The sequence below is a fragment of the Hypomesus nipponensis genome, chromosome 18, assembly GCF_054491055.1.
Source record: "Hypomesus nipponensis isolate SF chromosome 18, ASM5449105v1, whole genome shotgun sequence".
Classification (NCBI taxonomy): Eukaryota; Metazoa; Chordata; class Actinopteri; order Osmeriformes; family Osmeridae; genus Hypomesus; species Hypomesus nipponensis.
Genome location: NC_140378.1, coordinates 19,217,876 through 19,282,500, shown reverse-complemented (window position 1 = coordinate 19,282,500; position 64,625 = coordinate 19,217,876). Strand labels below are relative to the sequence as shown.

The 64,625-nt window shown below is 44.6% G+C and overlaps 2 protein-coding genes across 5 annotated transcripts in view; one reads left to right on the top strand and one right to left on the bottom strand.

The window, feature by feature from the left end:
* cntn3a.2 (contactin 3a, tandem duplicate 2) overlaps positions 1–16,625 on the bottom strand; it is a 28,802-nt gene extending 12,177 nt beyond the window's left edge. Inside the window, exons 1-12 of the mRNA XM_084680638.1 lie at positions 16,549–16,625; positions 15,962–16,097; positions 12,188–12,363; positions 11,334–11,429; positions 10,933–11,136; positions 10,185–10,287; positions 9,613–9,797; positions 8,425–8,561; positions 7,073–7,202; positions 5,835–5,985; positions 5,356–5,483; positions 1,372–1,541 (exon numbers count right to left, since the gene is read on the bottom strand). Of these exons, the coding sequence (XP_084536764.1) occupies positions 1,372–1,541; positions 5,356–5,483; positions 5,835–5,985; positions 7,073–7,202; positions 8,425–8,561; positions 9,613–9,797; positions 10,185–10,287; positions 10,933–11,136; positions 11,334–11,429; positions 12,188–12,363; positions 15,962–16,097; positions 16,549–16,603 (1,671 nt within the window). The 5' untranslated portion in view covers positions 16,604–16,625. The remainder of the gene's footprint in view (positions 1–1,371; positions 1,542–5,355; positions 5,484–5,834; positions 5,986–7,072; positions 7,203–8,424; positions 8,562–9,612; positions 9,798–10,184; positions 10,288–10,932; positions 11,137–11,333; positions 11,430–12,187; positions 12,364–15,961; positions 16,098–16,548) is intronic.
* A 7,611-nt stretch (positions 16,626–24,236) lies between these two features.
* Positions 24,237–64,228, top strand: chl1a (cell adhesion molecule L1-like a). Of its 4 annotated transcripts, XM_084680937.1 has the most exons (29): positions 24,237–24,365; positions 39,835–40,026; positions 41,703–41,811; positions 42,556–42,743; positions 42,887–43,009; positions 43,716–43,886; positions 44,289–44,327; positions 44,535–44,646; positions 44,759–44,940; positions 45,373–45,507; positions 45,637–45,777; positions 46,317–46,428; positions 46,791–46,960; positions 47,366–47,531; positions 48,059–48,183; positions 48,501–48,602; positions 48,706–48,903; positions 49,198–49,268; positions 49,844–50,066; positions 50,891–51,006; positions 51,671–51,875; positions 52,569–52,691; positions 54,396–54,575; positions 56,232–56,270; positions 57,677–57,790; positions 58,126–58,287; positions 58,771–58,947; positions 60,850–60,919; positions 63,415–64,228. In XM_084680937.1, exons 2-29 carry the CDS (start codon positions 39,945–39,947, stop codon positions 63,602–63,604), a joined length of 3,825 nt encoding a protein of 1,274 aa, XP_084537063.1. In that variant the 5' UTR covers positions 24,237–24,365; positions 39,835–39,944; the 3' UTR covers positions 63,605–64,228. The 4 variants fall into 4 exon arrangements, with proteins under 4 accessions (XP_084537063.1, XP_084537061.1, XP_084537062.1 ...); XM_084680935.1 differs by lacking the exons at positions 56,232–56,270; positions 57,677–57,790; positions 58,126–58,287 and having other exon boundaries at positions 44,550–44,646; XM_084680936.1 differs by lacking the exons at positions 56,232–56,270; positions 57,677–57,790; positions 58,126–58,287 and having other exon boundaries at positions 58,771–58,902.
* The last annotated feature ends 397 nt before the right edge of the window (positions 64,229–64,625 follow it).

Below are 64,625 nucleotides of genomic sequence, written 5' to 3'. Positions count from 1 at the left end.
CATTCACTTCATAAGTCTCTGTAGCCGCTTTTCTCCATGTTGAGAAGGAGAAAGTGAAAATGGGCCCAGTAGATTTTCATCTCTGAAGACGACTGCTTGCAGCAAATGGTAAATTAGTGGTGAAATCTCTCTGTTGGCAATTGGCAAGGGAAAGCAGTCAGGCCGATTTGGTTTAATTATGGAAATTAATTCCTTGAAGCTGTGAAGTTAAGTTGATAATCTCTTTGGACTGGGGACATTACAGCATTTGTGAGGAGGGAATCTCATTTCAGATAAGGAAATCGTCAGTCGCACAAACACAAGCAGAATGTCTAATCTTGGAGAGGGACAGGGTTTGTGGGTGTTCTCAATCAAGTCTCAAATTCTTTTTGGAGGGGGGGTGGTCATTTTGTTGAAGACATGATATTTTTTCCCTCTAAAACGTGAATCCCCTGTTCAAGGACGATGGACAGTAATGATTACAGAAGCTATACAAATGGCAGTTTGAGATGCAGCGTCTGAAAGGAGCACTAATGGATTCACTATGGAGGAAACATACACAAGGTGGAGACTACCTGACTGATTGAGTGATTTGGCCTTTATTGAAACATCTGTTCACTTTCCCTTGAAACGAAATGATGTGGATTGAACGTGTTTCATCCATCTAACCTATTACTGAACATCCAGTTAAACCATCATTTGAAAAGACTGCACAAGCAAGCGGAGAGCAGGAAACAAGACTTATCGATGAAAAACCAACACCTGCCAGCCTCACCTCATGAAATGAATGAGTGACACTGGTCATGTCTGATTTTACAAGGATTACTCAAAGGGTTGGGAACAGACTAACTTAGCAGGCTTCCAGCTCGTCTAGTAATGAACATGAGCAAATATCTTTTCCAGTCAAAGAGGAAGAGAGACGCTCAGGGTGAGAGTAGGATGGAGACACACGGCAGCTGTTCCTCCCCACGGGGGGGGAGGTGTCTGCTCCCAGACAGACCGAGAGTCACTAACCCCATCCTGCTCCTCCCCCCAGACAGACCGAGAGTCACTAACCCCATCCTGCTCCTCCTCCCAGACAGACCGAGAGTCACTAACCCCATCCTGCTCCTCCTCCCAGACAGACCGAGAGTCACTAACCCCATCCTGCTCCTCCTCCCAGACAGACCGAGAGTCACTAACCCCATCCTGCTCCTCCTCCCAGACAGACCGAGAGTCACTAACCCCATCCTGCTCCTCCTCCCAGACAGACCGAGAGTCACTCACCCCATCCTGCTCCTTCTCCCAGACAGACCGAGAGTCACTAACCCCATCCTGCTCCTCCTCCCAGACAGACCGAGAGTCACTAACCCCATCCTGCTCCTCCTCCCAGACAGACCAAGAGTCACTCACCCCTCCCACCAGCTCAAAGTGGCGGTCTCCCTTGACGATCAGCTGCCCGTTGAAGGCCCAGGAGAAGGTGACGTCGAGGACGGGGTCGCTGGCGACTTGGCAGGGAAGCACCAGGCTCTCTCCCACCATGATCTCCATATCCACGGGACCCTGGGTGATCCGGGTGGGGTCTGGACACAACAGTGGAGTGTACTTTCAATTCAATTTATTTGATCAAGAGGGACAGTGTATATTTATGAACATTAACATGTAAATGCACCCAATTATAGCCAAAAGGCTAGATTCCGTTGGCAGTCCCCCTGCCGGAGTGAAAAAGGCTATACAACCTTAAAAAATTTAAGGTTAAGTTAAAATATACCAAACATAAAATCCCAATACACAAACTCCACTTGGTCCTTAACCATGGAGTTTCACACTCACATTACTGGTGAGTACAGCCCAGTGGTAGAGATGGTTACAGCCCAGTGGTAGAGATGGTTACAGCCCACTGGTAGAGATGGTTACAGCTCAGTGGTAGAGATGGGTTAGGATGGTTATGGCTCAGATTGAGATGGTTACAGCTCAGGGGTAGAGATGGTTACAGCTCAGTGGTAGAGATGGGTTAGGATGGTTATGGCTCAGATTGAGATGGTTACAGCTCAGTGGTAGAGATGGTTACAGCCCAGTGGTAGAGATGGGTTAGGATGGTTATGGCTCAGATTGAGATGGTTACAGCTCAGTGGTAGAGATGGTTACAGCCCAGTGGTAGAGATGGGTTAGGATGGTTATGGCTCAGATTGAGATGGTTACAGCTCAGTGGTAGAGATGGTTACAGCCCAGTGGTAGAGATGGGTTAGGATGGTTATGGCTCAGATTGAGATGGTTACAGCTCAGTGGTAGAGATGGTTACAGCCCAGTGTTAGAGATGGTTACAGCTCAGTGGTAGAGATGGTTACAGCCCAGTGGTAGAGATGGGTTAGGATGGTTATGGCTCAGATTGAGATGGTTACAGCTCAGTGGTAGAGATGGTTACAGCCCAGTGGTAGAGATGGTTACAGCCCAGTGGTAGAGATGGGTTAGGATGGTTATGGCTCAGATTGAGATGGTTACAGCTCAGTGGTAGAGATGGTTACAGCCCAGTGGTAGAGATGGTTACAGCCCAGTGGTAGAGATGGTTACAGCTCAGTGGTAGAGATGGTTACAGCTCAGTGGTAGAGATGGTTACAGCCCAGTGGTAGAGATGGTTACAGCTCAGTGGTAGAGATGGTTACAGCCCAGTGGTAGAGATGGTTATAGCCCAGTGGTAGAGATGGTTACAGCCCAGTGGTAGAGATGGTTACAGCCCAGTGGTAGAGATGGTTACAACTCAGTGGTAGAGATGGTTACAGCCCAGTGGTAGAGATGGTTACAGCCCAGTGGTAGAGATGGTTACAGCCCAGTGGTAGAGATGGTTACAGCCCAGTGGTAGAGATGGTTACAGCTCAGTGGTAGAGATGGTTACAGCTCAGTGGTAGAGATGGTTACAGCTCAGTGGTAGAGATGGTTACAGCTCAGTGGTAGAGATGGTTACAGCCCAGTGGTATATCATTTGATTCCCCCTATGTCATTTGGATACAAGATGGATACAAATCTTCTAAATGAATACATTATCATTTTTACATTATTAAGAGGGGAGTTGACACTGTTGGGTGGTTCTCTGGGTTGAGTGAATGAGTGCCGTAATCAAAAATGGATGGATACAATCACTGTTGAATGTTTGATGGTTTCACTAGCGAAAACACTCAAAGCATACAAACAATCACCCTAAAGCCTTCTCCGAAGAGTGTCAAGTCTTCTCATATCTCTTCATGCTACAGTAAATATCATCTCTATCCTACAGTCTTTTCTTATCCTCATCCAAGTTCATTGCGCCCCATTGTCACAAGGTACTAAACTCACAAGCTCATTAACCACAACCCTGGCCTGTGGAACATTCCTTACACTGGAATGCGGGCATGGTTCTATTGGTTCTATGGAATGCTGTCTTCTTGGTTGTACAGTACAGACTTCATTCCACATGACAGCCTCCAAAGGTACATGTTGAGATATTCTGAGAGACTGAACACGAGATATCTGTAAATGACGTAGTCCAACATCCACAACTGTGCCCTATTGCTGTGACAAGTTCCAATAAAACACTGTGGTTATTGTGAGCCAGAGGCCATAGCCACAGGTAGGCCTGGGTAGGCACAGGTAGGCCTGGGTAGCCACAGGTAGGCCTGGGTAGCCACAGGTAGGCCTGGGTAGGCACAGGCCTACACAACTTGATCTGAGGCCTACCCAAAAACGAAAATATCTCCAAAGCATTCTGCACTGGGTGAACATCGCAAAGTAAATACGTAAAAAAACTGAAAAGATACCTGTCCATATTTTGTAGGCCTACCCCAAAAGATTATTCTGGCTACGCCCCTGTCATGAGTGACAGAAATATGCAGCCAAACAGAAGTGTTTACTTAGTTAACTACTATTTTATATATTTTAAAAATACAATTTATACTGCTCACTTCTTTGTATCTTTTACTAAATTACTTCCCGTTCAATCGCACATTGTTTGCTCGTTCGTAAGTGGACCTTGTAAAAACGGAGGTCAGTTTAATATAAAATCGATACACGCTGTTATGTGATTATTCTTCAGCGTAAGTGCTGAGGAGCACAGCAGTGACGGTCTGTCCCGGTAAGGACTGATGTTCTCAGCCTCAACAGGTCCTGTAAGCCCCTCTAATCCGGAGACCAATTACAATACACAATCAGATAAAAAGCAAGGAGGTGATTGATTCTTAGGAGGTGGCAAGGTAGCAATTCACATTGCGATGGGTTATGTTTGTACACGCTGATCAAAAAAGGAGGGCACTCATTCAAAACTGATACAGCCACAGCTTGGTTGAGCCTGCTGCGCTTCAAAAGTTGAGATAATTAATCGTATCAAATAAATTAGATAAATCACAAGGCAAGAAGAGAGGGGGTGGGCGAGATGGGGGAAAAGGCTGCACGTTTACCTTACGTGGACATCAAAGCAGGAGAGAAGTGACATGCAAATAGTGTCCTTTGAGGCCTTAAGCCAGTGATAATCAATGCAAAGGTCAAGCTACCATGGACACTAACTGCATTAATCCTGAGAAAAAAACACTTCAAAGTCTTAAGAAATTCAGAGATGGCCATCACAGCCCTGAACAATAACATCCACCCTTTTATTAACAGCAACTTTCACAGCAAGTGTTAATTTAGCACCAGGAGTGTTGATATACCTCTTGAGAGTGGACCTTTACCTGAAAACTGAACATGTAACCACTCAACAAGTACAATGAGTCAGGTGGCTGAGCGGTGAGGGAGTCGGGCTAGTAATCAGAAGGTTGCTGGATCGATTCCCCATCATGCCAAATGACGTTGTGTCCTTGGGCAAGGCACTTCACCCTACTTGCCTCGGGGGGAATGTCCCTGTACTTACTGTAAGTCGCTCTGGATAAGAGCGTCTGCTAAATGACTAAAAAAAATGAAAACCCCTGTTGTTAAATTAACACTTTGAAATAGCTCAATACAAAACCTGGAAGCTTTCCATTTCACAGCTACTCATCTCTCAACGCAGAAACTGCGACAATGCTGTTGCATCGTAACACAATAATATCAAATCACATACATCTTTATTATTTAAACTAAGGGGAATTTCATAAGGCACAGCATAATGGTTGCTTCAGCAAGACAAACAAGGCTTCAGGCTTAACTTGACAAACACCTCCCTAACTCAAGGGAAGACAGCTTGTTAAAATGAGAGTTTCTGACAACAACATCAAAAAATCTGGGGACTACTTTTGTGTTGTGTCCTTAAATCTGTTGACTCAACAGGAACATGCTGACCCTGGAGGGAACCCTTTGTGTTCCAGGGAAGGAGAGTACGACAGGAAGATGGGAAGGAAAACAGGGAGAAATAAAGATGGGGAAATGGGTAAAAGCAAGATACGAGTCGTTTACCAGTCACCAGGAGTCTGCCGGTAGTGCTGGAGGTTCCAAATCGGTTCCTGGCGAAGCACGTGTAGCTCCCTGCGTCCGACTTGGTGACGTTGGAGAGTCTGAGGGTTCCGTCTGGAGACAGAGTGACCCTGTGACAAGGTGAGAAGAACACAGGACAGGTCACACTCCCCCCCCTGCTCACTGAACCTAAGGAATTCTGTCGTGCAATTAATCCGATTAGAGAGTGTGGGTTTTTTGGTTGTGAATGTCACATCGACCTCAGCACTATAAAGAAAAAAGATTAAGATCTCAACATCAGTGGAGTATAAAAGTGCATAAAAGAGTCTAAAAGCAGGCTCAATCTTTCAAGATCTCAGTCTTGAGGGACAATAGAGCTGTTACAATAGAGATGAGCAGATTGAGTGTTTAACCTTTAGAGCAAAATGGGAACAGCTCAAAGAATCTAACTGTGTTTTGTATCTGGTGTGTCTGAGCTCTACCTGTCACTGGTGTGGATGGGCAGGTTTCCCTTCTTCCACACTATGCTGGCGCTGGGGTAGGCCTGGGGCTTACACTCCAGACTCACGGTGCTGCCTGCCTTGGCCTTCAGCAGGGCTCTGAGGAGACTCCCTGTGAAGTCTGGAGGAGAGGCTGGGTGGATGGGGCAGTAAACAGGGTGGACAGTTGAGGGGAGGGGGGGTAGATGGTGAGGGGGGGGCAGTAGAGGGGGGGGTAGATGGTGGGGGGGGCAGTAGAGGGGAGGGGGTAGATGGTGAGGGGGGGGGCAGTAGAGGGGGGGGGTAGATGGTGGGGGGGGGCAGTAGAGGGGAGGGGGTAGATGGCGAGGGGGGGGCAGTAGAGGGGGGGGTAGATGGTGGGGGGGCAGTAGAGGGGAGGGGGTAGATGGTGAGGGGGGGGGCAGTAGAGGGGGGGGTAGATGGTGGGGGGGGGCAGTAGAGGGGGGGGATAGATGGTAGGGGGGGAAGTGGAGGGAGGGGGATAGATGGTGGGGAGGGGGCAGTGGAGGGAGGGGGATAGATGGTGGGGGGGCAGAGGAGGGGGGGGGTAGATGGTGGGGGGGCAGTGGAGGGAGGTAAAAGGAGTAGATGGTGAAAGGGGGGTGGTGGAGGGGAAGGATGGTGAGTGGGGGGGGTGCGTTTAGAGTGTGTTTAGAGCGTTGTGCATTGACACGCGGAGTTCTAGAATCTGTAGAATCAAGTATTGAAATTGTTGTCAACAGGCTGTTTTGAGGTTGCTGGTATTCTCTCAGGATTTTAAACCAGTTATGGGATACAATTGTTAAACAAAATGAAGACTTTTAAGACCAATTTATTAATTGACAGGCATGCAAGGCCATTATTTGATAAGAGGGGAATACAGTACATCTATTTATGGAAGAGAATGAACAAAGTGTCACCTTTTGTAAATTGGACAACACAATCAACATAATGATCATTGTCAACATTGGATTTGACTTCAAAAGAGAGTAAGGGCAATCAGGTTAAGATCAAATTATTATTCATCAGCCATCTTGTCCAAACAACCACTTCAAAGTATTATCACGCAAAGTGTAGAGACAGTTGAACGTGTGTGCTCTCCACCGCCACCACCATACCACTCTTTTGGACCCTCTTACTCACTAATCCTTACAACCTTTAAAATGCCTCTGATCTGACCTTTAATATTCTTTGTAACCACTGACACAGAGATTGATGGGATAGATTAAAAGATATCTTACCCAAAACCATGAGCTCAGCGCTGAAATATATGACACCATATTTGTTCTCTGCCATGCACTGGTACATCCCAGCATCAGCCAGGGTCAGGACAGACACCGACAGGATGCCATCGTCAACATGGATCCTGTCCTGCAGAGACAAACACACACAACAAGCTAGCTACAAAATCTAGAACCTTCTATACCGATATTTAAAAAGAAAACATTGGGGAAAACAACAACCCTGACAACAGGCAGTTGGAATAAAAATCTAACAGTTAACAGAAACAAAAAAACACAAGAAAATACTGATGGAATTAGTACCAGGCGGTGTGGTTTCAACAGTTCATGTTGAAACAGTGAAAAAAAAAGTGCATTCTGAGGGAACAGCTGGTGTATTTTACCAGCTTTTACTGTGCCGTCATGTATTTCTCACAGTAGGTTACCCTCAAAGCAGAGATGGTTCAACATGGGGCATGAATAATGAAAGACGAATACTAGCTATACTTGGATCAAATGGAGCAATCTCTACAGGAACTCACTGATACACTCCAATCAGCAGAATCTACCCAAGAGACAAACACACACAGACACAAGCATACCATGTACACTTAGATGACGGATGCACACACACACGCACACACTAACGCACACACACACATGCACAAACACAACTCAGTTTCACAACTCGTAACAATGGTGTTCTCAAATACAGGCAAAAACATAAGGTTAGCAGCTCCCACAGGTAAAATCCTCAGCGTTTCCAGAAGGTTAGATCTCACACAGGTGATTTCTATCTCCATAATCTATATACAGTAGGAATGTATAAAAGGCCTTTATGGAGCTACAACTGTTCAATTGGTTCTTTTGAAAAGGCAATAACATTGTCAGCCCAGGGCACCATGGTAACTCATTGGGTAGGTGAGTTACTAAACCCTAACCCTAACCCCACGAGTTGCGGCCCACGCGCTGGATTCGATTTAGGCTACGGCCATTTATGCATGTCTTCCCCCCCCCTCTCTCTCTCTCTCTCTCTCTCTCTCTCTCTCTCTCTATCTCTCTCAATCTCTCTCTCTCAATCTCTCTCTCTCCCTCTCTCTCCCTCTCTCTCAATCTCTCTCTCTCTCTCTCTCTCTCTCAATCTCTCTCTCTCTCAATCTCTCTCTCTCTCTCTCTCTCTCTCTCTCTCTCTCTCTCTCTCCCATACATTTCCTGTCTACCTTTAACTGTCTCTGTCCAATAAAGCCACCAGAAGGCCAAAAATATATAAATTGTATACATTTGTATATGTTATTCATTTATATTATTATGTTAGTATATGTTATCATACAGTCGGCCCACAGTTCTGCATCGAGGGGGGTGTCCTTACTTACCCCAGAGACCAGAATCTTGTTGTTCTTCAGCCAGCTGTAGGATGGTTTGGGCTTGGCGTTGGCTCTGCACTCCCAGTAGAGCCTCTCCTCAATGGCCATAGCCGTGTCCTTCATGGTCTGGATCCACTGGGGCTTGGCTGAAGACACACGCAAGACATCACGGCTATAGAAGCGACAGCACACCGGGTGTGTTATTATCAGGTCTCAAAGGAGAGGTCTTCTGTCCTTCACCTTCACTATACAGTGTGGTTGATCTGTGATAGTAACAGGCAGGGAACGAACCAGGCATCCATTCAAGACCTCCTTTTATATGACGGATAAAGCTGATAAAGCTTCATTTCTTAAAAGGACATTTCTAGGTTCACCAGGTTCCTGGTGCTGTGGAGGATTATGATGGATCTTTTGTGCGGATTTCTCTTGAACTTCTCCCTCAAGGCAATCTTCCCCTGAGGCACAACAGGAGCACCGTGGTACCAGAGGCAGGAAACTGTCACTTTGCTGATTTGTAACTATCCTCATCTTGGTGGTTTTCACAGCCTACCACACGTCGACCCCCAGATTCCCTCCCCTCACACACCTAGCACCGAAACCAGAAGCTTTTCTCGGGGAGTCGTTTAACACTTGTTAACATGCATGGTGCACTTCTCAGCACCATGATGTCAATTCCAATTACAGAGGCGTTGTTTACCTCAACCACAAGAGTGTGGAACAGCCAAAAACAGGAATCAGTGGTGAGCCAGGCATCAAATATGCAATAATTGCAGTTAAATTACAAGCAACTTCTGAATCGTTGCAGTCTGTGAACGGCAAAGCTTCGCTCATGGAGCACCAAGAGCCAGCAGTGTTTGAAGACAGAATATAAATCTGTTCATCAACTGCAAAGTTTTCAAGGCTACAATGCGTCATGCATAGCAACACTGGGTCACACCAATAAATGTGTTTAATGATCTTCAAACCCTACGAACCGGATTTTGCAGTTAAAATAGCTATTCTAGGCCTAACAAGCAGTGCTAAAGCAATGTAATCGCATCAAGCCTAATTGCCTGTATTATACAATAGATATGATAAGGTTTTGGTTACAGTAATGCCCCATAAACTTTAACATTCACGTATCTCATCTAGCCTACCTGCGCTTAAATGTCTGAGTTTGTGAGGTGTGTGTGAGGCTTTTCAGCTGTCCGGCAGTACCGTGGAAGGCGAGGCGACCTGTAGCGAGGTTCTTTCCCATCTTGTTTTCCGCTACGCACTCGTAGCCACCAGTGTCATCTTGCTGGAAGCTGGGTATCTCCAAGACCGCGTTGGAGTACTTCATCTTCACCTTGCTGGGGAATGGGATACCGTTGGCTCTCTTCCAGGTAATCTCAGGGACCGGACTGGAAGACAGAGAGGAACGCAGCTAGGTGGATGTGGGGAAAACAGACGCCTCAAGATTTAAGAGCAGTCTAAAAGCCAAGCTCACGTTGTTATTAGCATTCTCTATTCAGAGCCAAAATACAATGTGTAAAGTAGACCATGTTATCACAGCTTTGTTCAATATAAATTCCCATTTTCACCCAATGAACCGGAAGATCACACGTTTTTATTTTTGAAAGCATGCGGAAGACTTCAAGACGCCCCATTTAAAAACCGTTCAGAAAATAACGATGCATTGCCACAGTCTAACAAACATAATTGCTGCTCGCCTGCTGCTCTGTAAAAATCCTGTAGTTATTTGACTGATTGAAAGACAGGCAAGATTGAATCCAAGAAATCCAGCTTACTTCCCAAGAGCAAAACACTCCAGCGTAACCACTGATCCCTTCGCCGCCGGTACGTTGTCAGGGAAATGAACTTCTATTTTGGGTTCGTATTCACCCATCACTCCTATGAAGTGCAAGCACAAGTACTTGTTCACATTTTCATTATTCATGACTTACAAGCCATAAGACTTTGCGTTATGGGACAAACAATAGCATAGTAAAACAAACAGAAAAAAAAGATCACATGCATAACCATTCTCTCAAGGGTAAAGCCAAGTCGAGTCACTACACAACTAACACATGCAGTCGCAAGAGTGGAATGATAGAACAAGAACAAATCATTTTAAGCTCTTCAGGGTGGATAACCATATACTATACTTTTTGGAGGGTCTGTCTGACTTGTAGTTCTGTGGCTAATGTTTAATTCATCCCCAAGGCAATGTTTTTCTTTCTGAGAAAATATAAAAAAGTTCCAATAAAACAGCCCTCCCAGATTACAGAGGACTAATATAAAGAGCAAATACAGAAAGGTTCTCGAAGAAGTAAGAGATATTTTAGCTGTTAGGACGAGTAGGCCTGAACAATAGTTCCGTTTAAGTGCCTTCCCTATCTCCTTGAGAGAATCTCCAAACATGGCTGGAGAGGGTGGCGGGGGGAAGTCAAGCAACTTCAACCATTCCTGTCACATAAAATCGTGTACTTTTCCAGGCTCGTGGGGGAAGGAGGATGCCTGTTTAAAGACTTGAAACAGGAAGTTGGCGTGACTCACCGTCGGTCCTGAGGACCAGCGAGGTGGGCGAGCTGTGAACCTTCCCCTTGGTCACGCTGTTCATTACCACGCAAGTGTAGTTGCCAACGTCCGACGTCTCCACCTTCGCGATGTACAGGTTCCCGGTCTCCTGGGACACGAAACGTCGGCTGTCTTGTTGAACGAAGTACGGGTACTCGTTAAAGACCCAGGCATAGCTAAGGTCTAAAACGGAGAAGAGGGGAGTCAAAGGCCAATGTTTAAACAGTATAATTTGGACAGCGCCATCATTCAAGGACATTTATTTAACTGTCGAAAGACGTGACATCTATATTTTCCACATACTAACGAGGTTGGCACTTGGAAAATAGAACCACGCAAATGATTCACAGTGTGTGGATGGTGATAAAATGTCCTTTCACCTCCAGAGGATGTGGGAGTTCCACACAGTAGCACAACTCCTTGTCCTTCTCGAACCGACACGGCACTTCTCGTGTGGGGTTTAAAATGATCCAAGTCTTGAAAAACACAAGTCAGAGTACAGAATCCATTGACTTTCGATTGAGTGGGAAACCTTTAGTATAGGCCCTCAAAACAACGGCCAGTTTAATTAAATTCTAATCCAATTTCAATCAATTAAGTCTCCTTAAACAGATTTGTGGACAGGGTTTAAAGATACTGCATAACCCATAAATGAAGACATAAATTAAAAACCATTCCAGTATTCACTATACAAGAAGAAAGTCAATTAATAAGAACAAAGGTCACTGGTGTCAGTTTGTCAATAAGCTGCCATGTTGTGAAGCAACATGTGATCAAGGGCTAGCTCTTTTATTGCAGTTCAGCATCCTAATTGCTTCAGGGATAAATGAGTTCCCAGCTCTGTGATTTTTAAGCTGTTGGGATCTGAAACAGGTTCCAGGGGGCAGCAGTTTAAACGGTCCTATGAGGAGGCAGTGATGGTCTAGGCCTTCCTGAACACTTGCCTCTCGGAGAGACAGCTGTGTCTTGTTCAACCTTGGGACCTCACTGGCTACTTTCAACAACTTATTTAGTCTGTTTCAGCCGCTGAATAAACTGTCCAAATTCAGCAAGCTTCGATCCAGACGGTCAAAATGTATTCAATAAAAACCTTGCTGAAACAAAAACGTCATCCTACTGCGGACATTCAAAGAAAACTTCTGTTCCCTAACTGAGGGCTCGGAATGGTTGTTGCAAGTGTCAAAAAGCATTTTACGCAAGTGAGATAACAATCCTATCATCGGGGATGACTTACAGGCAAACTGCAGGCTGGCTCTTCGGCTGAGTATAGACCCCTCTGTGTTGTAGGCTGTACACTGATACATCCCTGCATCCTGGTACCGATCCAGACTCTGGATAATGAGGTTGCCCCCAGACAGCCGCCGCCGGCCACCCAGTCCCAGATTTATGAGGGTCCCGTTCAACGACCATCTGTGAGGGCAAACACACCCTCGGTTTCTGGCGGAAGACACCCTGCATCACTCTCCTGTCCCCCCCCTCAAGAACAAAAGGGGGTCCAAACACAGATTTGTGAAGTAGCTAGGTGAACACTAATTGTTCGAAATTGGACCGCAACGTAATTATTTCACGGGAATATCGAACGGAAGACGATGAAATGGCACAAATATTGGGCCGTGAACAGGCTCAAGTGAGAGCAGCACTGCCTCAATGGCAGGACAGGGAACTCGAGAGAATCAATTTCAAGTATACAGATCCCAGTCTGAAACAAGACAATCTTATTCCTGGTATAGTGTAACTTATTTCCACCTCCGTACAGAACATGTCATTTCACCCTGACAAGGAAGAGTGGTTGCAATGTACACTGGTACTAATCATATGATAACAACTGAATATTATTACTGTTACAATATTATTACAGGAATGAAACACACAGGTAGAAACGAGTCACTGAATTGAATACTTAATAATGTTTTCACACACAACCTCGATGGACCATTTGAAGACAAGTAAACTCGCCATGTTCTGGTCTATTGGGATCCAGGGGCAGAAAAGAAAAACCCTGTACACAGCTCTTGAAATTTAAACAGATTTTTTTTTTTTTATCCCATTGACAGTTCCTTGTGTAGGAGCTACTAAAATAGAGGAGCATTGGACAGGTTCAAGGTTATGGCCAGTACATTTTCCATCTCTCGCTCTGACTGAACAATGTACTGAATAAGCAACAGGCTACAAACCTTTGAAATCTTGGAAAACTCACATGAAACGAGGACATGGACCTCTTGATGAACATTTTTTTCTTTTCAAAAGCAAACTCAAGTACAGTATTCTAGCACCAGGAAATCTACAGAAGGTAAAGCCAATATGCTGCTCCAACAAGAATCTTATAAAATGTCATACTGTAGGTTAGGGTTAAGGTGAGAGAGAGAGAGAGAGAGAGAGAGAGAGAGAGAGAGAGAGAGAGAGAGAGAGAAAGAGAAAGAAAGAAAGAAAGAAAGAAAGAGAGAGAGAGAGAGAGAGAGAGAGAGAGAGAGAGTGAGTGAGAGGAGAGAGAGAGAGAGAGAGAGAGAGAGAGAGAGAGAGAGAGAGAGAGAGAGAGAGAGAGAGAGAGAGAGAGAGAGAAAGAAAGAAAGAAAGAAAGAAAGGAGAGAGAGAGAGAGAGAGAGAGAGAGAGAGAGAGAGAGAGAGTGAGTGAGTGAGAGTGGCAGGGTCAAGAGTGAAAGCATAGAAGGTAGGAAGTGCCGTAGCCTATTTACACTTCAAGAGAAGAACTGAAGCAGGGCTGAGGGCATGCAGAGTGGTGCACAGCCAGCCTAAAAAGACCCGATGCTAAACACGCTCGCCTCGCCTTTAATCAGCGCGCGGAAACACCTCACCTCAGCTGTGGGGGATACCAAGCACAAACAGTAATGAAGGCGTGCTCTTCAGACTGCAAGCCACTCTCTCATCAACGCTATCTGAGACGTGTAGCAGTAGTAAACTTCAAGTACATGCCTCAGGTACTTATAATCAATGCCCAAGTGAGCTACAAGTCTTATAGCGTTTATTCTGCTGCAGAGGTTGGTTGTGAGGTAGAAATGGTCCTTTTACAAGTCAGTGATGCAGAACCGCATCCAATTATATCTGAACAGCTTCCAAATGCTTAAGCAGTGTATGACAGAACCTGGATGGGCTTCAAAATGGAACCGATGGGTTAGTTCCAAAATCTCAAACGCATTCCGTCCTACATCAACAATCAACAGTACAGTTTGTATTCGTAGCAATTACATGCAGACCGGGATCCAACCCAACATACTGTATCTACAGAAGAAAAGAGTATCGTCAATCAGAGCTTTACATTTGCGGCTACTGTTACTGAGTTGTAAACATCCTGACATCATGATACAGAGAACAACATAACCCTACATTTTTATTCATCAAGCAGAATGTTTTATCCTAAGCTGACCATAATGGCTGTAAAAAGTAACTGATTAGCATGGTCCTCCAGTTGTCTCTTTTAGATGGAGTAAATAGCCCAATATTCTCTGGGTCAGTCTGTGCCAGAAGCTAAAAGTCAATATAACTCAAAAGTATTTTTCTTCAAGCTTATTCTGATAACCTACATCCATATAACACGTTTTTAAAAAGCAGTTTGAAACGTTTTGAAGCTTTTTCTGTCCTGGATATGGAAGCCAGTTGCACATTCATTACGTACTTCCTATAACTTCCAGCCTTCCCATCTTTCCCAGTTCATTTGTTTGATCTGTCCCCTGAGTTTACACTTATTTTTGTACCTTCCACTGCTTATAACCTATATAGGCTCATTTTCTGTAAGATGTCCTTGGGTGTTTTTAAAGACGTCCCTCAATTTATTAGGTAAGTAAGGTAAGGAGGAAACCTATTGTTATTGTTAGTTTTATTCTTCTTTTTTTTTATTCTAGTGCCATGGGAGTCAATGGCAGCCCCTAGACCCCTTCGACAACTTTTTGTAAAATTTGGCACACTCATTAAGGACAGTTCATTCTATACCTACACCAAGTTTCATGTCTCCCATTAGACCACTCTAGCGCCACCAACAATCAAATTCAGCAGAAAAGCAGCCAAACAGGAAGTGAAGTCATATCTCAGCAAATCTTCAAGATATCAACACCAAACTTGGTATGATGACTCGGAACCCTCTTCTGAGGATATCTACACAATTTAGTGTCATGTGATCACTGGGCGTGGCCGCAGGAAGCAAAAGTGTGTTTTGGCCAATAACTATTGATTTGTTTGCCTTTATTGAGTGATTCCTTTGTCTCATGATATCTTGGGACATCCCGTGTGTGACTCATAATAATTTGTGATAATAGCCGAATTTATGCGGCCGCCATTTTGAATTCATTGAAAAACGTTTTTTCTGTACTCCTCCTACACATGTTGTCAAATCTTCACCAAATTTAGCAGAGATTATCTTCAGACCAAGCCTCACAAAATCTAACACATGGTTTTCTGATTTTCGAAACCGTTTTTCCGGTACAGGCAATCAAAATGTGCCGTTAAGCCAGCAAACAGGAAGTTGGGTTGTATCTCAGCAAATTTTTGATGGATTCACACCAAACTTGCTGCGTGTACTTGTTACCCTCTTCTGAGGATGTCTAAAATGTTTTCTGGGTTATTTGACTGCTTGGCCACCTCATTGCTGCTTGCAGCTATATTTGGAATTGGTCAGATTTGGTATCCCCTTGGTAAGTCAGCAGCATTGATTTTTCTATACAGTTACAATTTGTCAAGAATTTAAAAAATTCAATGGTTCACAATGTTTGGAGGAATCCGCCATTACTGCTTGCAGTTATATTTATTATTAGTGTTATTATCAGTGTTATTAATCTGTACAGTACAAAAGATGATAGAGGGTTCTTGAACCCAGCGTAGTAGCTTCCCAGACATCAAATCAAATCAAATGTATTTGTATAGCCCTTTTTACACGCAAGCATGTCACAGAGGGCTTCACATACGCCCATAGAACTGCCCCTCAACCAACCTAAACCCTCAACGTTATGAACAGCAATGGTCCCAAGGCGTTTCAATCGTCGGCTGCTTTCTGAGATACCTGTACTGGGGAGGGGGGACCCCTCTCGCGTCGCACGTCAGGGTAGCCTCCTCCTCGAGGGAGTCGACGGGGATGAACAAGTCTCCGGGCTCCATCCTCCACCTCGGCCCGTTGAAGGAGCCACTGTCCAGGCAGTCTGGAAGAGACACAGGCAAAGACTCACATGTAGGGAAGCGATCTTGGCTCTTAGAGAGAGATTGCAAGCAAGAATATGGAGAAAAGTAACGATTTAGAAACGTACAGAAATTCTAAGCAGACTACTTTTCCAACACTACAGAGACAAAATCCTTTTTTTTTTTTGCCAACAGACAGAATTCACTTGCTGGAAAATCTGCTGATTGTTCAAAGACACGCGTTCGTTTTTTGCACTTGTAAACAGAAAAGTTTGTCTTAGCAAACATAAGCGTCACTGAGTTACTCCAGTGTTGATATAAGTGTGTTTCGGATTGCAACTAAGCTCCTAGATAAAAGTCATGACTTGTCATCAATTCAGATTGTGACATGATTTCCTGCTTCCTTAGATATCACACTTGGGTCGTAAATGTCCACACACAAAAGAATTATTGCACATATAAAAGACGTTTTACCTGCCACACAGTCAATGATTGATAACAGTAGAATCTGTTTCCATGGTAACGTCATCTTTGGCAGCCAAGGGCGAATAAGACTTTCATCCAATAAGCTCTGAAATGACACTCTTCTCTGGAAGTGAGGAGCTTGACCTGCAGGAGACAACCATTATGGAGGAAAGGACTGAACTCAGCAACCATGGAGACATTTAAAAATCTTCAAATAGACCCTGCTGCATCTTTGACCACATCACACTTTCATGCTTACAAATCAGTTGGACCGAACAGGAAATGGAAACAGGCCGATACCACCAACAGGAATACGAAACAGTTATGTTTATGCATGGGTTTCCAATCTCGGCAATCTGCAATCTCAACGGATCAAAAAGCGTTGGCGAAGCTGCACTTGTGCCACCTGCAGGGTGTTCTGAAGCCAGCATGTGATGAGACCCAAAACATGGCGGGGGTATAAGTGGCATATGGGACGAGGCCCACGCCAATCTATTAGGGGACCAACTGTTGACCCAGCTCCATCCTTCACCGAGATGGATATCTCTCTCCCAGCCCAAGGAACCTGGACCTGGGAATTGGGTGCCATCCAATCAATTAGTTTCACCCACACCAGCATGTCTCTCCACATGCTGTGTGGATCTAGACAGCCTGATGAAAAATCCATTCCACAGAGGTCCATAATCAAGGGCGAGTGTGTGCCTCATCATACCATGTGTGGCAACACAAGAGATCTCCGTGCAGTGTGAGTAACGACACTACTGAATGAAACGTCAACACGACATAATAGAACACCTAGCAGAATGGGTATGACAGCACAGTACGTGTTTAAGGATGTACGTCGACCAGACGCACATACACACACATGCACATATACACTGCAACTTTTCTTTTCTTTTTTTAAGAGATAACAATACCGTAAACCATGACATAGCCTCATTAAGTAGTTAATCCTGGCCGTTACCCTGGTTTAGGGGAATAGCTAGAGAGGCTAATTATTTGTCAGCTGGAAGACAGTCCGACAAGACATGTGAGGTAGGCAGGATTTTCGCTGGTCTTTCATGTTTGCAAGGCCCTTTTTTCTCATCGAAGTCTCCTAAATTGGATTTACACGCTCTCTCAGAACGAGTACGGTATCCTTAACCTCTCTGTAAGACTCACAGTCCTGCACAATACCGACATTCTGGATGGATGGTGGAGTCGGGTGTGAAATGCGACACGCATGTATAACTGCACGCTGTCTTGGAGTAGGATAATTAGTCAGGGTAGCAGGTACTGTCAACACCGAGGAGTCTCAAGGACTTGACTGTTATAGAATTAAATCTGAATTACAGCGCTGAATAAATGCTTACGAGAACTCCAATTGGAAGTTTCCAGTGGGTGCAAATATTGACTTGGAAACTGGAGATGAGCCAAATTGAATAATTGTACATTTGTAGTAGGAAATTCACACCAACGCCAAGAGTCTGCAACATGTGATTATGGGAATTAGGCCGTGAGGTGGTGGTGGGGGGGGGGGGGGGGTATGTCTCAGGTATCCTGTGCCAGAGCCATTTATTCACTTCCGCCTCCACTTGCGATCTGCCGGTGTCCACGGAGCATAGCATTTCAGTCAAAAATGAAACGACGAGTGGGGCTAATGCACTCAGCTGACTCAAGTGGCAGCAACAGCTTTCACTATATATGTGGGCAGTTTAGGCGGTGCTGGCCTTGTCCCCGCGGAGGAGAACGTTTGCAATAGGTAATGGTTTGTTTTAACTTCATATATCTGATATAACCTTGCCAATCAAAACAGAACGACCTTAAAGTTACAAAGGGTTATCTGGTTGTAGTGACAAAAGAAAAACACTGCAAGACATTAAAGCCAGTCCCCCCCTCCTAATGCGTATTATACACGCTGGGTGTGAGAGACACCGCCTAATTTAAATGTTCAAATGAAAATTGAACAATGAGATTGGTGAGTAATTGTAATAGATGGAAAGAATGATCCTAAAGTCAAACCAATATTGTATGCTGGAGCTTAAAGACTACATCCCAAAAATGGGCACCCGCTGGAGGAAAAAAAACAGGTGTGAAGGATGTCAAAATCGGGCTCTCAATAAAATACAGCGTGGGGGCGATTATCTGCAGTTGGGAGTAGTGGGCTAGGTTACAATTGTCTGCTCGTGTCCTACCGTCCCTCAAATCAAACAAATGTCGCCTTCCGCAAAGCAATAGCCTATCAATCTGACCGATTATTCTAATTGAGCTGGAGAAAACGTGCATGTCATTCAAGTCATGAGCAATTGCACTTCATTTGTGACTTCACATTCGTGCAACTAGAACACATGTCAATTACCAATCTACACCTGTAGTTGTTCCATAGCTTCCTATTTCATTAATAGCCATATTAGACCATTATTGCCTATTAGTGCTTCTAGCAATGCCTGAATGGCCACGCTGGATAAATACTGCTCCTTACCTTGCTGCCGCCAAACCCTATCTTATCTTGAATTTTCTTCCGACCAGCAGTGAGCAAATTCAGTCCTTTCAGCTGGAACAAATAGGCGGCCCTCCATGGAGCTCCTTTATGCCGATTCCAGTCGACACGGGCTCGTTCATACAGGTGAAACTGAACCTCTGGCCAATCGTTTGTAATTGCAGGCAATGAAGGCACAATATCGGCATCTCACATCTTACCCCTTTCCCCTTTCCAAAAACAACACCCACGCAGTTTCCCGAAGAGTTGCATCTGTAATCCCGGGTAATTATGCCACCAATGCTTGTCTTCTTCGTGTCTCAAGTCGCTACAATTGGAGGAATTGTATTTGAAAAACAGAGCATTGTGTGCGGAGATTTACGTATGCTATGCGCATCGAAGACGATGGAGGCACAGAGAAAAGATGTGAAGAGACTGATGCACCTGCTGGAGAATTGCGCCACCCTTCGCCAGACACGAGAGTCGCGAGGGGAAAATAACGGTCGTGCACTGAGAAGGCCTTGGTCACTGCGTAAAAATGATCCGGTTGTCAAAAATGGTGGTGGAACTGCCACTGAAACCGTGAAATTGTGCAGGTTATAACCTGTATTCTAAGGTCAACTTCCCATCGTCAAGACTTAGTGTGCTGACAGTGCTCTGCGTTCTACAGGTCATCACCACATCCCACGTGTCTGTTCTACGTGAATAAGGGATGGCCAACGGCTCATAAAGAGGAACACCATGAAAACCATGTGAATCATTGAGAAATATCATGAGCCACGAGGCAGTGTTTTATATGGTCTAGGTTACACTGTACAAACTCTCATACACACCTGAGCCAAAATCCATGAAACAAACTCGGTATTACCGTCAGTGCTGTGGTCCTGCAGCCCGGCAGATCCCCATTAAGTACACATTGATCATCTCTCCTCCCTCCAACCCAGGATCTCCTCACGCGGCCAGGTCCTCGTTAATAATGTGGCATACAGAAGCCATTTGACATTTCCTTTAATTATCCCGCTAATTTATTCACACACTTGATCCTAGGAGCTTGTTGTGAAAAGCTGCCTCCAGGAATATTTTATCCTGCCTCTCGAGGCCCACGGATTAGCCATCTTAATAGCAACCCCTGAAGGTATTACCCTCTACTCGCGCGCGCGTGCGTGTATTTCTTATGTGCTAAGCTGTAAAAGTCATTAGACTCTACTCCTCAACCATTCAGAGGCATGAATGTAAATTCCTATATCTTGTTTAATTTTGGTAGGCACAAAGAAAAGTGCGAATGGTTGCAAGATTGCTGTTAATCATGCAGGAGAATGCAGCGACATTCATGTCTAACCCAGTTTCACTGAGAGAGAAAAAACGTGTTTGATTTGCTTCCAGTCTGGGAGCAGTGAAACACTGCAGTTTCTGTCAACACTGAAATAAAGAAAAGATTCAGAGATGGTTGATTGTGTGTGATTGCAATCATTTAGAGATTCAAGAGTACGGTGAGGCTTTTCTTTCATTATCATTAAATAGATGCAACTTTTGGTTTCTGACACATTAGAGACAGCTCATTTTAGGAATTAGAGATTACATGAGATTACACTTGCACATGCACTCACACAACTATGTTTCTCTCGTCCTCTCTTCTTAATTGAATGGAATGACTAGCCTTGAAGTCCTACACAATTAGACTCCAAATGTGAAAAGCGAGTGGAAAATGTGAAAAGCTCTTTGTTATGTGTGTGTGTGTGTGTTGTGTGTGTGTGTGTGTGTGTGTGTGGGGGGGGGGGGGTGTTTTCTCTCTCAATAGCTTTACTTCATTAGCCAGACTAGTTTCAACATGAGACTAATGTCTCAGCTTGTCTTTTATTGCACACTGCAGCTCCATGGCTTTGGGGTCCATTACGTCGGAGTATCTTGAATTTACTTTCTCCCTGCCACACCGAGTCCTGGATGAACTAATGAAGGGAGAAATCCTGTGCAGATAAATCTTTTTTGTGTGTAGGTCAATAAAAGTCGGACTGGCTCTCAGAGTGAGAAACCTACAATTACGGACTGTTTGGAAGGTTTGGGTTATTCTCCTGAGACGGATGCACTAACTTGAGATGCAATAACTCCTAACTGGTCTCTTGACATCTAGACACTTTGTTAGCACAAATAGTTTTATGGAATTCCATGCAACTCTGAGGGTAATAGCATTCACGAATTCAAGGGTTTCAATTGATTTGAGAAACATTCAGAAAGTTATCAGCCTTGCCATAGTGCAAATTCTTTCTTGTTGATTTTTTTCTGCAAATGTTTTTTTTTTTTTTACTTTGGAGGCAGCTGTGCTGTAATGGTTGTGATGGAGAACGATGGCGACGCCTACGTCTCATTCTGGCACCCCATCTGTGTCTCCTCTTATGAGTGGTAAGCATTACGAGAGAGGAACCATTGTGTCTGACCGCATTCTCGTGCCAACCCACTTTTTATCACCCCGCATGCTGGTTGTAAAAAGCTTTACTGAAAGACCGGATTCTCTGATTGGTTTGTTGAGTTTATGGAGATCTAAGTAGTATACTGTATGACAATCAAAAATAAGATGTTCAGACGTCGATGTTCACATTGAAATCACAAGTAGGTTTATCGTAAGTAGGCCTTGATGTGGGACTTCAACTACAATCTGAACTACAGCATAAAGTAGAATGATGGGTCAACTCTTGTGTTATCTTGCAGAATCCCCAGACGTTGTATCGTCAAGCCCACATACTGTCCCGTTTATTTAAGCAGCGATAAATATTTTAACTGTAAACGTGTCCAAGAGAACGATACAAAAGGACCCATAGCAGAATATCTATTATGTATAAATATTTTATGTCTAATTTCACCAGCAATCCCATCAACTGTGTGTGTGCGTGTGTGTGTGTGTGTGTGTAAACAACCACTAGATGTCATTAATAGCTCCTCTGCATGGTAACTAATGATACTGTGATTCAGAACGAAAATATTAATTCCTGAGGTGTGTGTAGTGTGTTTTTGTGGGGCTACAGCCAGTGTGAATTCCCAGTGTGAATCCCCCCCACCGTCGTGGTGCAAAAGGTGGGTCACGATGACCCGAAGGCAGCACAAGGGGGAAAACAGTGGAGCCAACAGAGCAGCGCACTTTCATATGAGGGGCCGTTTAGGAAATAATTCAGACTGTCTTTACACAAACACATATGAAACACATAGGCCTACACGTTGACATATGAAACGTTAACACACATTCATACTACTGAAAACTCACATCCACATTTGTGAAATGCTTGCATAGACACATATGAAACACATTCACTTGTGAAATGTTCACATATACGCATATTACTGGAAACTTACAGACACAAACAAAAACAAAAAATACAGATTGCAACATCTGGAATAACAAAAATTTGGTGTGTGATTTCTTTCAGCTAGAATTGTTTTTGTCCAAAAGATTTTTGTCTCATTTTTTGGGGCAAATTTTTTTGTCAAATTTTTTTGGGCGCATTTTTTGTCTATATTTTTTGTTGGCACATTTTTTTGGGCTACATTTTGTTTGTTCAATTTTTTGGGGTCAAATTGGGATAATTTGGTTCAAATTAGTTTGGTTCTAAAACATTTTTCTCAATTGGACCATTCAAATTCGAAATTATTTTTGCTCAATTAGAATCTTTTCTGTTCCCAATTTTTCAGCTCAAATTATTTCAGCTCAATTTTTTCAGCGAATTGTTTTGCAGTTAAAATGTTTCGGCCTCCAATTTTTTCTTTTGTGTTGAGAATAACATCTGTTATTTATAGGGCAGTGGAAAAAAATCAATTCACATTTGAATTGCGATTCAGTCTGCTAGCAATTCAGATCGATTCACAAATGTATGTGAATCACTTATGTTTTATGATTATTTTCTAAAAATATATTTTTCAAAAAGAATCTCTGAAAAATAGTGAATAGATTTTTAATTGAATTGTGACCACAATAATAGATTCGAATCGTGAGGTACCAAAAGATTCCCACCCTTAGTTATTTACACAGATAACCGACATTCTTCTCTTGAATTCTATAACAGAGAAAGTATAATGTGAGACATCTGTCTCCTCTCTGAGGCAAGCAATACCTTGTTATCCCGGATGTTCCATTTAAAAAAATGTGTTGGCTCCAATTTTTTGGCATCAATTTTTGGGTTCTCAGAGAGACCTTCAATTATGGACTGGTTGGAAGGTTTGGGTTATTCTCCGGAGACGGATGCACTAACTTGAGATGCAATAACTCCTAACTGGTCTCTTGACATCTTAGACACGTTGTTCACATTTCACATGTGAATGTGTTACATATCTGTTTGTGTAAGGACAGTCAGAATTATTTCCTAAACGGCCCCTCATACTTTAACACTTTTTTGACACGATTGTTTGAATCTGTGAAAGTTGTGTTTGTTGGCAGAATTACATTCATCTGAGTCTGCAACACAATCAGAACTATAACCATCACCATAAAAATTATACTGCACATTCAAACAAAATGCACAACACAAATATGTTGAGTAAACTATAAAAACAGCCTTGTAAAGCAATGGCCAGCTCTGTACTTTTCAACAGACTGGCGTGATGTTGAGGACAGATGCAGAAATTATGTTGAAAAAAGCAGAGTCTCATTATGGCCGCTATGTGTTGTGGCAGATTTGCTTGGCTCTCATATTCCATGAATGATGATGAGCTGGTTAAGGGCTAAGACAGCTGTTTCACTGCGCCTCCGTGAGCCGTCCAACGTCCATGATGTGGAACCTATGAATTATTCAAAAGTTTTAATTAACATACAGTGTGCCTTATTGGTCTTCATGCTGACTTTTGATTGCACTTGAAAGATAGGGTCAGAGTGTTATGAAGACACATTCGCCTCCGTGATGTGTGAAAGATTAATGTTGTTTTGCAAACAACAATGTAGACCGCAAGTTTGCCAGACAATGTTTCAAATGCGATGCCATAGAACCCCAGAACTTCACAGAACTGCATTGCGACACACCTAGCCTAGCCTATATAGATCAGAACTTGTGCTATGTGTGTAGAACCAGACTCCGGACGACTCCCTCATCACACTTTAAAGGACAGTACAAGGGCAGATGAGCAGAAGTTCTCAAGAGAGTGCACAAACGACAACGATCATTAGGGCCCTCCTCTCTCGGCGTTAGAACTGGTGAATATTTTGAACAAGGAATCGTCGCCATCTACTGTTTACGCGCAGTACTGAGTCTGTCGGCGTTATCGTCTATTAGGCTAGTCGTTATTTAGCCAACTACTCACGGCAAGGACATACCAAAAAAATGTTACATGAGTGGACAGCTGAAAGTTCTTTTAACTTCGTGGACTTTTACGGATCGACCCCATTTTGACGGTTGGTTAGACATTTTCATTTTAACACTTCCAGTAAAGTCAGTTGATATCTTGCTTCAAAGTTAACCTATTGCCTTCGCATATCGCACAGGATACATAAGATAATGTGACCAATAAATAGACTTATGTAGAACAAGCCGTCACAAACAAATATCTAAAATGTTCTTATATAGGCTAATTGCAACTTTTTAACTTTATTTCTGAAAACTCAGCTAAAAGGGATTGAGCACAAAACCTTCGTCTAATTTGCGTTTCTAGTCGTTAATCTGTGCTGATTCTTTTTTTATCTGACAACAGAGAAACTGGCCACAGCGACTTCTCGCTGTGAAGCCTTCCTCTTTAAGTCCTCTGTACCTTTTTGTACGGTGAAATGAGGCTCTTTCATCCTAACTGAACTTGACTGACTGAGGGGGTAACTGGGGGTAACAATTCTGGGTTACAAGTCCCCTGCGGTGAGTTTAGACTGCCGCACAGTCCAATCCATCACGACGTCTACACTACATACTTTAAAAAGCACACTTGCACACGGGTAGTTGGTCTTGTTGTTGCTCCAGGCACATTTCAATGTATGCAACAAGCCTTGCAGGAAAGGTGCAGGCTCCTTGCATGCACACTCATTTCTTTAGAATTCTGGGACACGCGCACTCAAAAAGAACACCTGTTCATACCATCACAACAAGTAATTGCAAGGATCCTCGTGAGACACGGTGTGTATATTAAACATTTGAACTAATTCATGCCACTGATTCATAGCTAACCGATGGTAAACGAATGATAATCTGGTGTCTTTCCAAACGGCATTCTAGAATGCCACCGTCAATGCATTTTCGCAATTAGAATGTCAATCGGCAGTGTCAAAGGGAAAACCTTATCAACCTGGAAACAATGAGCCTGATCTTAGTCTGTTCACTTCGATGTTGCGTATCGTGCCGTCTTGAGGTTTTGAGATGGATCACACCTTAAATAGCCGACACGGGGTGATTGAAGTCCTCCTTAGTGATAGCGCAGTCAACCTGTGTGTTATGACTCATGGGCGGAAATACCGGGGGGGATACGACCCCCCCCCCATCCTGGGAAAAATATGATTTGTCCCCCCCCAATAAATCACTGTAAACATAACTATGTAATTTCAATAATATTAATAATATGCAATAAAAGCGGTTTGCTGATTATGGACATAATAGCGCTTTTTTAATATGCTGTGTGACAGCAATAATTTTGGTGTCCCCCTCAGGAATTGCTCAAGAGAAAATGTCATATAATTGTCCCCCCCAAAGTAGATAGCAGAATTTTACAAATGTGACCACTGTGTCCCATGTCACATCCAACAACTTCACAAAACAAACGATAAAAAATGATGTGTTGACGGTCTATAGGAAAGTAGGCTACATGGGGGCTGTTTCCCACCCTACAATTGTAGTCTACAAATCTCCTTCTGATAGCAACAGCGCTAATAGCCCCATAGCGATTCCCCTTGTAATTATCTTACAGGAACTTGCAGGGAGATTTACTGTGTCCTGTCCACTCACCAACAGCACCATACTTGGTGGTATTCATAAACAAGGTATTCCACAACTTGGACCCAATACCTCACACACTCTTTACGAAGAGACAAGGGAAGCTAAGTGCACTGTAGCACAAATGTTTAATGCAACGACACAAAGCCTACCCCCCTTGCCACAGCGATACATTTGAACGGTAGAGTACAGTCAATGTCAAGTCCCTGAACATCCTGTTGTTATCCTCGAGGAACAACCCAGTGTTCAGGAATAGCTTCACTAGGCAGGGAGGCATTCCTGAATCACTTATCACCTCAGAACAGGGAGGGGGGCTGAGCAGTGTGCCAGTCAAGATAATCAACATCCTAGTGGGATCCACCTGCAAGGCGGTCCTTAAGATGTTTTCTACTGAAAGGATGTAGTATTAATACCAAAGAACCCCCCCAATAATCCAATTTACTCATAAGATGGAACCATCTAGATTGCAAATAACACCCCCCCCCCCCTGCTTTGCGAGGAGGATTTTCCTGGGGCTAATGTCTGGGCTTGGATTATGCCAACCATTTTCAAAGATCAGAGGCTGGAGAATCCGGCTTCCTCTTGTGTGTGCCAGTGGGGGGGGGGGGGGGTTACTTTCCTACGCAACGAGGAATGGGCAGAGCAGTCTGTCGTGTTTATTGCTGACAAACACACACTCGGAAGTTGAAAACAAGCGATAGAGGGGAAGCAAGAGGGGCCATGCGTGTGTAAGCTTGTTTCACCTGCATGTGTGTGTGTGTGAGCCTGTTTCACATGCATGTGAGTGAGTGTGTGTGTGAGAGCCTGTTTTACCTGTTCCTATATGAGCATTTCATATGTGTGAATTCATGTGTATCTGTACGAACATTTCATAAGAAACTGTTTCACACGTGTTTGTGTAACAACAGTTTGAAATGTTTCCTAAGCGCCCCTCCTAGGGACGAGTGATATACTTGTGTGTTTGCTTGGTTTTCTTTGTAAACACTTCCTGGAAAGTTGCATTCAACAGGTTTTTGTATTCTGTAGACACTGCAGGATACAGTGAATCAGAGTTCATTATTGGACTGGTATGACATTTCTTCTTAGATAATTCAAGGCTTAAAAAACAAAAGTTAATGTGAGATTACTGCGAAATGGCTTCCCTAAACCTAAATTAAGTCCTAACTTTTTGGTGCGAGCTGGGATCACAAAAGCACTCATTTATGGTTGAGAAAAAAACATGACAGATTCCCAATATATTTACTTTCCCAGAGAGGGAAAACAATTGTGAGTATGTTTAACATATCAATAGTCTTAACAGTCTTGTGCAGTCTGAGAGAAAGCACTCAAGCACATCAACTATTCAAACGTGCTTTTTAAGCAGTTAATCTACAGATAATGCACATATGCAAATTAGGCAGTGAACAGGTACACAACAATACACATTCCCCTTACCCGCAATCACATACAAAAACCCTCTACCCCACACACACACACATACACACACAAAATCACTCAGTTTTCATCAAAGGAGCCTATTTATATTAGTCTCCCCCCAGCAAACGTGGCTGATAGTACAGGACTGTTCTGTCCCAGGGACCGGACTGCATCCTGCTGTGTTGTGCACTGCGCGCTGCTCTCCATGCCTCTGCACAGGAAGCCCTCGTTCCTAATTTAAGTTCCAATAATTGGGTTAATGATGATTTGTGGGCTTTGTTTGGTAGATGGAGGCGGGGGAGGGCGAGTGCTCTTGACTGTGAAAGGGAATCTCCCAGTAGATGATTCTCTCTCTCTCTCTCTCTCTCTCTCTCTCTCTCTCTCTCTCTCTCTCTCTCTCTCTCTCTCTTGCTAAATGTTTGTTAATGCTTAGCTAAGCAAAAACAAATGTGTGTGTGTGGAGTGGGTGAGTGGTTGTTTTCTCTTGTTTGTATCAGGTTGGATACATATGTTTTGGGCAGTTTTTCACCTTTTTAAACAGATTTCCAACCCTTCACAAGACGGTCTAGTTTCTCCATAGTGGTTTGTGTCCCCTGCTAACCTCACTGGCCTGGGCTGCGTTTCCCGAAAGCATCGCAAGCCTAAGTTGATCGTAGAACCTATCGTAGGACAAATCTTAGTTTTAAGGGCCGGTCCCAAAAACATCGCAGCTAAATTGTCTCTTGAAAATCGAAACTCTTGAAAGTGCATAGATTAGACTACTCCTTACGAGCATGTTTGGGAAAGGCACGTAAGAAATATCGATGGTTTCGTTTTGTGCTCGATCGTTGCTACAATCCATCGTTATTGCTAAACGCTGCCCAAGTCTCCAGCATTCCCGTTACCATGGTTTCCGGCTTCCAGCCTCCCAGTCCCATCATTCCCTAGTGAGTGGACAGGGGGGGGGGGGGGGGGGAGTTGGCGGTCGCGACCCCTCCAGCCACAATCATCCTCTCACACTGTCAGCACAAATAACTCTGTAACCCCTACAAAAACAGACAGCCATATCTCCCCTGACGACCACCTGAAGAGAAAAGGGAGATCTGGGCTCCGGGTTCGGCACAGAGACACTAACGTATTTGCTGTCACACTGCCCCCCCCCCCCCCCCCCTCCCCCCCACCCCCACAGCACTTCTCCTCAACTCTCCCAGAAACCCCGACAGACAATGGACTGCATTCCTTCCAGCAAGTGAGGAACGTTTGTTGGCACTTGAAAATACACTTTGTTTCATTCAGCTGGGCGGGGGGACAGGATTCTTTGCTTTTGAACAGTGCCCCTCGCTGTCCGTCGCCCTCTAAGACAGGCCCTCATGTCCCTGGACCTGAGACGGAGACACACTGTTGATGCTGAGGGTCGGTCGAAGAACAACGTGAAGTCAACAGACTTCTCCGCTGGAGAACTCCCTCCTGTTGATCTCTTCACACTGGTGTGAGTCCCTGGTCATGGCAGTGGATCACAGAGCAGGGAGTAGCCAGAGGCCTTGTTCCCAAGAGAAAAAACCCCAAAATGATTAAAAAACATCGCTGGCTGGTTCTTTGGTCCCGCAAGAGCAGTAGAAGGTAATAATGAGAGGTCTGTGCTGGGCCTGGCAGGAGACTGGAAGGTGATGATACATGACGGCCTTGTCAGTACATGTTCCTCTGGGCGTTAGGTTCAGAGGCTACGGATGAGAAAAAGCAGATCCCCACAGATGGAAAATTCCATCTCGTTGCACGCCAGATAACACTTTTCAGTGTTTTGTTGTTGTTGTTTTATGGCCTGAAATCCCACACCAAAATAAAGATTTTTGCTTTACCCGAGGGTTGAAAAAGACAGCAAGGTACTTTCTGCACCCATGCTATTCAAAGCAGTTCAAATCCTCCACCAGCAATCTATCAATGCCTCAGAGAACTAGGTTCAGGACACTGGAGGTTGCCATTCATCCGAGTTTCTTTTATTTGTTTGATTTTCTGTCGAGTCTTTTTTGCCCCCCCTCTTCCCAGCTCCAGTCTTGGAGCACTCCACAGGAGACCTACCCCTGACCTCCACACTGCTCATCCAGAGCTTGTGCTCCTAACAACGGGATCTATACAGAATGTCAGCCTCTTTCCTGGTCCTGGAATCTTATTCAAATGCTAATGAGTTTCATTCTCATGATATTCTCTCTCTCTCTCCCCTGAGCAGCAAATATTACCCCCCTACACACACTCACACGTACACACAGGCACACACTTAAACACACACACAGACACTCACACATGCATCCGCACACACAGGCAGATTAACACACATACCCCTCCCACCCCTCCCTTGCCCCTCCCCCTCCACTGTACTCAGTGATCTGTTGAGTGGATTCTCTCTCAGGGTTCCCAGGTCATTCATGCTTGTGGTTATGGTCAACTCAAGGTGTTGGCATCAAACAAAGTACTTTATTTTATTCAGCAATCATTCTGAATAGGCCCTGGAGGAGTAGTGGCGGTTGTGGTGCTTTGATGTTGTCAGTGTACACCACCCACATTTGACAATAGTGCCATTAGATGCCTATACCGTGAATTCCTCCTTGATGTGGTGTTTTGTGTGCATTGGATACCCTTTTTTCTGCCTTTTCTGTCCGTTTGGATTAGCCTACACGTACGTCTTCATCCTTTCACAGCTTGAAGATTTAGGAATACCATATGGAAAGTAATGAACAACAAACGGAAATACACCTTTCCAGGATTTCATGCTTGTCATAATTCCCATAATGAAGATAAATGTTTTCTGAAAGCTCACTTCTAACCAAAGTCGTCTTAGTATTTAACAGCCGTTTAAGACGAATTGCAGCTGCAGACTTTGAAGGCATAAGCTTTGAGTAAGTCATATTTATCGGATTTGCCTTTCTCTTTGTCACAGTAAATAAGGTAGTTGAGTGATAATTGGGAGCTGGTAAATTTACCCAAAGGGGATGTCGCAATCCTGCACCAAAAGTAAACATGCTTTCACCTGTGCCTGGCTCTGAAGAGAAGTTTAACCTCATCCAAAACCGCAATAATGATCTGACTTCTTGAAACGTTTATTCGAGATGTTGGATTTTCTCACCCTCCTGTGGGAATACTATTGCACTTCAGGAGCATTTCCCCACTGTGCCTCTGGGACCAACTCTACTCTACAACTTTCCTCTGGGGCTCCCTGATTTGGCGTGCATTCAGAACCGCCAGTCCCATATCCTTAGAACCCATAAACACGACTTAATGGACTCTTTCAAGTGGGCACACAAACAAGAACAAAACACTTTTATTCACCTTGCTCCAACATGCTAATTTGGCAAAGCTCCGATGCTTCTTAGAGTTGCGACCTGTTGTGACACATTGTAAGACAACATGAAGAACACGAGCCATTCAATAGCCCTACATGGTGGCAAAGACGCAGGCTGTCCCATGCCAGCTATTGGCATCAAGCCATTGTTCGAATTTGCATATCCAGAGTAGGAATGCGAGTGTCGCGGTAGCAAAGACCGTATCCAGGATGCTTGAACTGCATTTACCTGTCTTTTATAACACCATCAATTATCCTAGATTGAAGGGGTTGTACAGTTGGCAGGATGTCTTCAGTTGCACAAGTCCTGTATAAAAATCCTTGTGACAAAATATTTGTGACAAATCGCTGTGTGACTATAAGCTTGATCTGCTGTGAGAAATAAGTTGAGTGGTTGACTGGTCCTGTTCATGCTTGCCGTAGATATGGTAATATTTGAGGAATGTACTCTTTAGTTGCCTTGCTCCTCTGTTCTTCCAGCGTGTTACAGCAGATGGTTTCAATCACACGGACAAACAGCTTGTCAGAAATCACTTATCTATTGTGATTCATGGTAGTTTCAATCGTTTACATTTTAGTCATTTAGTAGACGCTCTTATCCAGAGCGACTTACAGTAAGTACAGGGACATTCCCCCCGAGGCAAGTAGGGTGAAGTGCCTTGCCCAAGGACACAACGTCATTTTGCACGGCGGGGAATCGATCCGGCAACCTTCTGATTACTAGCCCAACTCCCTCACCACTCAGCCATCTGACTCCATAAGTGCAGCCAAGAGTATATTGCCATTCTTTAAAATAATTGTGTGAAGTTATTGTTTTACTTATAACTGTTATAATGAGTTGTTATTAACATATATCAATATGATTTTATTCTAGTGTTTACACTAGATTATTATTATGGATTGTTTTATCAGCGGTATTTCAGGTTTGATGTATCAAGTCAAACTGCTACTCATGTATCATGTCCCCACGTAGTCACTATCCAAACCTGTTAATACTGCAAAGCTATGGTTCAAGCTATAATAACTTTCTGACATAGTTTACCTCAGGGGTTAGAAATAAACTGCAGGTGCAGGTGAAGGCTACTTGAAGGAGGGAACGAATGGTTAGACGATTTAAAGTGCTTGGCAGATGGTCCAATAGTTTTTTCTTTGTTTTGATCCAGACTTTGAAAACTTGACATTTTCTCAGTCTGTTTGGGTGTGTTCTGTAAGTAGAAGGTGTGTGTGTGTGTTTACAAGACTGGACAGGTCTAGTTTAGAGCAGTGTCATTGCCCGCCCTGTCTGAGGTCTTCCGTGGTTTAAACTAATCCCCTAGGTTGAGAGGCAGACCCAGCCCAGGTTCATTCTCAACCTGATAAAAGGTGTTGGTTTTAAGCTGTCACCGGTGCCCAGGTTTTCCTGTAACACAAACAACTCTGCCTCTCATTTTTCTCCTTGACAGTAAAAGATCAGGCAGATGACAGAGTAAGAAGATAAATGTCAACAGGCATGTTCATGTTAGACCACTCTTGCCATTGGACAACACAGCTCAGAGAGAACGCAACCTACGGCACTATACTTAGAGTTCCACACTTAAGTGTTAAGAATGTTTTATGGGGGGTGCCCTCGGTTCAAATCCAGCCTCAGCTCTTTGTTGCATGTCTCTCTCTCTTGCTCTGTGCCTTTTCTGTCATGCTTCACTTGAAACTGTCAAAATAGAGCATGAAAAATGCAAACAAAAATCTGGGTGGATGTACCAGAAAAGTATTTAAAGAGTCAAAACCTTCATGATTGTTCCTTGATGCCAAATAGACACTTGACACATTTTGAGCATTGTGCTTTATCCAAGACAGACCGAGACAAACGCCACACGTTTTTCTACTTAACCTAAATGGCGTACATAACGGGCAATTACCAACTGAAAGGTGACTAAAATGCATACCAGCTGAAAATAGATGGATAAAACCTCATCAGGAAACCATTCCCTTATCTCTGGCTTGGCACGGGCGGTTATCATGGAGAGCTGTTGTCATGGAGAGCTGTTATCATGGAGAGCTGAGGTGTTAAGTGGGCTGGTGATCTCAACACTGGGAGAGTGAGAAGTGTGACCATCCTCACACATCCTGTGTCGAACTCATTTAGCTGACCGAATGTCTTGCTCCACCTCACTCTCTCCCAAGCGTGAACAAACAATTCAAGCGAAAAGGTTGCATTCAAGAGAGTGAGGAATTGTGAATAGGCTAGACAACTACTTAGCTGCTCTTATACTGTACTGTTCTGATGAAGTGCATATAAGGGATCTGGAAGTTAAAGTCTTGAGTTTTCTGTGAAAAAAACCCCCAAACATTTTAATTGCCTCCTACCTATCCAAGCATCCCTCTGGGGGAAAACAAAACCAACAGTGGATAAAATGTGGTAAGTTGGGGGGGGGGGGGGAGGGTCTGAAATAAACAACCAATGGCGTGCCAGCCTTACTCTAATTTAAGCAGCGCTTCACGTGTTCCATTTGGAATCTTGCAAAACGCAACACTTAACTCTTGCTCCACCGGTGAGTGGCACATCTCACAACCTAAATACCGTGCTTAACTGTAGACTCGAAATGTCTTTTACGTTCAGGTAAACAGTAGGCCTAATTTTCTTTAAAGAGTTACACGGTGCCATGAATTTCATATAGTTCATTTGCCAAAGTCACATCGAGTGCATCTGTTTACACACAGTGCCACCCGGCGATCAATACTTTCAGCAGCCACGGGTCTTTTCAAGTACACTGGGAAAGTTGCCAAATAGGCTACACATGAAAAATGACCGCAACTGCCTACAGCGGTGCTGTCGGACATTAATTATGTACCTACGCGGCAATGTTTTGACGTGATACTGTCAAATGATAGGCATTTGAAATATGGTACAACTCTCTTGACACTTATACATACAGCATACCCTACATCGAACCGGGCCTTTCAAATGTTTCCTTTTAACACAATAATTGTCATTCAGGTTTGTTTTGGCAGGCGTATGGCTGCCGGAAGGCTTTTCATGTGAATTCTAGTCAGCTAGTCTTTATTACAGGTTTTAGTTCAAGTGTTTTCGTCTTCCCTGAGAGGTTAGCAGTTGCACAGACGTCAACGTGCAGAATGGAAGGTATGCTCACTTAGAAGGTAGGGTCGGGTAGGGTCAAGTCTGTTTTATCACCTTCACATTGTGAATGTTATGCTGTGTTGGGAGCTTAAAAGTCCCATGACATGAAATGTTCACTTTAGGAGGTTATTTAACATTAATATGAGTTTCCCTAGCCTGCCTTTGGTCCATCATTGGCTATTAATTTCGATAGGTGTAAACCAAGCCCTGGGTATTTTTCTCGCCTTTGAGAAAATGAAAGCTGAAACGCTGGGTTTTGAAAATGCTGGTTTTATGATGTCATAAAACCGAAGGTTACCTCCCCTTTCTCTGCTTTGCTTGCACAGAGAATTTGGCCCACCAATGGCAAAATGAGCTACGACCATGCCAGCGTGATTTTGGTTTTCCTCGAGACATCATGGCTCGCAAACGACGGAAGCATGGCAGTTAGCCCCGCTTTTTTCTTCCTCATAGCATTTTAAGCTCATTGTGGGACTGCTCCTAGTAGCTGTAATTCTGCGCCAAGGCTGAATTTCGGGAAAGAAACTTCAGATACAGTATTAGGGGACCACTAAGGGCTATATAAAAGCATCCAAAAACAGCATGTCATGGGATCTTTAAACTATTAGTCATGTTATGCTGCCAGAAACACAGACATCTTACACTTGTCAAAATAAGGACTTAAGCCTTTGAAAAAACTAAATATTCCACGGTAGTTCCGGGGCAATAGACGGTTAGCTTGTTTGTACTAAATACCTTTCTGTTGTTTTTCAATTTTTTTGGCCCAAAAAATAGATGCTTGCATAATGAGTAATGGTTTGGCCGCACACACACATGGTAGACAAGAAGAACTCGTTGTCAATCATGCACGTCAGACATGTTACATGAAATGTATCATCCAAACTCAATTAGGCCTGCTGAAAAGATTAATATAATTATTACATTTAGCAGACGCTCTTATCCAGAGCGACTTACAGTAAGTACAGGGACATTCCCCCCAAGGCAAGTAGGGTGAAGTGTCTTGCCCAAGGACACACCGTCATTTGGCAAGGCCAAGAATCGAACTGGCGACCATCAGATTACCAGCCCAATTCCCTCACCGTCCAGCCATCTGACTCCCTTACTACAGGACATTAGTATTTGGTCGATTTTAGATGTCCATGCTCACTGATAATAACAAACACTTTCAAAACTGTTTGTCATTCATAACGCAGTTTGACTGGAGTTGGGACCAAATGAAATCCATTAGAAAATATTGACAGCAGGTTTTGATGTTGAAATTGTCTTCATCTTTCTGCTATATCAGATTTAGCTTGAGGGATTTTTTTTCTTTCACTAAAGGATTCTCTAATCAAAGTATGTGTGATCACAGAGGATTGGCAAGTTAGTTTTTGAACTGAAGTGCGCTACTTAAATTCAGCCTGTTGTGTCAAATGTAGTGCTGTCAGTTTAACGCGTTATTAACGGCGTTAACGCAAACCCAAATTAATGGCGTAAATTTTTTTATCGCGCGATTAACGCTCTTTTTGGCCAAGCAAACTTTGTAGTTTTTTTCACATGCTGTTGCACCAACTCCTGACGTTAGAAAAACTACAACACCACACCGGATCTAGCAAGACAGGAAACAAAACAACAGGCACGCCACACACACTTGTTTGGCTTGCGAGCCGGCTAAAGAGTAGTAGCAGAGCCCATTTACGGATATTAGACATTCTCTGGTAGTAGGCTAACGTTACGTTTTGAGTGGATGGCGAGTGCAAGACGCCGAAATGGATGCCAATAAGATTCTGAATGGTTTACTTTTAAAAAGTAGCCAAATGGTTCCATTGACAAGACCAAAGTGATCTGTGTGTTTTGTCGTTGTAAACTGAGCTATCATCGCAGCACGTCCAGTCTGAAATACAACATGGTGGCCAAGCACACAGCTGATGCGAATTCTCCGCCCCCTCGTCAAAGCCAGGCGATTGCAATGTTGTTTTCAATAAAAAAAATATTTGCACGAAGCAATCCGAACCACTTTTCCATGTTGATAAGAGCATTACAATTTGAAAAAAGAATGGAACCAAAAGAAATCAAGGGACATTTAGAATAGATAAAAATGTGCGATTAATTGTGATTAATCGCGAGTTAACTATGACATTAATGCGATTAATCACGATTATATATTTTAATCGTTTGACACCACGAGTCAAATGAGATGGCTTTTGTGGAAGTGAAAGCTACCTTGTAGTGTCTTTTCAACAGTGATATCCTACAGAATTTATTCATCTGTGAGTTGGCTGACAAATGTTTGATGAGGTTGTAATGCGTTCAATTATGTACTTATCTGTGCTTTTATCTGTGCTTTTAGTGTGTTTATTTATGTATGTGTGTGTGTGTGGGGGGGGGGGGGTGAGGATGAGTGTGTATGTGTGAGAGTGTGTGTTTGCTGCCATGCACGTGCAAACACACACACAGGTTTGTGTGTTGATGCATTGTGACTCAATTCTTCAAGGACCATTCCAATAAACTCCCCCTGTCATTAATATACCTGAGATGAGATGCTTTTGTTCCTTTACGGGCACCTGCACAGTGTTCGTGTCTCACATGGTTTGAAAAATCCTTCAGGCAAATTTAGATTGGAAAGGTAAACGTTGGTCTATCTTGCTAGTTAACATATTTGTGTGGATGTGGATTAGTATTCTGTGCAATTACTACTATGTTTCCTAACCTTTCACATCAGTCAAACACGCGAAGCATAGTCATTCTAAAGGAATGCTTTTGAAAAGGCATATGCTTGAAAGAGAATGCATCCAAACAAAGATGATGGCAGCTTAGTTATTAAGTCACAGCAGGAGTGTTAGTCATTGCCAAGCCCTCAAAACGGAAATGTTAGTTTAAGCCATGTTTCTCCTCTGCCACATTGAGCTGATAAACACAGGATCATAGGTCACAAGATGTGAACTTAGAAACATCTGCCATTTTACCACAAACATTTTGATAGCCAACTTCTTCTCTCTGTCTCCTCCAATTTCTCCTTCTCCTCCTCGTAACTTTTTTTCTTCCTTATTTTATACTTGTACTTTTTTGTACTTTTCTCCCACCACCTTCTTCTCCTCCACCTCTCCTCCCCCTCCTTCTCTTTCATCCTCCACCCTCCACCTCCTTCCAAAGTGGACAATATTGATTCTCATAGGTGATGTTTGTTGAGCCTAGCTACATCTTTCCAGTCTAGAGTTGTGTGTTCAGCTTTGTGTACACAGGGCCTCATTGGCTTTACACTCTGCCAACCTTTGAGTGCATATTCAAGTGAAAGTTAGTTTGAGTCTGACGTCTCGCAATGTTTGTCTAAGGTTGTCTGCTGTGTATCTGTGGGGTTCAATCGAGAATGAACGGAGCAGAGTTCGAGTGATTGGCCTCGTAGCAATCACCGACTCACTGGACCATCGCTTATAACTGTGTGTGGAAAACCCCCTCGGATGACCTGGCAACCCATGGCCCGCCCCACGGCCCGCCACGCTTGTTGTTCTACGACTACAAAAGCGTAGAAGAAGTGTAAAGTAAAAATTGTATACAGTCTATATTTAGTTAAAGCAGCATAGCCTGTTCAGATCACATCTGACGTAGACCGGCCTATTAGAAAGATCATGTCTATGTCATACATGCATAAAAAGAAGACAAAGCTGCTTCCATTAGCGGTAGTCTGGGTCAGTGCAGGCCAGCACACAGCCACAAAGGCAGCGGTCTAATGGCAGCAGATGACTCCCTCTCTTTTCACCAGAGCCAAAACACTGTATGATCATTCAAATAGACCAGGTTGGGGTGCTCTGTCAGTGATTAATGAAAGGATGTAAAGATGGAGGGCAGGAGAAAGGGAGAGAAGGATTGAAAGAGTGTGTGTGTGTGAGAGAGAGAGATAGGGGGATGGATGAAAAGAGAGAGGAACAGAAAGTGTAAGAGAGATGATGGAAAGAAAGAGATGAGAGAGAGAGAGAGAGAGAGGAGGAACAGAAAGAGAGTGAGAGAGACGATGGAAAGAAAGAGAGATAAGACAGAGAGGGATGGACAGAGGCATGCCTGTCCTTCCTCTCCTCCCATTCCCTAATGCTCCCTGAATAGCCCTATGGGGTTGGCTTTGTCCAATTCATTGTCAGGGGCTTAGAGAGCCTCTTGGCCAAGTGAGAGGCTTTGGTGACATATGTCACTTCAGTGAATCTCCCTTCGTTCCTTTAGCTGCCTGAGTGGAGGGGCGGGCTGGGAGGCGTTTCCCTCGCAGAGCAGCTGAGCGGCGAGAAGGGGGCCGGCCAGGGATGCTGACTCCTGAAGGAAGTGTTACTCCTGCTCTTGTCGGTTCCCCTTCAGATGTTTTCGTAGCGTCTCGCAGCTCACTGGCTTGTTTTAATGTGGAGTTTTGTGACAAGCTGCACGCGCTTACGCTCTCTCGATGGACTGACTTTATGAAACCACACTCAGGTTGGTGAGTACTCTGCATATAAGTGTGTGTTTTTTTGTAAGACGTGTACAGTGTGTGTGTGCGTGTAAGTTGTTGTGGTAGAGATTAGGAGCGTAGTAGGCATTCCCCTTACCCAGGGGGCTTCTAAGTATCTAAGTACAATCCCTTGGGATTTAAGGGGGAAATATCCTGCCATGTGTTGTGGTAATAGATCCCTCTTCCTCCCAAACAAATGCTCTTAAACTGTTGACTTGGCTCTGAAACACATGCCAATACTACTCAAGATTTGACAAAAAAGACTGGTGTCATCATAAAGTACTTGAGTTAAAATTCTAAAACTTCATATTTTTGATCACACTATGAAGTTTTGGGCGTGGACAGTGCACATTTGTTGTGGGGATAACGATGCATGCCAGTGTCTAATCCACACAGTTTTTTAGGTGCACCAAACAGAGGCTTCGTGATGGTTGAATGAAAGTTGTGTCCTGGTCAGATGTTCAGTGGATTCCCTGTTGTCAGGATCAAGCAAATCTGGATAAAGGCTCTCATTCTGTCACCAAAACATAGAGCCCTGTTTGTATTGGGTATTGTTGGCTGGGTGATATTGTTTTTCATCTTGTCACAGAAATTAGGTTAAGCCCTTCTGCAATCCTCCATTCAGGAATCTTTCGTTGTCTACATTTGTTGTAGTCCCTACACAAACGAAATGGAGCATATCATCGACATCATTTATCTGTGACTATTTGAGTTTGAACGTTGCGTTGTGGTTTGAGTTAGCGCATCATTTGTGTGACCTGAATGAACATATTCTTTGTCACTGTGAAAATCAGTCCTACCAAATATTAGATTAATACTTAGTTTACAGAAAAAAGGCCTCATCTTCATTTGAGACTACTGCCCCATTCTCCAATCTGTGAATTGATTCTCAATTTGCGTAATCCCAATCCCAGTGTTCAGCAATTATCACATTAACCCTTATTACAACCCGGGACTGGCACCCGCTGTTCTGGTTGCTGGCTGTCACCGGGCATCCTGGCTGGCTGTCGTGAGATGCATAATTAGTTTGTGATTGGCTGAAGCAACCTTCTGCACATGTGACAGAGAGATTAGTCTTTGAGTGTATGTGTGTCTGTGTACGTGATTGGATTGTGAGTGGGGGGGGGGGGGGCAGTCCATTTGGCATGGCCAACATTGCCTTGTTTTGAGCACTCAAAGCAAACGCTGCAGTACCCATGGGCTTACAGCTGCAGACCAACTTTAAGTCGGTCGTTTCAAGCAATCATCCTGGCCAACAGCTTAGAGATGTGCCAATAGAGGTTTACTGTAAGCGTGCCATTCGATGCCATCATGGGCAGCTTTGCAGTTCAGAGGCTAATCCCCAACAAGCACACTACCATGTCTCACAAGGGTGGAACAATGAGCAACATCCCTCTGGAGACAAAAGCCAGGATCTGGAAAGAAGCCCTCATCATCTCCCAGGCTTTCCGCGAGAGAGCTGGTTCAGTGGAGCTCGCTGGCTCGATAAGCAGCCAGGCAGAGAGCTTCATTTCTAGGCGCAGGACCGGGGCGTCAGCCCAGCAAGCTGACACAGAGCGTCTCAGGAGCATGTGTTGAGAACGTGTGTGCAAGCGTGATGTGTGACAGCCTCTCACCCAACCCCCCCCTCCCCCCCTCCCTCCCTCCCTCTCCCGCCCTCAGGTTTTCTCCTTGGAGCCCTGAATGACACCAGATCAGGTGGATTAACCCCAGGTAGTGCCGTCAGTGGAGCTGTCATTGTGCTGTCACCCTGACCTAACGGAGGAGGGCAAATGAGGTTGCCGTGGAGACTGGGCCTGGCTTTCCTGTTGGCCCTGACCTCCGGAGCCACAGGTCAAGACATCCCCCTGGAAGGTCAGTATCACCAGAGGAGGGGAGGGAGATGATGATGATATGGTGATGATGGTGATGATGATTGTGGTGCTGATGTAGGTGATAATGATGATGATGGTATGGTGGTGATGAGGATGATATGGATGGTAGTCATGATGGTGGTGACAATGGTAGACTATGGTGATGATTGTGGTGGTGCTGGCGATAATGACAGTGCTGGTGATGATGGTGATGATGTTGGTGATTATAATGGTGATGGTGGTGATCGTCTTAGGTTTGAAGTCTTTAGGTTGGCTTATGCGCAGTTATATAGGCATGTGTGAAGCCCTTTGTGACATTGCCTGTAAAAAAGGGCTAGACAAACAAATGATGTTTTTTGATAGTTTGATGGTTTTTGATGGTGATGAGGAGGGTGGTGATGATGATTCGTTCAGACTCAGAAATGTCTCCAATGCCACGTGTCTGTTTCCAGCTGTCTTCCAAGTCAAAACAGCAGTCCGGTATAGTTATTAACTGACAGAGAATTGAGAGAAAGTGACTGCATAGTAAACCAGCCCTAAAGTTGTAGTCTCGTAAAAGTAATTACTTTGACGTGACCCGTCTCTTGCGGCATGCTAAACAGTGTTTTTTCAAAGCTACAGCTAGGATGTTTCTCTTCAGATTTATGTGACGTGCAAACCAAGCTGGGTATGCCTGTTTGGTTTCATGTCTTTCTGCAGGTTCTTATCCGTTCAGACATGCACAGTGCAGTTTCGCCCTCGTTCGGGCTCCTCAGAAGGAATTTAAGTGGAGAGAAGAATGGAAAAACTCCTGAATTACACCAAGTATCAAGCCTTTCCACATTTCACATTCCGAAAATGTTTAATCGTAAGCGTGCGGTGTCGACACTGACTGACACCTGGGAGTTGTGCAGCGAGGACACTTGTGAGGTCGAAAAGAAGCCAGGCTGAACTTGCGAAACAGTGATTGAGACTGTTCAAATGGATGGACCAACAAGGAGTAGTTTCAGACAATGCTTAAAATAGGCTGTCTGCACAAAAGGTTCTAAATGCTCTTCAAGGTTCCCGCCCAGTCATTTAAACCATTGTACAAGCGTGTGAGGGAAAACTGGGTGTGGTCTAACCACCTGGATACAATTAGGACAATTATGACAATTATGACAGTGGCGTGTATGATTTATGATGACTGACAAATGTGCACTGAAAAGGAATAATAGGGAATGATTTAGCACGGGCCCAATACAGTTAAAATTAAGTCATAATTATGTCGTCAAACAAATATACAATAAGTCCCTTTGGAGATAGCTTCAGGGGATTCTTCATTTACAGTGTGGTTGATCTGAAACAGGAACAGGCAACACCTAGAAATGGTTCTTAAATCTTTTACCTCGGCCCTGTGCATCGCGGAAGAAGTGTGCGTACCATGTAGGCTGAGGTTTAACAGCTGCGGCCTTGGGTTTGAACCCAGCCATGGCCCTGCATGTCTTCCCCTCTCTCTCTCTCTCTCTCTCTCTCTCTCTCTCTCTCTCTCTCTCTCTCCCTGCCTTTCCTGTCACACTTCACTTGCAAACTGTCCAATAAAGCATGACGAATGACAAATAATATTTAGAAATAAAAAGTCAATCATATTTATATCCGGAACATGGTTTTGTTGAACATAAAGTAACACTCCCTCTGACTGTTCTCCTCCTGTGACAGTGGAACAGCTGCCGACCATAACCGCTCAGACCTCAGGCTCGGTCATTGCCTTCCCTCTAGAAGACACGTTCACCATGAGATGCGAGGCCAAGGGCAACCCAACACCAGAGTGAGTGACACCAACAGCATCTGCTATCTTCTCTCATCCGTCTTCACTAAGTTTACTGAATATTTGCGCGAGCTGGAATCCTTAAACCAGTCCATCCTAGAGAGTGGTGGTTCAAAGGAGTGAAGTAGGAAGGTTACAGAGGGACGAATAAATAATGGGGTGAACAAGTACAAACATAGTTTACTGGAATCCTGACTTCTAAGGAACAGCATGAGCTTAAGTTTCAACATTAAAAAAACACAGTATACAACTTCTTAGTTTTGTGTAGAAGCACATGATAATATTGTGACTCATCATGAACTGGGAGGTCCTACTGTCGCCTTGCTGTCTGTAGCTAGGTGCCATGAGTCATAGAACTTTGTGAAGTTCACACGATGACCTAGAACCTTCAAGTTCAAGTCTTTTATTTGTCAGGTACACAGAACAACACAAGGTCAGACTGGGCACTGAAATTCTTAAGACAAGACAACGCAAGCACCTGGCATAACATAACATAAGTACACAGAACATAATTTACATCTACGCTGAGCTTAAATAAGTGAAACTTCCTAAATATACAGATAGCAATTGATCTTGAAAAGACAAGCGTTGAGCCTCAATGAAAACTCCCACTATCACTGAATTTCCATACTACCCTGTTTAGTCAAACTATCTGCCCCTTGAAGCACTGATTTGCAGATCAGCATCGTCCTTATTTGATGTTATAAAACAGCGTTTTAATGCTTTATTGTTTGGCCAAAACAGATATAGATGGACGAAAGATGGCCAGGACTTTGATCCATCGCAGGACTCCAGGATAAAGACTGAGGAGGACAGTGGTGGTTTTGTGCTTCAGGGCAAATACCTCACACAGTTCCAGGGAAGGTATCGTTGCTATGCCTACAATAAGCTTGGAACCGCCATGTCAGAGGAAACTCAACTCATCGTCCCCGGTTTGTAGCTTGCCCACTGCCAACTTGAAGTCTAATAAGATTTGTTTTCTTTTTTTTCAATGACAAGGTGTTTTTAGAGTTAGGGTTAGAGAAGGCCGACGTATTTCAGATGTTGTTGAATGTCGCCGGATTTTCCCTTCCAGTTGTCCCCAAGTTCCCCAAGGAGAAGCTCAAGCCCATGGAGGTGGAAGAGGGCCAGTCGGTGGTCCTGAGATGCGACCCCCCAGAGGGTGTGCCCCCTCGTCAGATCTACTGGATGTCCATAGGTGGGTACTGAAGTGGAGACACAGCACGAAGCCCAGGGAATGGCCCAGACGGCCATTACTGACTGCTTTGTTCGGCCACAGGGATCACTTTGCGTCACTGTGTTGTTTTCGACCACGCACTGTAGAACGCTGGCAGGGACAACATCTGACGGTGAACGTTCTGAGTCTCCATAACAACGAGTCTGCACAACAACAGCCCTTATTCTGTTGTTGAGAATATTCATTAATCTAGATTTCTGACTCTTAATATTAAAGTCATGAGCGAGATCGTAACCAACGGGTCTGTGACTCAGCGTAGAAGTGACACACTGCTTCCTCAGTGACCCATGTCTGAGATAAAGGCTCCATCCAGCCACACATCTCCATTAAAGCACACTGCTCTATGAAGGAAAACTGCCGTGGGACATTTTCTTAAAGGCCGCCGTCTCTGAAGCCAGACTGAACGCTTAGTCATGTGTCCTGGGTGCCTCCTCTCCTCAGAATCTGAATCAGAATCAGAATGGGATTTATTCGCCATGAAAGTTTGCACAGACAAGGAATTTGCTTTGGCAGGAAGGTGCATACGATAAACATAAAGGAACCTCAAATTTAAATATGTGTACTATCTATACTAAGGGTACATAAACTAGCAGTACTAAGTGGAATTCAAATTATTTTAAATATACAATAAAATACAATATATAAGTTGCTCTGCTATCACCTTCAGGTCTGCAGCACATTGGCCAAGATGAGAGGGTTTCCATGGGCCTGGATGGCAACCTTTACTTCTCTAACGTCGTGGAGACGGACAGCAGGAAAGACTACTGCTGCTTCGCCGCTTTCTCTGCCATCAGGACCATCGTCCAGAAAACAGCCATGTCCATGATCGTCCACAGCTGTAGGTTGACTGACGAGGCAGAGACCCTGGACGTTACACAAAGACATCTGTTCAGCTGAGCTTAGAGGCAGAGTTAAAATTTGACTGGAGAAAGCTCATTCAAAATCAACCTTGTGTGCTTCTTTTCCACTATTTTCCACAAGTCTTCTGTAGCTGAAAAAGCTGGGTGTTTCCACCCTGTCGGTTCCGTTATTCAAGCACCTTGGTAGCATCAAGGATGTGTCAGAGCTATTATTACACCACAACACATAAAAGTTTAGCCAATTAAGACACATTAACTTTGGCTATCAGTTACAAGGCACACCACAATGATTAGGGAAGTAATTACACAAACTAATAGTTTAATGGAGATGCTTTCTGCTGATGCTTTCTTCTGACGTTATTGCTTTTCATGTTTTTTAGTAAATCCTGAGAGTGAACTGAATGACACTGAAGCAGGTGGTGAGTTTTAGTTTGTTTTAATTGAACTTTGACACCCATCACACTGCCTCAGCTCCTGAACTAAAGTGCAGACATACAGAGCATGTCTGACCTGTAAAATGTTAAATCACGTGGTAATCCATTTCATAAACGTTGAACTTTTGACGGTCTATTGAGAAGTGTTTTCAGTAAAATTTGGTCGATTTGTTATTCTCTGCATGCTTGAAGCCACTTCCACACCAGGCAGAATCCCTAGTCTCCTAACGCCCCCTGGTGTTCAGTCTGAGGTACACTTGGTGAAGGGAAAGGAACTGGAGCTGGAGTGCATAGCAGAGGGATTGTAAGTGAAGTTACACCAAATTTTCCCCATTAGGGACTTTGTTTAATCCGACGACTGATTTGTCAAAAAAATGTCCTACACATCTCGCAATATCGCTGCGCTCTCCCTGTAGCCCGACTCCCGTGGTGGAATGGCTGAAAATGGGCGAGAAGCTGCCCATGAGGGCTAACGTGAAGAACTACGGGAAGCTCCTGACCATACCGGGCGTGGCGGAGGAGGATGAAGGGAAGTACATGTGCAAGGCGAGAAACACCGTTGGCGAGGTCGTGCACTACTTCGATGTCCTGGTGGAGGGTGAGTCTGGATTATCAAGATGGAAAGAATTGTGTCTAGTCTAGATTATCAAAATGGAGAGAATGGTTTCCAGTCTAGATGATCAAACTGGAAAGAATGGCTTCTAGTCTAGGTTATCAAACTAGAATGAATGGTTCCTAATCTACAACATCAAACTTGAACAAATAGTTTATATTCTACAACATCAAGCTTGCTATTTGAAAGATTTATTTAAAAAAACACAGCTTCTTTTATCCAAACACCTTGGTAGCCTCAAGCAGGTGTCTGAGCTCTTTCCCTCCAAACTATTAGATTGTTTATTAAATGATGAAATATGATGACATCTGTTACCCAATCAAAGAGGCAGCTATTTAGAGTCTGGGACTAGACTCCCACCAGATGGATGGAATTCGTATGAAATTAACCAAATAAAGCCTTCCCAACACAACACAGAACCTCCAAATTGGCTTTCTGGTGCTCCTAAAAGCCAGTTGGCTCTTATCGGGGAAGACGTCCACATTAAATGCACCGCTACCGGGAAACCCAAACCAGCCATCGTGTGGCGGAGGAATGGCCAGCCTCTGGATGGTGAGAGAGATGCCTCTCACCTACGTCTTCTGAGCCTAACCCTGTTTGATATCTTTATTGTCTTCTTAGGCCTTTGAAATGTTTAGTTACACTCAGCCAACCTCTTGATCGTTTCCTTTTTGTCCGCAGAAGCCCTTATCACCCGCAGCCAAGTGTTTGAGGACACTATAGTTCTCCACAACGCTAGGCCAGAAGACAGTGCTGTTTACCAGTGTGAAGCCTCTAACCCACATGGCACCATCCTGGCTAACGCTAACATCATGGTTATGAGTGAGTGCAGTTAGCGTTAGCATCTCGACACTTGCTGGGCAAAACTACAACTTTCAAACAGCTTGCTCCCATGGAAGCTATTTGAGGATTCCGTTTACGTGCTTGTGTGTTCAGCACAGGCCCACTGTAGCCTCTCCACGGGACCCGGAACACACTGGCACATGCTCGTTTATTACCCCAGAAGCAGAGCACAACACAGCTCACAGCTCTTTCATGTCTGGAAAAAACGGAACAAAAGCGCTGCCTCCAGCACTTCCCCTGCATTCAGCACAGTCCACACCCTCACGGTTTCTGAATATTCTACCAGAGAGGCAGGAGTGGGAATTATCCCACTATCAAACAAGAACTGTTTTTTTTTAACCACTGTAGATGTTGATTTAACTAGAAGCTGAAGACATGCTTTTATCCAGCAGACATGGGTTAATTGCAGGGGTCGGTAACTTTAGAGTAAGTAAGAGTAAGTAAGAGTAAATAAGAGTAAGTAAGAGTAAGTAAGGGTAAGTAAGAGTGCATTTGATTTGATCTGTGTTTCTGTGCAGATATTCCCCCTGTGATCCTTAGCAAGGGCTACCAGGAGTACGGTGCGGTGCGGGGAGGGGACGTAGTTCTGGTCTGCACGGTGTTTGGTTCACCTCCACCATCTATCTCCTGGTGAGACAACAACACAGCCAGCACCGTGTCTTCTTCTTCTGTGGTCTGGTGATTCTTTCTCCTGCTCGTTTGTCTTCTTCCTATGTGTTCCTCCACCCCAGATCTTAGAAAACATACTTCATCTTTGTTTATTTATTGATATATGTATATTTTTTTATTGTATTAATCTTGACTTTATCTCACCGGATCTGTCAACCGTTATCTTACACTTCTCAAAACAACAGTTGTAGTTGTTTTTTTTATTGTAATCTTATTATCATTTCATTCTTTCCTCATTTCCAAATGTGAAATGCCTTCACCATATGAAAAACGACTTGTGTGCGCTCCCGACAGCCAACTCTGAGATGCCTCATTTCCCACAGGAAAAGGTTGGACATGGGAGCAGCTGTCGAGGGAAGAGAACGCTTCTCTATTTCCCAGAATGGATCCCTGACCATAAACAGAGCAGAGAAAGATGACAGTGGGGAATATGTGTGCCTGGCCACAAATACCGAGGGAACATCCGCCATCACTGCTTCAGTGGAAGTCAAAGGTATTTCAGCACCTTGGACAGCTCCCATACAGCAATTTTTTTTAAAGGGCATTTCTGCCTTATTTGGACCAAGATAGTGAAGAGTGACAGGAAATGTATGGGAGAGAGATAGAGATTAGGGCATTCAGGAAACGCCCCCGGGTTCGATTCAAACCCTGGCCCCTGCAGCAAGGCCTTAGGCTATATGGGGCGTGCACATAACCTGTTAACCACCCCTGGACAGCTGTTTTAATGGTCCGCACACATCTCCATGTTAACCACCCCTGGACAGCTGTTTTAATGGTCCGCACACATCTCCATGGCCATCCACAGAGGGTCAAACAAGGCACTCAGAGACAGCCAACAAGCAAGTAGCTGTCTCAGGCTTCGTATGATTTACGGGGACGATGCATGTGCTTGTTTCAGAACCTACTAGAATAGTCCAACCCCCTGAGGATTTGGAGGTGCTGCGTGGCACCAATGCAAAACTGGAGTGCCAGGTGGAGTATGACTCCACCCTGCTGAGGGACTATAAATTGGTGTGGACCAAGGATGGGAAGAGGGTACCCGTGGCCTTCACCGAGGAGTCCAGGTAAAGGGGATTATCTAGTGCAGTGGTTCTCAACCCTGTCCTCAGGGACCCCCTGTCCTGCTTGTTTTAGATGTTTCCCTGCTCCAACACACCTGATTCAAATGCATGTTCGTTACCAGGCTTCTACAGAGCTAGATAACGCCCCTTTTATTTGAATCAGGTGTGTTGGAGCAGAGAAACATCTAAAACATGCAGGACAGGGGGTCCCTGAGGACAGGGTTGAGAACCACTGATCTCGTGGGATTATCATCCAGATTCTCATCCAGATCACTGTTGTCTCGTAAAACAGGCGTATGACTCAAATTGATGATGACATTGGTTACATTGCTCAGAAGAAATACAAATTATTGTACGTGTATTGTACGTATTTTATTTTTGGATCATTCTCCAAACAATTATACTGAAAGTAGAGGAAATCATAAAAATATAGAAAGGCCTCAAAGACAATACCTCAATCGGAGATAGTACTACAGAGATCACACTTGATTACATCTGATATGTATTTGTATTGATCCCTTCATGATCAGGTACTTTGTGGATTATGGAACGCTGCATATCGTCAATGTGAACCAGAGTGACGAGGGAAGATACACCTGCACTGCCATGACCAGTTTAGACCAGGACGCCGCCTCGGCAACAGTCACCGTGCTGGGTGAGACACACTACACCGTGGAGACAACCTCATTAGCTGATAACCTTTAGTAGATGTTGTTACACTGTTATCTGTTACAACAAGGCTTCAGAAATCAAATCGAATGTATTTGTATAGCCCTTTTTACACGCAAGCATGTCACAGAGGGCTTCACATACGCCCATAGAACTGCCCCTCAACCAACCTAAACCCTCAAGAAGACAAAGAAAATAGAGTTGTCACACAGCCGTAATATCAAGGGAACGTTGTGCTAACGTTGTGGCGATGTCATGCTAACGTTGTCGCTACATTATGCTAACGTCAATGTGTGTTTTCAGATGTTCCTGATGCACCGGAGGATCTGAAGCTGTCTGAACACAAAACCAGGAGCGTCCGTCTGACCTGGGTGCCTGGAAATGAGCACAACAGCTCAGTTAGCGGTGAGAACAGGCCCGTCACAACACAGCCTACAGGCACCGTTACCCCCAGATAGCGACGGTCCACTCACACATTGAAACATTGTACTATTACTGCGGAGAACAGAGTTTGTCGTGGAGTACGAAGAGAACCAGTGGGTGCCTGGGAAATGGCGACAGCTACAGAGGGTGCCCGGTAACCAGGCAACGGTGGTTCTGGAGCTCCAGGGTAACCTTGACTACCAGTTCAGGTTGTATGCTGTCAACGCCATCGGAGAGGGGCCACCCAGTGCGCCCACGGAGAGATTCAAAACCTTCCCTGCAGGTTGGAACTGTTCCCTGTCCAATTGCTCTATGAACTCAAATGATTAACTCTATATAATACTGTTATACATGTTGAATTCTGTTCTATAAACGGTATAGCTTTTTTTTTTATTACCTATTCATAACCACATAATGGTTAAATGTATAATCAATAACGGATAAATGGTAAAGTGTTGAAAGTGGGGGAACTGTAGATGTTAGCCAGGTGTTGTCTGATATGATGACACATCATATGAGTCGTGTTTGAGCCCTGTGTTTGGAGGTCAGAGCATGATTGCAGGAAATCTCTTTACAGCGCCGGATAAGAACCCAGAAAACATCAGAATCCAAGGCCATCTGCCTCACCAGATGGACATCAGCTGGGAGGTGAGCCAACTGTTATATAGGTTTCATACCAAGAGGATTATATAGTATATTTTGGGACGATATAACATTTGATAGCTAGATACTTGTTGATTGTCCTCACAATATTTTCTTATTCCCTTATAATTACTACACGGAGGTTATTGTACTTTACTGGCATAATATTTCACAGTGATTCCAAACCTGTGGGCCACTCTTGGTTAACAACCTGTTCTGGTTATTAAAAAGTCACTTTTCTAACTTCACCGGAAGTTTTAGACCTGGCCTGGCCATGGTAGAAGGTTACAATGTGTGCTTACTGTGGCGCTGATGGACACTGTCTTCTTTGATCGCTCAAATACATTTAGCTGTCAAAGCGTACTCTTTGGCTACCGTGGTGTTGTTAAACATGTGTGATAATCTCAAATTAAGTGAATGAATGTGTTGGCCAGCGGCAAAAATATTTGAGCTATGCAAAGTGGGCCGCAAAGTGGAAAAGGTCATGAACGGCTGCTCTATAAAGCACAGTGAATTGCATTCACTTGTGTGAAATGTGATTTATGGATTGATTCCACTCTGTATGTGTTCCCCTGTCCCAGCCCCTGCTGCCAGTGGAACACAACGGTCCAGGCCTGGAGTACAAGCTGAGTTACAGGAGGCTGGGGGTGGAGGGTGAGTGGAGGGAGCACCTGGTCAAGAGGCACTCCTTCTCCGTGAAGGACACACCCACGTTCGTCCCCTACGAGGTCAAGATCCAGAGCAGAAACAGTCATGGCTGGGGCCCGGAACCAAAAGTGGTGACCGGGTACTCTGGGGAAGATGGTGAGTGACAAACTCACCATGAGAGGATGTTTAGTGTTTTTTTGTAGTTTATTGTTGGTTATGACATGGCTGTTGTGTGTCGAGTGAACTACGTTTGTTTGAAACTCTTCTCAGCGTTTCTTAAATGTATTGTACATCACTTTCTGTCTTTTTCTATTCACATGTTTTGTAGTTTATACTTTTTCTTACACTTACATTTTGAGCTTCTGTTTTTCATTGACATATTCCCTATTTTTTTAACCCTATCCTGTCCCATTCCATATTTTTGCCTTCAGTTGTCTTTTGGCATTGTGTCCGGGATAATGTCTCAGGTTAGGTTTCTTCCTCTTCTTCATGGGTAACTGTAGTTGTGCTGTAGTCATCCTCCTCTTCATCAGACGTGTCCAGAGGAAGCTACCTCCACTGTATGTGCCAGTCTCAGATGTTTAGAAAGCCGAGGAAGGTCGAGTATCCTAGAAATCTGAACGTATAGAAGCTGTGACCCTTGTCTTGTGTGTCTATAGGCTCATAGGGTCCCTACCTCTGTAGTTGCTGGTTCATGTCAGTGGTCTGTTACTGTGTGTCGGTATCGGCAAACACTGCGTCTCTTGTCAGTGTTTGCTGTGCTATGTTTCTCCAGTGTTGTTTACTTGTCATTGAATCAGTCCGTTTGTGTGTGTGTGTGTGTGCCTGGTTAGTTTCTGTATGAGTGTGTGTTTGTATGAATGGTCAGAGTGCAAGTAAGTTAATGAGTGTGTGTACGGCCAGTTGATGTGTGTGTCTGTTTGTATGTAGCGTGTAGGTGTGTGTTTGTGTGTGTAATGATGTGTTTCTGCCATGTCCAGTGCCGACGGCCGCCCCCAGAGACGTGGCGGTGGAGCTGGTCAACACCACGCTGCTCAGGGTCAGCTGGAGCAGGGTGCCCCAGGCAACCGTACGAGGCCACATGGGGGGCTATAATGTGAGGGGGTGCACACATCCACATCCACATGCACATGCACACATCCACATCCACACATCCACATGCACACATCCACATCCACTCACCCACATGCACACACACACACACACATCAATGCGCAAATACGCACATGCACGCAAACACAAACACATACACATAGTCGCACACAAAGACACATAAGTGCTGTATGCAAGTGTTAGAGTAGCGTCATTAAGATGCAGTGTGATTGTATCTGATGCATTGAACACGTGGTGTCGAGACAGCTGGAGTGTTACAATGTGATCAGAGGGAAAATATCACACTTGAGGCCAGAAGACTTGATTTTCTGCTTGTTATCTCTTCCCCATTTAATTTTTCTGTTTCTCTTTCTGTCCATCTCTCCCTCCCTCTCTTTTCCTCTCTCTCCCTCCATCCCTTTTTCTAACTCTCACTCTCTATCTCCTTCCCCCTCCCTCTTTTCATTTCTCATTATTTTTCTCTTACTCCATCCCTCTCCCTGTCTCTTTCTCCCCCTCCAACTCTCTCTTCCTATCTCCCTCCCTCCCTCCCTCCCCCCTCCTTCCCTCTCTTTCTGTCACACTCTCTCTCTCTCTCTCTCTCTCTCTCTCTCTCTCTCTCTCTCTCTCTCTCTCTCTCTCTCTCTCTCTCTCTCTCTCTCTCTCAGGTTCACTGGACGAGAAGGTGGAGTCTCCTCCACCCTGACAGACTCCAGGAGGAGAAGTATTCCCTCTCCTTCTCAGGGAACCGAAGCCACGCCCTGGTCCCTGGCCTGAGGCCTTACTCCGAGTACCGTCTGACCGTCAACGTGTTCAACAAGAAGGGCAACGGACCCAGCAGCGACCCCGTGACCTTCCAGACTCCAGAGGGAGGTGAGGCTTGTGGAGGGAAATGGGAAGGCCTGCCGGGTCTGTCAAGCCTGTGTTGTGGCTTGTTATTTATTGATATCGGTTACATCAATATTATTATTATCATAGTCATTTATTATTCATATAATCACATCAGCAACTATTCTCATTTTAAAATGAGAACTTAAACTCAAACTTAAAACTCAAACTTAAAACTACTGTACTTGCTGTGTAATATATTTTTAGCTGCTTGCTTTGTTTTGTTTTTTGTTCTTTCCACAGGTACACCCTTGCACTTTTTTGAGGTTCATGTTGTTAAATTGTTTAATTGTAACTTGTTCAACAACATGCTCTTATGGTTCTGCCCTTTGGGACTTATTACGTTTTCACAGTGCATGCTTCATGTTTTGGCTACCCGAAATGTTTGGGACTATCTCGTTGTTATGATCAGTGACCTATGCACTTTTGTAAAGCTCTCTTTCGGAAGTTGCTTTGGATAAAAGCATTTGCTAAATTTAAATACAAAAAACAAATAGGAATTTCCTCAGGAATTTAACTTTTTCCATTTTATTTTCCATTTTAAAAAGATCTCAGCTCTTAAACCCATTGCTGTAAGAGCTTAAAATGTTCAGTAAGATCCAGTAAAACAAAGCTCTGTGGATTATGCGCTTATAGGTGGTGATGATGAGGTGTCATGCTGTTTGTGTGTTCTGACAGTTCCTGAACAGGTGCCCATTCTGACAGCATCAAACGCCCAGAGTGACTCCATCACCTTGGTGTGGGCTCCTCCCTTTCAGGCCCACGGCATCCTGACAGGATACCTGCTCCACTACCAGCCCGGTATGCCCACAGATCACCGTTTTAGGCCCAGTTTCCCAAACAAGGACTAAGCCTTGTCCTTAAGTAACCAAAAAATTCAATGAAGATCTTCTTTGAAAAGGTTTTTAGTCTCGTACTGGGTCTAATCCATGTCTGGGAACTGGGCCATAATGATACATGCTCAAAATATCACTATACTGTTAGTAAACCCCATTCATGCAGAACTGAACATGTCTTTACATGCTAAGAATATAGCCACTGAAGTGGTACTATAGGAATGAACACAAGATGGAGCTGTTGCACACCCCATTCTCACAATTTAGGGTGCCACACTGCGAAAGCCATTTGGTGCAACTCTCAACTGATGAATGTCATTACATCATCATTTATACTTCTGCTTTGTGTTGGTTTGAAGCCTCCCTCTTTCTCTACACCAGAGGTCTTCAACCCTGGTCCTCAGGGACCCCCTGTCCTGCATGTGTTAGATATTTCCCTGCTCCAACACACCTGATTCAAATGAATGGTCGTTAGCAGGCCTCTGCATAACTAGATAACGACCCATTCATTTGAATCAGGTGTGTTGGAGCAGGGAAACATCTAAAACGTGCAGAACAGGGTGTCCCTGAGAACCAGGGTTGAAGACCTCTGCTCTACACGGCTCTTACAACGTTGTCGTCATATCTCCCCATGCTACCACACTTTCACTTTGCACTCACAGACTCACAAGCTCAAGTTGAATGACTCAAGTTGTCCACACCTTTCTTCACTTGAGATAAGAAAAGTAAAAGACTGAGGTAAAAGGATAGATATAGAATGAGGGAGAGAGGTGGAGAGAGAGAGAGAGAGGGAGGGAGAGAGGGGTGGGGAGAGAGAGAGGGGTGGGGAGAGAGAGTGAGGGGTGAGGAGAGAGAGAGAGGTGTGGGGAGAGAGAGTGAGGGAAATAATAATGGAGAGAGAGGGAAAGAATAAGAAAGAGGGAGAGAGAGGGGGAGTGAAAGAATGGAAGAAAGATCCTTTCATTACAGCCATTTCATTTTTATAGCACCTGGTCTTTAAGTCTGACATTTCTTGAGATTTTTGTGTGGGGAGGTAACATAGCCTTTCCAGCTCCCACTGACTCTGTCTAGCCGAGAACCCTAGAACGTCTGAACACTAGGCAGTCTCCTGCCACTTTTCCTCAGCCATCTTCTAACCACCCTCATACACCAACACAGAGCACTCCCTCGAAAACAACATATACATTGCTCAAAAAAAAGTGTGCATGTTAAATCAGCAAATGAGCGTAGGTGTGACTACATGTGGCGTGAGACTAGAGAGTCTAATCTGGAGGATGATGTCGAACTCCACACCTGCTCAGAGGTTGTGGTGGTGAAATATGGCCCTACCAGCACACTTCGTCCTTGGGAAGGACTAAAGAACACAGGTACCCACCAGGGCACCGGTACGTTCTACGCAGATGTCACGGTCCCAGTGTTACTGCCAGTGGTGTGGTTAGCTCTCAGGACAGTTGTAAATCCACCAACTGTAAAATACTGCACCCTTTTCCTTCTCCTTTTATTCTTCTCCTCTCTCCTCCTTTTGTGCGTCCTCATCCCTCTGCTCCTCCTCTGTCCCTTCCCATCTCTCCTCCTCTTCCATTTCCTCCTCTTCCTCCTCTCTCCTCCCTGGCCTCTGACCGCTTTGCTCCAGTCGTGTGAGACATCTAACCTGACGTGTCTTCCATAGTTAACGAGACTCTGGACGTGGGCGACCTGAGGGAGGTGAAGATCAGCGGGTCGGACACCACCCAGTGGCTGCTCCGGGGCCTCGAGAGAGCCAGCCTGTACCGCCTCCACCTCAGTGCCTGCACCCAGGCAGGCTGCGGACCTGCCCTGTCCCAGGAGGCTAGCACCCTGACCTCAGCACGTGAGTGGGCCTCCTGGGGTCTCAGAACAAGGCCAAGGGTGGGAGACTGTGGGAGCCGGTTTAGTAGAAGGACAAGCCCTAGTATATGAGGAGTAGTTGTAGAAAGAGTAGCGTCAGTGCATGAGTAGTAGTAGCAGTAGTACTAGTACATGAATAGGAGGAGGAGGAGGAGGAGTCAGGATAGCTGAGCGGTGAGGGAATCGGACTAGTAATCAGAGGGTTGACGGATCGATTCCCCGCCGTGCCAAAATGATGGTGTGTCCTTGGGCAAGGCACTTCACCCTACTTGCCTTGGGGGGAATGTCCCTGTACTTACTGTAAGTCGCTCTGGATAAGAGTGTCTGCTAAATGTAAATATATAGGAGTCCTAGCATGTGAGTGACATGTCAGGGGTTTCAGTTAAAGGTTGTAGGTTGTGGCTTAGGAAGCAGGTTTGCTATGTTATACCTTGAGTGTGGTATGTTATAGTTAAAGAGTCTTTGTTGAGCTGGTGAAAGAGAAGTGGATTATTCTAGTCGAAAGGTTGCTATTAAACATTAACACTAGCTTTGTCTGTATCTTGATCAAATATATACAGTGTCTGTAAATGATGAGTTCTACCCTGTTTAGCTCCTGGGTGGCCCATTCAGATCTGTTTCCACTGAGGCATCAGAGCTGGCCTTAGTGATCGTGGTTGTACGGAGGGTGGAAGAGGGGGGCGTCTCGGTGGAGATAGAGAGGCCCATTACAGAGCCCTGCCTGTGGGGCAAGTCAGTCAGAGCGCAGCCCTCTGGATTTATGGGTGGCAGTATGAGAGCTGGGGGCACCGTGGGTGTGGAGATATTAATGAGGGATGATGGACTGACAGAGTTGAAACATTTCACATCCGATGTTGAACTTGCTCAACTGCCGGTTCACCACAGCAACGGTGGTTAGCGGATTTAACGTCCAGCCTAACCTTGGCCGTCGTGGCAACTGAAGCAACGGCAGTCTGCATTTTTGTTGGGAGAGTGTCGGGAGGGAGACTGATTGAGATTGCTGTGGTGAAAAGGGAAGTTGAGAGTTTCCTCACAAGGACAGTGGCACAGTGGTCCAACCGTTTGTTGGACAATAACTAGTGGAAAACCATTTTTTTCTGTCTGAAAAAGGGTATTTATCTGTCTGACTTCCAATAAGATTAAGAGATAAAGAATGTGTTGCATGCTGGACTGAAAGAAAATATCTCTGTTTCTCCTGAAATCCAATTGCAGCTCCAGTTTAGTTTATCTGAATGTTGTTTTAAAGATCTATGAGGGCTAGGCTACTGTCTTTAAAGGCTATACTTCCTCTTATTAGCCCCAGTGATGAGGGGAGTGATGAGTTGATTGTGAGTTGAATAACAGTGAGCTGGATTGTGGTATGACTGTGTGTGCTTTCAAGAATGCACGTGTGTATTGAAAAATGCTGCTATGAAGCTGTGTGCCACTGGAGTTTGTGTGTGTGAGTGTGTGTGTGTGTGTGTGTGTGTCTGTGTGTGTGTGTGTGTGTGAGTGTGTGTGAGTGTGTGTGAGTGTGAGTGTGTGTGTGTGAGTGTGTGTGTGCGTGTGAGTGTGTGTGTGAGCGTGTGATACAGGACGTGCCTGGTGCCTGGCTGCCTCAGTAATACAGTGTCTTGTTTGAACTCTTCTCTCTCTGAAGATTCATCCCCATCTCCAGCTGTGTCCCCCACTGAGTGGAGTAGGTATTCACCCAAGGCATCAGAGCTGGTCACACACTGGAGTATCGGACACACGGGCAGCAGCACATCAGTAGTAGTGGTAGTATTAGTAGATAGTGGTAGTAGTAGTAGTAGATATTGGTAGTAGTGGTAATAATAGATAATGGTAGTAGTAGTAGTAGATAGTGGTAGTTATGGTAGTTGTCGTGGTAGTTATGGTAGTAGTGGGGGTAGTTATGGCAGTAGTGGGGGTAGTTATGGTAGTAGTAGGGGTAGTTATGGCAGTAGTGGGGGTAGTTATGGTAGTAGTAGGGGTAGTTATGGCAGTAGTGGGGGTAGTTATGGTAGTTGAAGGGGTAGTTATGGCAGTAGTAGTTATGGTAGTAGTAGGGTATCAGTTTTAGCTGTAGAGTCCCTTTATAGCTCTTCAGCTGCTTAATAGTTTAATAGTTTTATGTAATCCAAAACTAGGAACATCCCTGGTGATCCTCAAGTAGTCTTGATTTAATTCGATTCCCTACCCCCTCCCCCATTCCTTTGCAGTGGTAGTGGATTTCAGTTTCTCTTTTTAATGATTAAGGAAATTAGGCCAATGAATATATCCGTTGCGATCAAATCTCAACAATCAGTGGTTGATTTCTTTATTACTCAAACAAGGGGCTATGATTGTTTTTTGGGGACAGAAATCTACATCCTTTCCCAACACTCAACAGTCCGCCTTAAAAAAACAATTTTGTTGTGGTTTCACTTAGACAAACACAGGATTAGAACTGATTGGTTGTTGATCAAGCGAATTGTTCGAGAGGAACGTAAGATTACCATTCTTCTTTTATTTCAGGGACGAACGTTTCTCCCAGCACTGTCCCTATAACAGTCCCTCTGTCCAGACTAGGTATACACACACTCATGTCTACCATCACAAGACAGACACTGCTTTGTTGGACTCTTGGAAGTATCTTAAAACTGTGTATTTCAAGACACAAGGTAGTTCAATCTCTCCCTGATGTTCTGGTTTGAGGGGGTGTCTGGAATGTCAGCTTAGCTTGTGGCGGAGCGCATGACTTCTCTCCGCAGTATCTCTCGGTATGAACTAAATCCAACTTCACACAATCGGGACTGGTCTGCCTGGGCTTTCAGCTGTCTCCTTGAAGGGTGGCTGGTGGCTGCCCTATTCTGCACTTGCTGGGATCCTATTTGCCTTTGTTAATCCTCTTTGCTGCTGTCTCGGTTCCCTCCCTCCCTCCATCCCTCCATCCCTCTCTATCTCTCTCCCTCTCCCTCTCTCTCTCTCTCTCTCTCTCTCTCTCTCTCTCTCTCTCTCTCTCTCTCTCTCTCTCTCTCTCTTCTCTCTCTCTCTCTCTCTCTCTCTTTCTCTCTGTCTTCTATGTTTTTCCTCTTGCCCCCCCCTCCTTTCTTTCTTTATCAGTTCCAGCCCTGTTGAACATAAGCTCCTATGTGAGTGACACCTTCGCAAAAATCAGCTGGACTACCAGGGAGGAGCAACAGGACTCTCGGCTTTACGTGGCTTATATGAATAATCGTAAGCAGCTCTCTGTCCTCGCGGCTCAGCGCTGATAACTGTTGAAAACGCATGACGCTAGCGTGTTCTTCTTATGAAGTAGTGGGCGCATGCAACTGTAACTGTCAAAATATACAGATAACAAATGCATGAACTGACAGCTTCTGTCTCAAGTCATCCTATTAACTCACTCATCCTTTCTCTCTGAATAATTTCCCATTCTTCTTCTTCTTCAAAAAGAAACCTCATGAACTAGGTTGTTTCCGTGGTGACCTTTTTCAGTGGCTTGTTTATGTGGAGCTATGCTTCGTCGTGCTAGCCGTAGGAAATGCTAACCGCCGATGCCTGCACTACAGGTGAAGGGAGCTGGCGTCTGTCCCAGGTCGTAAACGCTTCTAAGAGTTTCCACGTAATTGAAGGGCTGGAACCAGGGACGGTGTACACTATTCGCCTCATGGTCAAGAGCTTGCTCGATAATGCTAGTATTTTCGAAGACGTTATCCAGACAAGGGTCAAAGGTGAGAAATGAGATTGTTCTGAGCCATTTTGCACAAAAGCCATCAACTGTTATTACCCAACCTCCTCCCCAGTGCCCTGTCATCACCACACACTACCCCACTACCACGTCAACAACATTTTCAACATCTTCATTCCACATTCATGAACAGAGACAGGTCTGCTGAGAATGTCTATCTGTTTGTGCCCGTACTTACCTATTCCTTCAGAAGTCTGACAAATGTAACGAGGAGGAAACTCAGGGGTGGTGTGTGTGCGTGTGTGTGAGTTGATGTAATTCAGTCTGCTAGCGATTCAGATCGATTCACAATTATTTCAAACATTTTTATGTATATATTCTTAAATGTATTTGTTTGTTTTTTAAATCTTGGGAAAATCGTGAATCGATTTTTAATCGAATCGTGACCCCCAAGAATCGATTTGAATCAAATCGTGAGGTACCAAAAGATTCCCACCCCTAATAACCGGTGTGGTCTTGGCTGCAGGTTCAGCAGGTCTTCAGGATGCCATCTCCACCCAGGGCTGGTTCATCGGGGTCATGTGTGCCGTGGCCTTCCTCACCCTCGCCGCCCTCGCCGCCTGCTTTGTCCGCAGAAACAAAGGTGGCAAATACGCAGGTACCCCACCTTCGCCTCTGCCAGACATGCCCTCCAGCGACCCAGGTTGGTCTCTCAACATCAGCAGGGTTGGGGTCGGTTTCGTTCCTACTCAAGAAAGAAACTGTTCGTTGACATACAACAACAAAAAATCTATACAAACAAAATTGCTGACTTCCTTCAAGGTAGCTGACTTTTAAGTCAAACACTTTAGACTAAACACTTATTTAGACTTGTACATAATGACTGGAATTTCAGTTTCTAAAGCTGTTGAGTGAAAACCGAACGGACCTCAACTCCAACCATGAGGACCCCGTCTCCTCATGGGCATTGGCTGTGCATGTGTCCGCGCATGTGGACGCTCTGCCCCGGTGAACGGACAGTGAAGTGCTTGAACGAGAGGACGCTTCGGTCAAGCACTCCTGGGGGCTTAGGGACACAGTACACACTTCCTGTTAAGAAGTACACACTTCCTGTCAGGAAGTGTTCCAGGCCGTGAGCCCCTAACACCTCCAGACTCCCCCTCTCCCCTCCTGGAGACCCTGCAGGAGTCCACTCTCCTCTGCTGATTACGAGGCCTGTCAGGCGGGAGGGAGGGAGGAGTTGTTGGGCTTTGTTTGCTCCTCGCCCTCACCTGTGCCGTCCCCGGGTGCTTCGCTCTGCCTTTTGTGCTCGCGTCAACGACGCATCTTCAGCTCTTTCGGCACTCACAAAGATCCTGCCTGCGTTTCTCCTGCCACGCATACCGTTCCTCCTCTTTCTCTGCCTCTCTCTCGCTCTCTTTTCTTTTCTCTCTGCCTCTCTATCTTTTCCGCTCTCTCTCCCTTTCTCTTTCCCCATACTTTCTCGCCTGCGGTTTGCTGTTGACATGAAATCCTGAATATTTCATCAGCCCCTTGGATCCCCTCCTACTCCGTCTGATGCTTTTCATGAAACCTCTCTCCTGCCTCTCTCCTGCCTCTCTTCTGCCTCTCTCCTGCCTCTTTTCTGCCTCTCTTCTGCCTCTTTTCTGCCTCTCTCCTGCCTCTCTTCTGCCTCTTTGGGAAGCCTTGATTATTTTTTAATCATATTTACTCAAGCTGTTGGATATAGTTTTGTACAGTCACAGTCAACCTGGCCTTCGAATTGGTACATTTTGGCAAAGATGTTTGCAAGTGGGCTTCTGAGATGTTTCCTTGACCTTGTCCATGTTTGTTTTCAGTAACGTTACTCTTTAAGTTTGGAGTTTAAGCATCAAAGCCTTGTTCCAAACTCACAACAACCATTACAGTGTAACACTTCCCAGAATGCAGGTTTTCCTCGGAAAGACTTCAGGACTCCAAAGTCCTTCGGTTTAAGTAGTGATGAAGAAAGTGTTTTGTCCGTCTTTTCATAAACGGAGTGACTAAGTTCAGTTGAGTTCTGGATTTTAATAAGTATTTATCAATCTGCAGATTGGGAGAGAAAACCAGACCTCTGACAATAAATGACAACACAACCCCAGGCTTAGGTCTCAATCAAGTCTCTCTCCGCTCTGAAGGACAGAGGACCATCTTTTATAGGGCACAAGAATGTAAACATAGATAGTGACAGTCAGGCAGTAATGACGTTACAATAGTCTCAGAGAAAGAGATTCACAGCTCCCAACACATGACCACTCAAACTACAGAGTTCATAGTTGGAGCTCTCCTTGTAGTCATGACAAGGACCATTTAGCCAGTACTTTCTCTTGATCTCAAACATCTATTAACCCTGACACATAGACACAATCTACTCTTATTAATAGCAAGCTTACATGAGAACATACTAACTAGTATCCAATGACTCTAGTTCTGTTGATTAGTGAATAATGTAAGCACACAGGAAATCTAAATTTCTTCCACAGTAGTAGCCGTGTGGTGAACACCTGCCAGATGAACATTCTGGTGAAAATACTCTGTCGTATCACTGCCGTACAACTGCAGTAAATTGGAAGTGTTCTTTTCACAGTGAAAGAAAAGGAGGATCTCAACCCAGGCGAGGAGTCTCAGGGAGGAAATGAGGATACCTGTGAATACAGGTGAGACAGCTGACTGGTCCCCATGTTTTGGATAAACTGTAAAATGCTTCCACAAAACAAATCCAATGTTATACTGTTGGTATGCAGTACACTCTATGTGTGTATTTTAATATTTGAAGTAATGATATGTTCTTTAAGCAATGGTTTTGTGGTCAAAACACTGGAAAATGCTGCGGCAGTATCTTATAAATACATTGTCTTCTGCAGAGGAATAAGTCAGGTTAATATAAAACCCGGCAACATTTTGATCAGTCTGATGAAGATCCTGTGTCAGCATGTTCTCATATTGAATTAAATGAACAGTTTTGACTCCAGCACCATGCTAAGGTTAATTTCAAAGTCCCAAGGATTTGATGGTGATGTGTGTTGTTTATGTCTCCTGTCCTCGAAGACAACCTTTCATGCATGCCCATTTTCCGGATCAGCCCAGAGATCAAAGTGTACAAGAGTTAAAGGGCTAGATCCTGCCGTGTGTAGGTAGTAGACATCAGTCTACACACCATTCTCCATAGTAGTGATACTGTATGGTGTATTACAGTAGTTGGTGTGTGTGTGTGTGTGTGTATCTCCATGTGCTGTAAAACCCTAGGTGTGCTGTAAAATGTGATTGCTCCAGACACATGTAGGACAAAAGCCTCTCTCTTAGTACAATTTCCCCAGCTGCCCCAAAACCAAGCAAGCAAGGGGTCAGAGGCAAGACAAATGTAATTACCCACAAGTCATCACAAGTCAGTGATGCGTTGCCATCTCCCTGTCTGTGAGCAGGGGAGGCCCGTCCCTCCCTTCCCTGGCAGAGAGAGAGGCAGAGAGAGGGGGAGAGAGAGGGAGAGAGAGGTAGAGAGATGTAGAGAGAGGGGAAGAGGGGGTTAGAGAGAGGGGGAGTGAGAGAGGGAGAGAGAGGTAGAGAGAGGGGAAGAGGGGGTTAGAGAGAGGGGGAGAGAGAGAGGGAGAGAGAGGTAGAGAGACGTAGAGAGAGGGGAAGAGGGGGTTAGAGAGAGGGGGAGTGAGAGAGGGAGAGAGAGGTAGAGAGACGTAGAGAGAGGGGAAGAGGGGGTTAGAGAGAGGGGGAGTGAGAGAGGGAGAGAGAGGTAGAGAGACGTAGAGAGAGGGGAAGAGGGGGTTAGAGAGAGGGGGAGTGAGAGAGGGAGAGAGAGGGGGAAAGAGGTAGAGAGGGGGATAGAGAGAGGGGGAGAGAGAGGGGAAGAGAGTGTGGGAGAGAGAGGTAGAAAGAGAGGTAGAGAGGGGGCTAGAGAGAGGGGGAGTGAGAGAGGGATAGAGAGAGGTAGAGAGAGGGTTAGAGAGAGGGTGAGTGAGAGAGGGAGAGAGAGGTGAAGAGAGACAGAAAGAGAGAGGGAGAGCTGGACTCGCATCAAGACGCAAAACGAGCCGGGACTCGAAAGCACTCGGCAGCCATTTTATCTCAGTGTGGTTAGTCACACCGTGGGGGGCTGCACTCAGAAACAGGAAGTCTCACAGCAAGATAAACCCACTTATCTGAACTGCAATTGCTAAAGAAAGAGGGCTTGGTTTGATAACGTTTCCAATAAGGTCTATGTGGCTGGCTGGATGAAAGCAGAGGAAAAATAGGATAGATAAGCTTGGCGAATGGAAATCCTTTATTAAAGAGACTGATATGGAGATGTACGCACTTTGTATCGGTGCCTAATATTCCAGCCGAAATGTTTGATAAGCATTTGAAAGGCATAGTGGCTGGTTATTGGATAGCTTTTCAAGCTACGTTACAAAATGTTGCGTCAAAGACACGCCATAAGCCAACCCTTTCAAGGAACACGCCTTGTTATGAATACTAAACTGTGAACAGATAAAGAAAGGCATTACCAAACATTGATGGCTTGGGTATTAGTAAGGAGGGAATGAGAAAATCCTTGGTTTTGAGGTCACCCTCTGTCTTGTAGTGAGACACCTGCGAGTTGGCCAGGTGCCCAGTCTTTAAATTGGCATCTAATCTCCTTGGCCCGCATGCAGCCCCGGTGGGAATACCAGGAATGACAGGCTGTTTGTCTGGGATTGCATGCAACTAGCTCCTCTCTCTCTCTCTCTCTCTTTCTATCTCCCTCTCTCTCCTTCTCTCTTCTTCTCTCTCTCTCTTTCTCTCCATCCCCCATCTCTCTCTCTCTCTCTCTCTTTCTCTCTCTCTCTCTCTCTCTCTCTCTCTCTCTCTCTCTCTCTCTCTCTTTCTCCCTCCCCCTTCTCTCTCTCCCTCTCTCTGTGCAGATTCAGACTCACTCTGGCAATTTCCATCCTTGGTTCTAAAAAGGTTTGAAATTGCCTTCAGTCCTGAAGCCTTGGCAATTAGCAATTAGTGAAGTGATGTGATTGTAGTGGGCCCTCCCTTCCCAACCCGCTCGCTGCTTGATCCACCCTCTTCTCTGTGTGTGTGTGTTTGCTTTTGTGAGTGTATCTGTGTATGTGTGTGCATCCGTGTGTACCCGTGTGTTCGCTCTCCGCTAAAAGGAATTCTCTCCGTGCGACAGCGACGAGGAGCCTTTGAAAGGTAGCCTGCGATCCCTGGGCGGGGGCAGGGGCAGTGAGGACAGTCTGGTGGACTACGCTGACGGTGAGGGGACCTTCGACGAGGACGGCTCCTTCATCGGCATGTACTCTGGGCACAAACAAAGAGGCTGCGTAGACGAGTCGGACGGAGCGGTCCCCATCAGCACCTGAGGGCTGCAGCTCCTCTGTCACGGACCCTCGGTCCTAACGCAGCGAGAGGCTGCGCAGGAGAATTAATGGCATCGTTTGAGTGATGCATGGATTTAATAAGAGGCGTTTGGTACCTATCAATCACAAACCCCCTTTACAAATGCATATTGATTTTCCTTGTTTTTTTGGGGGGTTCCTCTGCACTGTGATGGATTTGTCAACTATCTGTTTGGAATGTTCAGTCTTCCTCTGTGTACAACTACATCTTCACTTTGTAATGGGTTGAAAGAAAGGACTAGAAATATATATTTTTATATTTTTTGCATAATTTCTATCCTCAAATTCACAAAAACAAAGTGTATACTTGGAATTATTTATCACAATAGAACGTATAAACATAATCACTCCATATGGCTGATATGCAAGACCCTAGTTCGGCATTTCTGTTCTTTTTCACTGTTGTATAAAGGTTGTGCCTATTTTTATATATTTCATTTTCACTGTTAATACTGTATGTTGCGACTTTGTACATATTGTTGAAAGTACAAATAACTTTTTCCTGTTCTATATGTATACATGTAAATGTATACATGTAAATTTATTATATCTGTATACTGTGTGTATAAATCGGTTTTATATTAACAATCTCTAATTGGATTTCTTAATAGTATTGAACACAAGAAAGTGTTACAGCCTTCATCTTTTCAATTTGAGGCGTTGACCCATTACTTATCCATACCACCGCTAAACTTTAGAGGGAATGTTTTAATGACGTTCGGCTACAGTGTCGGCTACAGTGTACTCAAAAAACAATTCTCCCCAAAACAACATCTGCACTGAAGGTCTGAAGAAAGGCTTTTGTCTTAAAACCAAAATAATTGATTGAATAAACAGAAGGGGATGCCTGGTTTGGTGGGATGTTGGTGGTTCCCACAGAAGATAGGCCGAGGCGATCGTTTGCCATCTGTGTTTGCTGGGGATTCTGCCTCATCAAAGGTGCTATTTTGCTTTTAGACACTAAAAGGGAGAGGCTGCACTGCTT

Excerpts from the sequence above, each read along its gene's own strand:
- chl1a (XM_084680937.1), top strand. The coding sequence starts at position 39,945 with ATGAGGTTGCCGTGGAGACTGGGCCTGGCTTTCCTGTTGGCCCTGACC. Across the intron at positions 43,010-43,715 it reads GATCTACTGGATGTCCATAG|GTCTGCAGCACATTGGCCAA; the intron begins GTGGGTACTGAA and ends TATCACCTTCAG. Across the intron at positions 47,532-48,058 it reads GCCTTCACCGAGGAGTCCAG|GTACTTTGTGGATTATGGAA; the intron begins GTAAAGGGGATT and ends CTTCATGATCAG.